Source organism: Phaenicophaeus curvirostris, chromosome Z, assembly GCF_032191515.1.
Source record: "Phaenicophaeus curvirostris isolate KB17595 chromosome Z, BPBGC_Pcur_1.0, whole genome shotgun sequence".
In the NCBI taxonomy this organism is placed as follows: domain Eukaryota; kingdom Metazoa; phylum Chordata; class Aves; order Cuculiformes; family Cuculidae; genus Phaenicophaeus; species Phaenicophaeus curvirostris.
Window position 1 is genome coordinate 26,780,446 of NC_091431.1, and position 72,089 is coordinate 26,852,534.

The following is a 72,089-nucleotide window of genomic DNA, read 5'->3' on the forward strand; positions in this document are numbered from 1 at the left end:
CATATTCACTCTCCCCGTGCTGGTCTGGCAGTCTCAGGGGGACAGTCACCATCTCTAAAGAACTCAGGGAGAAGCATTTACACCACCATTTGACCCACTCAACTACTGATAGCCAGTTTATGCTTCAATCAATGTTTTCCCAGCCGGAACCCATCAGTCGCTCTTCAGCAGTCAACTGGTTTGTCAGGAAAAGGTGGTTTAATGTTCATGTAAGTTTAGAAAGGATCACCTTAGAAGAGAGGAATCAAGATTTTCCAGTCATAAAAACTTTGGAGCAAGGGAAGATTTACCTGCTTGTCAAACAGGCTGTGCTTGGGGTGTGCAAATTCTGCATTTTCTAATATAAGTAAAATAAGGATTAACTATCTGACTGTGTCAATGTTTTTGCTGTTGTGTTTGGATCTTGTTTTTTAAAGCCCAAACTAGACCACCATCCACTCTTATGCAAAAGGAAGCATTCCTGGAAATTTAGTTTTTACTTCTGGGGAACTTTCACTTTCATGGTAAGTATCCAAGTGGATATTATTTAATGTGATGCCTGTTTCAAAAACTGGTATTATAGTGGAGGGAAACAAGTTAACTAGAATGCTGTTGTTCTGTTTTACCTGTGTTTTTTAGTGGGTACAGCATCCCAAAAACTGAAATAAAATTCCTGTTGTTCCACAGGAAGTCCCCTGAAATGTAGAGCCAGAAGTTCTCTATTTTTGAAATCTGAAATGTATTTTTTAAGGATTTGTGCTTTAATTAAAAGTTTTCAGGCAGCAGAGATTCTTGCATTATTTCTCAGAGCATATATGCGTCAAGCTGGTACAGATAAGAATTTTTTTTGCAGATTTCTTTTAGAATGCTGGAAATGAAAATAAGAAAACAAACTTTGATTATTATTTTTAATTTTACACAATTAATTTTTACAATAATCACTAATATTTTGTATAAAATCAAATACAGTATGCAATATTTTCAAATGAAACACAAATGCATTTTGAACTACTTAATATTACAAGATAATATGAAGCTTTATCTTAAAAATACCTTCAACAAAATAAACTCCCCCTCTGTCAATACATGTTAAAAAAATATGATTAGAAATATACAATTTAAAAATAATCAGGATGAACAGTACTGATAAGTCAAGAAATTTTAGAACTTGGTAGTCTGTACATAAGTTTATGCAAGACAAACAGTCTGCAAACCATTAATATAAAAACTGCAGTGCAACAAACTGGTGAACATCACATTTGTTTTGTTTTTTGTTTTTTTGTGTCCCCATTTTAATGCACGAGTCTCTACAAATCGTACTTTTTCTTATAAATCAGCAGCATTTCATCTATTGTCATACTGAGGCAAAAAGTCTGGGTTAACATCTGAGTTACTGATGCTGTAATGGAAGCAATTTGACCCACGATATAACAGCTTTTGAGTATGTTGTATACTTGTCAATATGAGATCAAGGGAGACTCCATCTGTCATGTATTTGAAAGAGAGCAAAGAATTTCTAAGGAAAAAACTCCTAACTGATGGCAGCAGAAATAACTTCCTTCAGTTGTTCCATGGTTCAATGGTGATGCAGCTGCCACCACACATTCCATTTTGGCACATTAATACTTTGCAATTCAAAAAAAATTTAGAAACCATAGATGCCCTCACCCATGCTCACTTTTCATTATTGTACTTAAGACAGCTTTGGTATGGTATAATATAAATGCTACACAAAGTACTAAAAATTCAGAAAAATAAACTAAGCAATACTATTAGATGGGACACAGTGAGGTAATGAGCTAATTTTCCATATAAGGCTGTAGGAGAGTTCAAATGTAAAATTCCTTTGACATTTATGTGTTTTCTCACTAAGATACTCGGTGGTGGAAGGGATATCCTGACACACATTCATGCCAAATGAGCAGTTTTGGTTTAGCTAGGGTTCCTATTGTGAGTATTTGTTCACTTGTTTTATGGAAATTCACTTTTGATGAACCTGTAAGTGCCAATGGCTCTGGTGGTTATTTTAAAAGGCGGCAAATTCATGTTTGGAAGGGGTGTGAAATTGATTATTTTTAGGTTTGAAACAAAGATGCTAAAAGAAGTAGCTCAGCTGAAAGAAGGGCAAAGCCAAACACAACATTACTAAATTTTTCTTGCTTTCACTCTTACCTTTTCACCTCACTATTTTTATCTCTTCTGCTTTTCAAGATAAGAATTTTCTTCAAAAATGAACACAGATTCATATTTGGACAATATACCTACTACTGTGGTTACCTATATGCCTGTATTTCAGCTAACAGGCAAGTGGCTTATGTAAGGGAAAAAAACCAAACAAAACCAAACTATTTTAATCACTGGATGAGGGTGAATCCTATCCCTCTCTTTTAGATGCTTTTCACCTAGAAGAAAATGGTGGTGAGGGTGAAGAGGAAAACAAAAAAATATTTGGAGTGTGAGTCTCGATGCTCCTCTATTTTGCACAATACAAGCCTCTTCTGTTTTCTTTGTATTCACATTTGCAAATTTTGATCACCCAAACTCAGGGATGCTACCTGTAAGCTTACTTCCACTTTACATCCTGCTTCCCCTCGAACTCATAATGCTCTTGCCACAAAATGTGTTCAAACCAATGTGTGGTTATTGATATTGGCATTCAAAAATCACCAGTCTAACAGCTTAATTTTAATTTAAAATAATGGAGATTGAAACTAGTCACTGAGCCTGCCCATGTACATTCATCAAGAAGAAAATTCTCCCCCGTACAGAGGTAATTTTTATCTTTAGAAACTTCAATTATTCATTGATAAAATTTCAGATCTCTCAGCTTCTACTTTCTACTGTATGAGTCACTAAATCAACAGGTAACTGCATCATATTTAAGGCTATGCGGTAACAGTCCTCCTGTGAGGGATATGCAGCTATAAACTTCAGTTGGCAGACAAGGATATATCACTGCAAAGCCAGCTTTGAGATTTCATAATGTCAGAAGTGACAGGGAAAAAGTGCTGGCAATGTTTGAAGACAGTCTTGTAGTGGATGAAAATTTCTGTTTCAGACAGATTCCTCTAAAAATTACACTGCTTTTAAATAGAGGTAAGATGTAGTTTTCAAAGTGTTTATTAGATGTTAAATACTATACCTGCCCCGAGTTCTAATACCAATCTCAGATGTACAGCATACTTATTTTTCCTTTTCTTTTGCTGCACTCAAAGCTGAAAAACAGTGACATCCACATGTTATCAAGTGTACCAATAAAACCCGGGAAAAAAAATCTTACCTTTTATATATGTAATCTAAAGTTTTACCTAAAATACTTAAAGATAGGAAAAAACATTTCAATATGACAGCACTGCTTTAAAGGGTAAACTGTTTCTCCTCCCCCTTAATATCATACTGGATTTAAAGCAATTACAACTATTTAAAACAGCCATTGGTTCTGAACAACTAAAAAAAATCTATTACCATTAAAAACAAGTTAATTGCTTATAGTTAGTTTCTTCCAAAATAAACAAACCACATAACCTTTGAAATTAATGCACTCTTTGGTAGACAATAGTTACTTTGTGTACTCAATACGGCGGCTTCATAAAAAACATCATACAAAATAAGAAAGAACAGCCAGTTAACATAGGAGAGTACCAATACTGTAAGAAAAAAGCTTTTGTGGTTGATTTTCTGCCTCAAATGGAGACTTGAGCCCAGTCTGAACAGACAACACAGATTTATATATTTAAAAGCTCCTACCATCTTTGCATTTCTGGTGGTCAGCAGCTAAGTGATTGCCATCACAATTTATGCACATGCATCATACATACTAGCAAGCCCTCTTTATAATAGAGAGCTTAAGTATTTACACCTGAGTCTAAACATACACAGATTTTTTTCTTGGTTTGAATGAGGAAGTATTAGCACATTAGAAGAGTCTATCAAACACGTTGACAGTTCATTTTATTCTGCAACTATGGAAGAGATTCTTCTGTTTCACTTTTGCTAAAAAAGTGGAGCCAAAGTAATCATCCTTGAATTAGATCAAGTCCCCTCTAGTCACATCCCCTTCATTCCTGAATATACTCTTCAGCACTGGTTGCTTATTTGAAATTTAACGCAATACCGTTCTAGTCTTTGGGACGGATTGGCTGGTGAAATAAAACATTTTAAGAGAAAAGTTAAATATGTATTCACTATGTATTTCATGCAAACATTTCTGGCAAGGTAAAATGAGCAAACAATACTTCAAAGAAAGAAACAGAAGGTAAGAGTCTGCAATATTAGGTTGTAAAGAAAGCACGGACTAGTCCGATCACAGACAATATAATATTAAGAAAGATTCCACTCCATTTAGAAAAGCAACAGAGGATTCATACAATCACAATTTCATTAAGCACATTTGTTGTAAAGTATTCCTTTTCTCTCTCTCACTCTGAAGTATCAGACTGTAAGAAAAACAGAAAGAATAGCAAAGAAACATTTTTTCTTAATACTAGATTTAGATTACATATAGACAAGCTTTGAAATGCTGCAGGTAGTTCAGTGTTTGGACAAGGCTGCAGAAAGCTGCTTTACATTTCCAAGCAAAGCAAGAGCATATGAGACTGCTAAAATGTATTCTCTTTGTTGATTTTTGTGACATGCCTCTCTGGTTAAAAGATGTAAAGGAACCTATACAATACAATTTTTATACATCTAGCCCCACAGTCCCAATTATTTGTAACAACTTGACCTGCACTCCCTTAAGTACCCCTACCTACCAAAATTTAAATTCTAATCAACTTACTATATACCTACATCTAACTCAGTCCTGTGTTGTAACACAGAAAAAAACCTGTTTAATTTGTCTTACTATGATTCAGTTGGTTTGGATCTGATGTGTGTACCTCGTTAAAATACAAACATGAACTTCTCACTAATAAGCAAATTTACAAGGAAGGTAACTGGAGAACCAAGGGCATCTACAGAAGATGACTGTGGATAACACGCTAGTAATGCAAATAGCAGTGTTATTTCATTCACAAGACAGAATATGTTATGTCTACCAGTATGAGTCTTTCGTAGATGGCAGCTGACATCTAGAGATGTTCTGCAAACAAAACGAAGTGAATGTTATGAACTGGACTGAAATTCTCTTTGCAAAGCCATAACAGAGATTTTTAGCTGTAAATGGCTGTTTTGGCTGAAAAATCATTCTGAGTGCCTCCTGCAATGTCATCTCCAACAGCCCGAAGCGTAGAATGGCAAATGAATTGCTTAGCTCTGCAGATCATACTGCGCTAGGATAGGTCGCAAACATGACTAATATACAGTAAGAACTGATTAAAATGACCTAAAACATCAACAAATTACATTAATGTAAAAATACTGCAAGATGTTTCCACTAGAACTTACCAGAAAAGAAAATGGAAGAATTAAGGGTACACAGGAATGCTGGAGGTTCAGAGAAGGTAACAAGGTCTCGACAAAGACAACGTTGGTTAGGGCATGGTATCAGTTTTGTAAAAATAATTATTCTCCTCTACCCTGCAATCACTTGATCTGGAATAGCTCAATCATTATGAGCACTATGAGGTAATGCAAACTGCACAGGCTTCAAGAAATTAAAATAAGAGATGAGAAAGCAAAGGGATGCTTTAAAGAAAAAAAAAAAGATGAGTTAGTTTTTGCGAAATGCTACAGGTAAAATAAAAGGATACCTATATGATTAACAACAAGGTACTGCATTCTAACAGTACTTAAGGGCAAGGGAGCCCATGAGGGCTGGGAGCTCTTCAAAAAGGAAATCCTAGCAGCTCAGGAGAAAGCCATCCCCATGTTCCGGAAAAAAAGCCGGCAGGGGAGAAAACCAGCTTGGTTGAATAGAGAGATCTTGAGTGATATCAAGAAGAAGAGAAATGTTTATGGGCTCTGGAAGAGGGGACAGGCCTCTTGGGTGGACTACAGGAGGGAAGTGAGATTGTGTAGAGAAAAAATCAGAAGGGCTAAGGCTCAACTAGAAATCAGATTGGCAAAGTCTGTGAAAGATAACAAAAAATCCTTCTATAAATATATAAATAATAAAAGGAGGGCTAGGGAGACCATACAGTCCCTATTGGACGCAGAAGGAACAACAGTGACAGGGGATGAGGAAAAGGCTGAGGTACTTAATGCCTTCTTTGCCTCAGTCTTTAGTTGTAAAGAAAGTCGTTCCGTCTGTGTACTAACCCAGGAGCTAGAGGAGCATAATGAGGCTCCCATGATCCAAGAGGAGGTGGTCAGAGCCTTGCTAGCCCGACTAGACACCCACGAGTCTATGGGGCCGGATGGGATTCATCCAAGGGTATTGAAGGAGCTGGCGGATATGCTGGCCAAACCCCTTTCCATCATCTTCCAACAGTCCTGGAAGACTGGGGAAGTCCCACTGGACTGGAGGCTGCCTGATGTTGTGCCCATCTACAAGAAAGGTCGCAGGGAGGACCCAGGGAACAACAGGCCTGTCAGTCTGACCTCAGTGCCAGGGAAAGTCATGGAGCAGGTGATCTTGAGTGCTATCATGAAGCACATGCAAGAGAACCGGGTGCTCAGGCCCAGTCAACACGGGTTCACAAAACGCAGGTCTTGCCAAACTAACCTGATCGCCTTCTATGACAAAGTGACTCAGCTGCTGGATGAGGGAAAGGCTGTGGATGTATCTTCCTGGACTTCAGTAAAGCCTTTGACACAGTTTCTGACAGCATTCTGCTTCGGAAACTGTCAGCCTCTGGCCTGGGCAGGCGCACACTCTCCTGGGTGGAAAACTGGTTGGATGGCCGGGCCCAGAGAGTGGTGGTAAATGGTGTGAAATCCAGCTGGAGGCCAGTGACAAGTGGGGTTCCCCAGGGCTCAGTCCAGCCCTGTTCAATGTCTTTATCAATGACCTGGATGAAGGCATCGAGTGCACCCTTAGCAAGTTTGCGGACGACACTAAGGTGGGTGGAAGTGTTGATCTGCTGGAGGGTAGGGAGGCTCTGCAAAGGGATCTGAACAGGCTGGACCACTGGGCAGAGTCCAATGGCATGAGGTTTAACAAGGCCACGTGCCCGGTCCTGCACTCAGGGCACAACAACCCTGTGCAGAGCTACAGACTAGGAGAAGTCTATCTAGAAAGCTGCCTGGAGGAGAGGGACCTGGGGGTGTTGGTTGACAGCCGACTGAACATGAGCCAGCAGTGTGCCCAGGTGGCCAAGAAGGCCAATGGCATCTTGGCTTGTATCAGAAACAGCGTGACCAGCAGGTCCAGGGAGGTTATTCTCCCTCTGTACTCAGCACTGGTGAGACTGCTCCTTGAATCCCGTGTTCAGTTCTGGGCCCCTCACCACAAGAAGGATGTTGAGACTCTGAGGCGAGTCCAGAGAAGAGCAACAAAGCTGGTGAGGGGGCTGGAGAACAAGTCTTACGAGGAGTGCCTGAGAGAGCTAGGGTTGTTTAGCCTGGAGAAGAGGAGGCTGAGGGGAGACCTCATTGCTCTCTGTAACTACCTGAAAGGAGGTTGTAGAGGAGGGTGCTGGCCTCTTCTCCCAAGTGACAGGGGACAGGACAAGCGGGAATGGCCTCAAGCTCCACCAGGGGAGGTTTAGGCTGGATGTTAGGAAAAAATTCTTTACAGAAAGCGTCATTGGGCACTGGAACAAGCTGCCCAGGGAGGTGGTTGAGTCACCTTCCCTGGAGGTGTTTAAGGCACGTGTGGACGAGGTGCTAAGGGGCATGGTTTAGTGTTTGATAGGAATGGTTGGACTCGATGATCCGGCGGGTCTCTTCCAACCTGGTTATTCTATGATTCTATGATTCTAAGTTCATGAAATTATACATGAAATCATACCGAAATGCCCATTAGAGGGACCAGCACCCTATTAGCCCCTCTCAGATATCAAGATAATTAAGAACTCCGGAAGTGTGACATTACTATTTAGGACAGATTTGATTACTGGGTTCAAGCATTAAATGTCTGAAATTCTTTGACAACAAAAGTTAGAAGAAAATAAACAGCATGTGGTATGAAATATTTTGGGTAGAAATTTTAGAAAATCCATTAAAATAAGAAGTAGTATATGAAGTTTGAGATCAACCTGATCCTTTGTCCTCAGAGTCACAAATCTGGCAATAGGCCTAAAAGATTACTTTTGAAATAACCATAATTTTTTATGAATTCTATTTTAAAGTTGTTGTTTCATCCTAAGAATGGGTATTCTTATCTCACACAACACAAAGGTCAACATGGAAGTGCATTTTCCAGGAACTGAAAGTCGCTGTTAAATTGCATGTATACAGCTACCAAGAGTTACAAGGAGCTTAAAACTTTGAGAGGCATGAAGAATAATAACAGCAATCAGAATCCCATCACTCTGTTTGGACCAAAAATGACACGGTGAAAATGATGCAAAATGGAGGAAAGCCACCAACCAACCAAACAGGAAAACCCCAAGAAATAGTTCAGATTTTTAATAAAATCTCTTTTTCTTAAAATGCATGTTATTTTTTAACATATTGTTATACAAATCAAAATGTAATTCACAGAGACACTACTAAAAATTCTCTGATTATGATTTACTGCAGTCTACTATTAATGACTATTTCCACTGCCTGATGGAATTTTCGTAACTTCTGTTACCTTCAAAGTAACTAAGAGGAAGGGAAAGAAAAGCTCTGTGGGGAAAAAGCTGCACAAGAGCTTGGAATTTTCAGTAGTATTTGTTCATCAAGCTACATAATTACTTTTTATGTTACTTGCCACCTTTTACTATTCCCAACAAAGGTAAGTCTCTTCAGCACCCAAGAGACCCATTCCAAAGTTTGTCACTATAAGCACAAGACAAATTCTGTAATCGGAAACTGTTTGGAAATGGTTTTAAGCTACACTCCCAGGCTTGTCTTTGATAATGACCTGCAGAGCTACTGTAGAGGGGCATGAATATGTATATGCACAAAGAAGTGTAGTAGTAGTGTGACACATGCTTCTGGGCCAAAAGGCACTTGCAATCTTGCATAAATCCATCCAAATTTAAAACATCATTAACCTTTACTGATCAGGTTCAGTTCAGATTATCAGTCATACTCTCAGCACAACATCTCATACCACTGAGCGCATGCATTTTATACACTTCACTTCTCCACTACTATTGCATTCCAGTTGTTCACCAAACTCCTCCTAGTTTTGACTTCATGTACTGATGAATTACTGATTTAGTGCTGTGAATAACCTTTCCACCTCTTACTCCAAGCAGAGTTTTGGTAAAGAAAGGCTTTCTATTGTTACCAAAAGTCCCTCATCTTCTGTAATTCTGACTCACATTAGGAATTACAATACAAAACTCTCAAAGTTGAAAGCCTTAGCAACATAAACAAATGACATAAGATTTCAGGTCCCAGATAGTCTCCGTACATGGCATAAAACATTTTCCATTGCTAGGATGAGGAGCTGAAGTGTGGCAAAAGCGCCTGTCAGCAATGGATGCCAGTTCAAAGTATTTGCCTATAAAACAGTTACTGGATCTGTAAAGAGGATAACTCTCACCTTTTTAAACTTTTTTTTCTTGCAGCAGACCTGGTAGTTCTTTTAGTAACGTCTGTACTGTCAGAAATGCTAGGTTCAGAGGTTTTATTTTTCTGAACACTGGACTGCAGAATTACTCTGAAAAGGGCAGGAAAAAAAGAAAGATTATATAACCTGAAAGTTTCTAGGAAAATACTGAAAAAAGGATGTTACAGCTACAACAGAGCTACAAAGTATCAGCTGGCTTTGCACAAATCATTCTGAAAGGGAAATTCTTCTGCCTGAAACACATCCTTCTCTTTAAAGCACCCTTGTTAAAATTATGGTAATGCAAGTTGTTATATTAGGAGCGTAGCTACTAATTTAGTTGGTTTGGGGGTGGGTTTTTTGCTTTCAAAGAATGGATTAAATTAATGGCTTTGAATTTCCTGTTAAGTTTTTGGAAGACAAAATGCTATGAGACTGCATTTTAAACTACTACAACAAAACAGAACAAAACAAAACAAAAATCTGAAATATGCAACAAAAACATACATTATTTTCCAGACTGATCCAGAAAGGAATTCAGAAAAAAATGCAAATAATTCTATTTGTGAAGATCACGGTCTAAGTCTCCTGCAATTAACTATGAGGTATTTCCTTCAAATACAGTAGCCTAGGAAAATCAGTGCATATTCTGACATTTTGTGCTTACAGAGAATTACAACACTATATTCAAATTCAGCTTAATATGCTGGTTGTGCTCAACCGCTTCTCTGGAAGGCTCTAAGCCATGTATCAATTACTTCCTAAACAGGAAGATAAATCCTAGTGTTGCTTACATCAAAAACAAAAGCACTGCAGATTGTGAAATGCAAACAACTGTTTTTATCCATCAGCCACCTGGCTTGAAGGAAAACCACATCTTCTGTACCTCTAAATACTTGTGGAGAAACTATAATACTATAGAGACAAAAAGTGACAATTGGTCAACAGAGTCCATAGGTATCTATTTTGTACATTATTTTATATGTCTGTTTCCTAGTCATTCCATCTATGCAAGGTTCCAAATACAAAACTATGCAGCATTTTAGAGATTCAGAACAAAGAGTAACTTAGCTATTACTGTTTTGTTCCCTGCTGTTATCTTCAGTGACTTCACTGAGTCCATCTGTGTCAGCAGACTATATTACACTAGAAATCAAAACCTTCATTAAGTTGTATAAACTGCAGTGTGCTTGCTTAATACTCTACAGAAACTGTTTTCAAGGAATCCTAGATATCAACATCAAATATATCTTCTGGAGCAAAAGCAGACAAGCAGACATTGGAGAAAAGGAGAGTATTTTTATACTCAAGAAATATCATCAAAACCAGAAATGGAAAGAACACCCCTATGCTTTCACTGTTTTAGATGGATTTGATACCAGAATTAGAGTATAAAGTGGAGATAACACAAATTTAATCTAAAATAAATTCTTTACAGATTTTCCTGATCAACAGCCTTATTTACCACAAACTCCTATGTCATTTAGCAAACATAATCACAAAGTTTTAAATTTTAAATTTCTACTTGAACAAGTCTCTCTCAGTATTTCAGACTTGAAAAATCTTTTAACTTGACTGGAAAAAATCCAAACCAAACTGTCTTCTTTTCCTCTGAGATAAGATACAAGATTGTAATGGGACATACTATCAAAATGCAAAGTAGATTCTACGGTAAACGCAACACATGCAAAGTTGCAGGAATTGGTTATTGGAAAGGCTGAAAACAAAACCAGATGCCTTTGACAACATATGCTTCCATGGACAACATAAATTCTTCTAAAAAAAAAAATCTGTTCTCCTTGCATGTCGAAGGTGAAAACATTCAAAAATTCCAAGCTCACTTTATAATTTCTATTGTGCTTGTGAACCAGTTCTAACAAGTTCTAATATTAAGACTTAAAATTCTCTTTTGAGTGCCAGTCATCATACAACATGAATAAATGCGGCTACTCACTTTCAACTAAGATTTAAAAGTTACACCAGTGATGAAAAAAACTTGCATTGTACCTTTTAGCAGTGCCACCAGCAACTTCCAGGACTGAATGGAAAGGTACAAAGGTCCCTTAACCCAGTAACCTTTAGTCACCTAATATAAGCATGACCAAACCATGGCACATGCTACTTGGTTAGTGCTCAGGCAGACAGGAATAAGGAAAAATTATGTTTTCTCCTGAAATACATACATACAATGTGACACTACACAAAATGCATGCTATGTTCATACAAAAGAAAGCAAAAGTTATTGGAACACAGATACATCTAATGGTTATAATCTTTCTGCGTCCATTCTTTCCAGACACCAGAATTTCAGAAAACAGGTCAGTACACAAGGCTTAAACCCACACACCTATGCCATACAGACTGAAACACTATGAAGCGTTATGATACCATCTTGCATAAACACTTAAATATTCACCTTTTCAATGCACCACAGGTAAGTCCTCAATTCCCACAAAACTTACTTTTATCTGATTAAAACAAGAAAAAAAAGAAAAGAGATTCTGAATGGGAACGATGACTTATAATCACCGTATAGAAGTGCACCTTAAAACCAGATCAACAACATCATCATCCACTTAAGACCACTGTATTTATCAAAGGGTAGGTAGAAAAGGGGCTGGCTTATGGGATCAGCTCAGAGCCAGCTGTGAGCACGGCAGAACTTTTACCACCACCTGCTCTTCAGTAGATATGTCATTTATACATGCGATACACAACTTCACACACTACCCAAGAGTAAAGATTAACTGAAATCTCTGTGAACGAAACATCTGCTGAATGATCAGACGTATCTCAACCAGACTAAAATTTTACACTTCCAAGGATGATAAGACTTCAAGGAAAACAGATGAGGTCCCATTTATACTATCTTCTTATGTGGTGTTACAACTAAACACCCAGAGCTGTCTTCAGGCCTAGAACTGTCAGTTTAGGAGCAGTAACAGTGCTATCTGAGATTTTTTTAGTAAGCTACTGCATATATATTTAATATAAGAGAAGAAGCTGTCTTTTATGTATGGATTTTTGATTTAATGCAATCAGACTAGCAGCCTCACCTGACAGCATGTTTGACAGATAGGTTTTATAACAGACATGAGATGAGGCTATAGTGGAGGAAATCCTCCCAAAATCTCAGCACTGAAAAAAAACCAAACCCAAACTGTATTAGAGAAGGTGAGACCTTCAGGACACCTATCTTACTGCTCTGTAACTGTTCATGTAAAATAACATGTCATGCTGTACATGAAAACAATCAGCTTCCAGAAACATCAAAGGAAAGTTCATCTGATGTACACAAAGATGTTCTAACTCAATGAAGTAATAATTTTTTTAAAAAAAGAAAGAAAAAGCAGAATGCTTCCTGAATGCAGGCTACAGGATGCTGTAATAGCCATACTACTAAAATAGGTAAGCTATATATTGTATGAAGTTTTCATCTCCAGTTAATCCATAGTGGAATCATCACTTGGTAGTTTTCAACCTAATATACTCCTCAAACTCTAGACTAGTTTATACACTGTCTTATTCAAGCTAGCATATTAGTCTTCAAACAGATCAAAACTAACTCAAACGGATCACTGTTATGTTAGTAGCAGCACCTTTTAAATAGTTCACTACCTCTTGTCACCATTTAACTCAGTGTGGGGTTGGGGAGACAGGTACACCACCAGGACAAAAGCCCAAACCCCACAACCCAAGCCAAAGTTCACAAAACTTGAAATGCCAACAATATGCCTTGGAGAGAAATCAATCTACACAATAAGCAGTTTTACAAGAAAAATTACCACAGTATCCTAGGGAAGGATGAAGGGAAGAGAGGTCACACAGAAGCATGTCTTCTTTGACCTGTGAGAAGTACTTTATTCTTCCTAAGGATACCTGGTTTGCGAGGTCTGAGAAACGCAATATTGCTTTCTCCTTCAAGACCTCCTGATTCTTCGGCAAAAGGGCCTGAAACCTCTACCACTGTTCCATGTCATCAATAGAACAACAAGTGACTGGCAGCAGCCCCAGTAACCTGATTGCTTGGATTGTTACTCATTTAAAACATTATGGTCTCTTCTCTTTCCCTCTACATAGGGAGTTTTTAGACAAAACAGAAATCTTAAGTGAAAGAAAGGATGATAGAGTGATATTGATCTTACAGTACAGGAAAAAAGGGACAGATAATTTTATTTTTTTTTAACCTATGTTTAGAAATCTGAGGCCTGACTTCTGGAAAACAGACAAGAAATACTGCTACATGTGGTGTAAAATTTTGAAAACAAGCATCTCATCTAAATATATTTTTGACAAAGTTAGGGAATGGGAAAAAATGGGAAAAAAACCCCAAACCACAGCTAGAATCACCTCTTATTCTTTTTTTTCCTCCAAAAGAATAGATTAAGATGACCTCAGCTAAGTCTAACGGGATAAATACGTTGTGTACAAGTCCCTCAATTCTCATTCTTTAGTTATTAGGTCATTTACTTCAGAAGAGGGAGTCCCATGCTTTTTATAAGTGAGGGAAAAAACGTTGCAAGAAAGATAGAAACTCATAACTTTAATGTTCTGCCAGGAAAGAAAGCCTTTTCTTACTTAGTACTCTAGTGTAAAACATTTTTTCTGACCTATTCTTTCTCTGAGAGCACTGAAATTTCAAGTGTTCACCTGAAGTAACCATTTTGCTTTGAGGATGGTGGTGGTGGAGCAGCTCTAGTGAGATGCAGTAGCAAGTAAAAAGTTCTGTTTGGGTTTCCTGACAATTCTGCATGCTGCTGAAGTTTTGTTTGGCCAAAGATGGAAGCTGTCACATGACGGAAATATTGCACCTTTTAAGTGGAGGCAAGGGACAGTAGTCAACACAGCCACTCTGATGAAAGCAGGGTGGGGAAAGAGTGAAAACAACATTTGAGGAACTAAAATGCTTTTAATGCCTTACTCAACAGCTCCTGAATCCAAATAACAGAAAGAAGGGATTCAAGTAGTCTCATAAGGCTCTATAAAAAAAAACAATTGAGAACAAAATAAGATGAAAGCAAGTAAACAAGCGAGCCTTGACCTAATACTGCTAATACTGCCTCACCTTCTTCTACATTAAGAGGGAAAAAAAAAGCCCCACTTTACTGCCTCTTATGACACATAATACTACAATCTCTTAGTAAAAACAAAGACCTCCTGATATTTCTATCCAAGTCTAATTTCGGGTATTTCACATGAGTAAAACCATCCTTTAGGAAACTAAGCTCCTCTGCAAGTTCATGAATTTCAAAGTTAAACAGGAGCTACAATCTTCATTTGCAATACACAAAGAAAAGGATCATATTTTAAAGCAGTACTTTTTCCTTTTTACAAACACAGTTTTGTTTATTTGCAGAAGCATGCAGAGAAAAAAAGGCTGCAAAATTATAAATTAACTGAATTATAAAAGCTCTGCATGTTTTTGTATTGCAAGCCAGCCATAAAAATCACTCAGTTATTCCAAATAATATATACGAAAATACAACAAAGCCAGAGCAATGAAAGTCACTCTTGCAACAAGCCAGTAAGAAACATGATATGAAAACATGCATTTATGAGACGTACTAGACAGAAAGCGTGAGCTATTGTAGAGAAATGGAATGGGACACTTACACAGTGGCTCTCTCTCAGGGGGTCCTGATGGTTACTATGTTCTTAAACCATCTAGACAGAATAGCAGGCTGGGCAGAAGGGAGCCACATACAATCCACCAGATGACAATGCTACACAGTGTAGCCACCAGCATAGCTAGGAGCCATCTAAAAAAGTGGGTGGAGGGGGAGGAAAAGATGAACAAAAATTCAAAGCAAAAGCTATTGGTGCATTTTAGCTTGTTTCAAATTCTTCAAAAGCATACTGCTTTACAACCTTTGCCAAGCATTTTCTTGCATATTCTATGACTGTAACAAACCATGCAACCATAAATTGCCAAATGTAGTATCCAGGTATTGCTGAAATCAAAGCAAATTTTCTGAAATCCTAGTAAAAGTTGTCTATTCCAAAGGAAGTCTGCATCACTCTTTTGAAAGTAAGTGCATGCCGAAGCAGTACATCTCTGACCACTTGCTGCCATGTCTTATGCAGCTTGATCAGCTTATACTCATGCAACCTACTTTACAATTGTATTTTTTAATACTAGAACATTAGAACACTAGAACATTCCAGACCAGTTTGTAGGAACAAACAATTCATGTAAACACACAGATGACATGATATGTTATCTTCTTGTGAAGCAAAAAGTTAATTCATAAACCCTTGCCAAGGGTTAAGAATATTGCTTAATTAGAACATATACAAAGTATTCATTAATCAAAGTATAGAGTTTATACAACCAACTCCAATAAAGGTTAACAAATTTTGTATGCAAATCCATTGAGACTTAAACATAAGCAATGCCTCCAGCTCTCAAAGACGGCAACTGTCACAACTCCTTGTGCTTTTATTTTGCCTTTTATAGTTGTTTGTCTTCTGTGAAATAAAACCACATTTTGAAGTTTCTTTTTGTTTGCTTAAGTTTCATTCACCGCAAGATTAATTATCTTGATGAGCCTGTACTAAAGCGGAAAAAGCCTGACACCTCTTCCAGTACGGAAGACTTCTGACCCCTGCTGGGCAGTCAAATACTCCTATCAATATTTGATTTAATAGTTGTAACACAAAAAATATAGCAAGCTCTATATTGATTTTTCACCAAATCACTCCAGTACAATCTACAAACCATACAAATGATGCGGGCGTACAGGAAGAAAGAAATACCAACTCCTTGTGCCACAATGCACACTATAAAAAACAAGCAGTAGGAGGGGCGGAGAAGGGGGGAAAAGAAGTTGGGGGAGGAGAAGGGAAAGAAGTTGGGGGAGGAGAAGGGAAAGAAGTTGGGGGAGGAGAAGGGAAAGAAGTTGGGGGAGGAGAAGGGAAAGAAGTTGGGGGAGGAGAAGGGAAAGAAGTTGGGGGAGGAGAAGGGAAAGAAGTTGGGGGAGGAGAAGGGAAAGAAGTTGGGGGAGGAGAAGGGAAAGAAGTTGGGGGAGAAAGGGAAAGAAGTTGGGGGAGGAAGGGAAAGAAGTTGGGGGAGGAAGGGAAAGAAGTTGGGGGAGGAAGGGAAAGAAGTTGGGGGAGGAGAAGGGAAAGAAGTTGGGGGAGGAAGGGAAAGAAGTTGGGGGAGGAAGGGAAAGAAGTTGGGGGAGGAAGGGAAAGAAGTTGGGGGAGGAAGGGAAAGAAGTTGGGGGAGAAAGGGAAAGAAGTTGGGGGAGGAAGGGAAAGAAGTTGGGAGAGGAAGGGAAAGAAGTTGGGGGAGGAAGGGAAAGAAGTTGGGGGAGGAGAAGGGAAAGAAGTTGGGGGAGGAGAAGGGAAAGAAGTTGGGGGAGGAGAAGGGAAAGAAGTTGGGGGAGGAGAAGGGAAAGAAGTTGGGGGAGGAGAAGGGAAAGAAGTTGGGGGAGGAGAAGGGAAAGAAGTTGGGGGAGGAGAAGGGAAAGAAGTTGGGGGAGGAGAAGGGAAAGAAGGGGAAAGCCATCAGCTAGCAGAATCACCCCCCACAGAAAGACAGCAGGACAAACGAAAAATTGTCCTTGGTCTGTGACTGTTGCTGTGTTACTTGCAAAAATCTCACAGCCAGGGGTCACCATTCCTTTCTTAGCAATCAAATGAGAACAAGATGTCTTACAAGTCTTGTATTCTCTTGTAGTTTAAGGGCAGACAGAAAGGTTTTCTTCCTACAGCTGCTACAAGCTACAACAGATGCAAAGGTGACTATGAGCTTTCTTTTACATGTGGTATTTCAGTATTTGTACAAAATAAAGAGACTGACATACCAAGTTCCCTGACAGAAATGCACCCCTCTTTAATTTTCATAATGAAATAGTGCTGCTCTCTACCTTTCAGATCTACCAGCCATTATCCCAAAGGCCACGGGATTTAGGGAAAGTTCCCCTTCAAGCAGAGGGAAATGAAAGGAAGCTAAAGATTTTCCTTTCAACTGTCCTCCTCTAGATAGCCGACTTTACTTCAGCAAACAGTGCATACCTTATTTCAGCCAAACACCACCACATGGAGTCATATTATTCCATTTTTATACTACCACAGGAAAAAGATAAGAGAATGTTTGTCATTAAACGGAGAGTAAAGCATTCAAGAAATAAGGGAGCTTGTAAAGTACAGACCACTGCAATAAAAAACAATGCTGAAAACTAAAAATCCAGTAATCCAGTTCTTCAGTCAAGTTCTGCTGTCTCCTTCGCACTCTCCAAGACTTCATAGAAACAGTGAATCTCGCATTTATTCTAGATGACTAAAAGCAAGCAGCCTTGCCAACACACTTTTGGAGGCAAAGGGAAGTATGTGTAAAGGAGAGGACAGAAGTACTTCCTGCATTCATACATTCAGAAACTGACTTACGTTAGCGGAGATGCAGCTGGACCTTTTCTCTGCCTTCTACTTTTCAGAGCACGAAGCATATCACCTTGTGTTACACAGTTTGTTTCATCTTCATCACTGTACTGGATAAGTGGTGCGGGGAAGGCATAAGCAAGGTTAAAACACAGACAATTAAACATTTAAGAATCAATCTTATCTTAAAACTTAAAGGTAGAATAATCCCAACAGGAAAGTTATGCCAGCATAAAATCAAAGGAAATTCACTTGCATAAATATAATTCTGTTCTTTCCAGTTTCCTGTTTGCTGCTTTTAAAGTTGTAAATCATTAAGTGGTGTCACAAATTACATGCTTCAAAATGCTGCCTACCTTTAACACAATGGAAACATAATACCAAATCTTTGCTTAGGTACAGTACAATCTTCATTCAAGTACGGCATTTCCCCTTTTCACCTGCCTTTTTTTTAAAAAGCTGTACTATTATTTCAAAAGGCGGCAGCAAAATTACTACAGAAGTTGCAATTAGTCAGAAACTAAAAAAGAAAAAATACTTTCATCCTTTTAAACACACACAATGAAGTAAAAAGACAATCCAAAATAAAATCACAGTTGTTTTGGTTGCAAATCATGAGTACTCTGTCTGTACTAGTGTTTACCTAATTACTAAAGACTCAAGTATAAAAAAGATGCTCCTACTTCATTTCTGTACTACACTTCATTTCTCACACTTCCTATCAGTACCTTTTTTCCCCTCTCATATCCCTTGATATAAAACAGAAAAAGAATCTGATTCATATAATTTTAGTGTACTCATAAGTTTGATCAGAACCTGAGAGATTCACAACAGAATTACAACTTTTACAAGAATACAATATTCAGATGGTTACCAGTTCAATGTCCTTTTGGATGGTTCTCCTGTTTCTTGTGTCATTAATTGAAATATCATCTACTCCTGACAGAATTCTTCTTACAGCAAGTTTATCATTTCCCTTCAGTTTTGCACGGAAAATATCTCCTTCTGCCCAAAGTTCTGCCTGTTTGCTACCATAAAATGAAAAAAAAAAAAAAGCACCAAACACAGTGAATTAACATTAAAGATTACTAAGTGCACAATAAAAAGACATCTAGATCTATTTTTTAAATAATTTACAGTCACTGTACTTACTCCATCAGGAAGTGCTGTTGTGGTCCAATCACTGAACCAGGCCTATTTATTCTAATCCAGGCAATAGTTTCAGCAGCTGTCATCCGATAATGCTTCATAATGTAACAAGCAATAAGTGTGCCAGTTCGTCCAAGACCAGCTGCATAAGGTAAAAGAATGGCTTATTTTATACACTCATCTTCCTTCAGAATCTGTTGTAGCTACAGACATTATTACTAGGACAAACAGATACTCTCCTAGTTTATTCAAAAAACCTGCTAGTGATCAAATTTTTAAGTGCAACTCCCCTTTCAATTTTTTTTTTATTGTTTACACATACAAATTTACTAACACATTTGGGGTTTCTTGCCAGTGGCAGGGGGGTTGGAACTACATGACCTTCAAGGTCCCTTCCAACCCAAACCATTCTATGATTCTATGATTGTTCACATTTTTTTGAGTGAGATAACCTTCCAAAGCCAGTAACTTTACAAGAACCTATAAATCTATCTTTATTTACCTATCCATCTGTGAATATGTATAAAGGGATGAGAATGTTTTTATGCATGATATAGAACTGTTGGCTTTTACCCAAAATGCTCTACGCCTCTTCTTGCAAACTGATCATACATTGCACTGAAACCAGTTGCTCTTCCAATTCCTCCTCTAATTAACGTTACTTTAGTTTCCAAGGAAAAGATACTTTACAATAAGCAAGTCTGGATACTGGCAACAGGCAAAAAGTACTCCAGAATGAGGAACCTTTATTGCAACAGCCATCAAAACAGGTCTATTTATCTTGGGAAACTTGAGAAGGAAAGGACAACAGCTCCAGCTAAGTATGTCCTCTCCTCCATCACTTGCTGTAAATATCCAACCACACATCACCTTCTCCCATTTAACAACCATTTGATTAACACCAGTGCAAAATCTTCGGTATGGTCCAATCACCAAGACAACCACACAATACTTCCCTTATCTTGCCTGGATTTAAGAATAAGCCACAGCATTCTACTCTTTCTCAGGAGTAAAAGCATACTGAGGAACTCAAGGTAGTCTAGACCATAAGTACGAGGAATACCAATGTACATCTCAATCTGAATGAAAACAAAGCACTTATACCACCGATACTCAATATTCAGACATAATCAATTAAGCAATATGCCTGAATCTATCATCTCAGTGGAGAGTTAAAAATACGCACTTGCTTCCCAGCAGTCAAGATGCTGTTCCTAAAAATTTTTTCACTTCACAGTAAAATCTCGTTAAATGTGCAGCAAATGGACAGCAGATCCAGGAATAAAAAAGTAGTTTTTGCAGGTCTCAGGCAAACGGGCTAAGAAAAGGCCTTTCTCCTTCAATCACTGCATTATCAGATACGTTAATGAGGCAAAGTTTGTGGAGAACACACGTATGATAGACTAGTAAAGAGGCTGTGTGAAGGGAAATATAGTTCCTCTAGAAACACAGGAAATTGTATCTTTAAACTACCAGTTCCTCCAGAGTTCAGCTGCCAAGGAACAGATATTCAGAGCGTGCCCAATGTAGATAGTACAAAGCGTTTCTGGGGGATAAAGATTCCTGTGTTTCTGGAAGAATAATCATTATGAATCGCCACAAAAAGCTGCACTGACATTTTCAACACTTTAAGACACAGTATATTTAACCCTGTATTTTCAGAAAGGTCTATGAACCTTTCCAGGATTTAGAACACCTGCTCAAAACTTCCTTTGAAAGTGCTAATACTTTCTAACAGGAAGAGCTGATAATACTGGAAAGCTCACTTTCCCCAGCCTCATTCTTGGAAATAGCTGGGAAGATTTTTCTGGAACTTAAAAAAAATTAGAAGACAAAGTACAGAACAGAAGCACAGAAAGAAACTCTAATGAAAAGCTGCAGTTTGGCAGAGGCATTAGTAAGTAGATATAACACAATTAAAATGCAAAACATCTCAGGAACAGTTACTACAAGCACCACTTGTAAGATAAATTGGTTTCACACTATACCTTTGCAATGAACAGCTATAACACCTTCAGCATTTTCACAAATATTTAGAAATTTTTTAACTATAGTATCACTAGGTATGCTTCCATCAGCAAAGAAGAGGTCAAAATGCTCAAATCCAGCATCTGTAAATCGTTTGGCATCATACAGTTTTTTGTTGAGGCGTATTATAGTAGTAACTTTATGCTTCGTGAAATATGGGAAATAAGCCTCTGGAGCATGGTGAGGATAGCCTATTTGAAAAAAAGAAGGAAAAACAAAAAAAAAAGAGAGTAAGGTTCAAACTGCAGAAATAAACTAAGACTCTAAAATCAAGAGATGAAAAAAAACTTTCAAAATAGAACTCACTTTCAACATAAAGAAATAGACTAACTGAAAATGGAATTTTAACATAATTGCCTAAGGTCAGATAGAATTAAACCAAGCATTAAAATTTTACTGCCAGGGTTCTTATAAAAGAAAAAGAGCCAAGAGAAAAATACACTGTTTGAGGAACAATTTTTAAAACTTGTTCTTACTGATAACAATCAACTAAGAAAGCAGTGGGCTTGTGTCCCCCACCTCCTTTTTTAAGCATACCATTTTCAATTTTACTTCTTGAATGAGGTCCACTGAAGGCAATGAATTTGTTTGGTATTATCCAGTTAAAATCTCCATTTTCTTCTCTCTGTCAAGAGAAAATGCTTGGTTTATCATTATCCCTGTATTTTCAGGCTTTTCCTTATTGTTTCAAAACACATGCTAGATAGAACTGACATACAATTTTTGCCAAAGGAACTTGTGCTAGTTGCTGGCTTTCTGTTTGATCAAGAGGATGCCAGATGCTCTCTACCTCACTTTCCTTGCCTGTCTTTCCCTTTTTCAGAGTTTTAGAACAACACAACTGATGCCCTGCAGATGAAGGGAAACTTTCAATCTTTAATTTTCTATAGGTTTCCAAGTTATGACCTTGGCCTTACCTCTGTTTACAATCCAAATAATGATTTTTTTAAATCCTAAGAACACTTAATTTTCTCTTTACAGATAACTGGCAGCTTTGCATTTATAAGACTGCGTATAGCCAAGAGTTGCAGTCCTTCATTGTCACACTCACTTCCCATGCCCCAAAGTGAATTTTACAGCCTTGGATTTTCCCAGCCCTGTTTTCTTCTTTACCTCAAAGTGTGTTATTATACCTTTGCCATGTGTTCATGGGTACACACTTCAATCGTTCTCCAGAGTTAGACTTGGACTTGTATTCCCTTGAGTTTGTCTTTCAGACTGCTCAAGAATATGCACAACCTCTAAAAGGCAGCCCAATTCCTACTTCCTGATCATCTTACAGGGCTTTAATAATAATAGGAAATAGGTATTTATTTCCATCTCCCCACCACGTTTGAGACTTAAACATGAATTTTACTATTCACTCTCTGACCATACATATTTATTCAACAATCAAAGTTTAAAAAGACAAAACAGAAATTGGACCTAATACTTCCAAAAAATGCACATATAATAAACAATCATCTCAGTATTATTAACAGCAAAGAATCCAGAAGACTGATTCTGAACACTTACTTCATAATGCTCATATTCATTTACATCAAATGTATTGAAATCCAGGAAACCATACTGCAAAGCCTAAAATTCAGAATACAGCTTTTAACAAAGACAATACCTTTTCAATAAGGACAGTTTACCACTCTTCTAGGTTACTGAAAGCCCCTTACTATGTGTTCTACCCTTTGAGAGATATTTCTGCATATATTTGAAGAAATACATATCAACTCAGTCTTGGTTCAAAACAGTAAATTTTAATGTAAGTGAAGTTAGACAAGAAAATCCGCTCTCTTCTATTTTCATCAAACCCTTGCAAAATTCCGGAGTACAGAAGTACTCAATCTTTTTATTGCTGCTAGGTATACAAAATAAAAAAAAAGAGAAAAATAAAAGGCAAAACTTATCTACTGAAATTATGAATACATTCTAAACTTCATATTCAAGGATTGCAAATACTTTTATGCAGAAATGCTATCCACTGTCATTACAATGTTAATATCATCAATAATTTTAAATGGTTTGTAGACACACAGTCTAAGCACTAGTGTGATCCTTGATGTCCCTTAATTATCCCATAACAACAATGAGTATTGTAGAAAAAATATAAACGTTTGTGTAACTGGCTTATGAAGTCAGAAAGCACAAACTCAAATAATTCTGAATCTCCAGATACTCAAGACATTACATTCTAATCTCATCTTTCATGGCATAATATTCTTTAGTTTTCCTTGTTGCTCACTAGTAGTAAGAATAGCAATTCACCACTCTTGTCATAGAAGCAGCCAATATTAAAACATCCAAAAAAGCTGAAAATCACAAATCTGCAAGTATAATTTGGCAGAGACACCTATAACATGAAAGACAGTCGTAGGGTGAAGAGAGCTGCAGAATTCCCCATTTCACTACTCATACAGATTAAAAAGAATGCATGTAACATCCCCCATCCTTCGTGGGACTGGGAGGGGAAATAACCATGTTACTTCACCACTGTTTTGCTATATAACACTGGATTATGATAATTTGTAGTTAAAAAAGCACCCATATTCCAACATTTCTTCTATTTGTATTACTAAAGCAAAACATGAAACCATTAACACATGCTGCAAATGCCCAAGAAATATCACTTATCAATCCAAAACAACTTTCATACCCTATATTCAGCTTAAAATGTAACACCAGGCAGGCTGTAATAAACCTGTCACACAAATCTTATGGATTAGAGGTGTAAATCACTGTAATGAAAGATTACATAAACAGAATTTGGAATTTCCTCCTTAAAAATCTTCAGTAGTTGACTATCTAAGGTACTGGTTGACTTCTACACATGCTGTATCTTGAAGTTTTGTTGCAGTGCATAATACACAACAGCCTATGCAATTATCAGAAAATCTACTGTACAGCTCCAATCAGATCCTAGCTTCCTAAGTAGTATTTTTCTGCTGGGCAATATTTATCTGATCTTCTACGATATGAAAAATATTGTTTTACTGACCTTGTTTATTGCATGAAAACAGTCCAGCAATGTCAGATGAAAACTGCTAGTACCAAAGGAAGCATCCCTATAAGATATCATAACCAAAACAGTAAAATTATCCTATTTTAATTCAAGTGAAAGCAATTGAAGATATTTCTCCAAAACATTTTTTAGAAATTGCTTCAGGATAAATGCTATTATAGTGAAATAATTATGGCAAATGATTACTTAATTTACCCCTGCCTTGCATCTTACAATAATAACAAAACATAAAATAAATTACCTCAACAGATGGACCTAAAGTAAGGTCACTCCAGTTTCAGTTCTAGTAAAGCAGAGACATTCAATTTCTGACATGAACATGTAATGCTTCAGTGTTCATATCAAGAAAGAAGGACAACACAAATTCCTTGTAGCAAAAAATAATGCCTAAATTAGTTTCATATACTAACATACACCCTGATAACATTTTATTCTGAAGTACACTTTCAAAAAAGTGAAATACTAATACACTGCATTTTTTCTTCAAAATCCATTCAAAAGAAAATGCATTCTAGGCACACATGAACAGCATCTTAGTACTACAACTGTAAGATACACATTTGTATAGGTGTATTAAAAAACACTCCTTAAGATGCATAAAATAGTTCATGCTTAAACATGAGGACAAATTGGTTTTCACTAAAACCCGTTCTTTCAATTTTTAAAATTCTATTAATTCAGGTATGGCATTAGTACATGACCATTATTAGATTCCATAAGTGCTGCAGAGTAAAGCACTCTACAGGAATAAGACAGTCAAGTCAGAAAATAAATTTAAAATGAATCTACATCAGATAATACTACATCCTAGCAGAAGACACCCTTTTGAGATCATGCAACCCTCATTAGCAGAGAAACATTAATGTTTCAAAAAAGTAAAAAATACGTTCTGTTCAAATTGCAACAGAGAGAAGGAAGAACTTTTGAAGAACCTGGATGCTTCCTCTACAATTGCTTTGCATCCTTTTCATCCTTAATGAATGTGTGAAAAAGTGAGCCAAAAAAAAAAAAATCAGCAGGAGAAGGAAATAACAGAACCCCAGTCCGGTAAAAGAGAGGATAGGTAAAGGTGATATGTACTGAGTGTGTGTTAGTTCACCTGACCAGCAAAGAGCAAGTGGATTAGGCCTTCTACAGACAGATAGGAGCAACCTCATATTCACAGCTCCTGGTACTCAGAGGGGCAACTTCAACCACTCTAATATCTGATGGAGGGACCACACAGCAGGACATAAAATTAGGGAAGTCAAAGCTCAAACAGAATTGAATCTGGCCAGGCATGTCAAAGAAAACATAAAAGGCTTCTGTAGGTATAAGTGACAAAACAAAGACTAGGGAAGATGTGGGCACATTGCTCAAAGAGACTGGGGACCTGGTTACACAGGACATAGAAAAGGTTAACGTATTGACTGTCTTCTGTGCCTCAGTCTTTACTAGCAACACTAGCCTTCAGGAATCCCAGGTCCCAGTAACTAGGGGGAAAGGCTGGAGTAAGGAAGATGTACTCTAGGTGAAAGAGGATTGGGTCAGGGAATTCTTCTGGAAACAGGACATATCTAGGTCCGTGGATCCTGATGGGATGCACCCGTAACTGCTGAGGGAGCTGGCTGATGTCACTGCAAGACCACCCTTCAATAATCTCTGATTAATTACAGCAGCTGGGAGAAATGCCTGAAGACTGAAAGAAAGCGAATGTCATCCTCATCTTCAAGAAGGGCAACAAGGAATACATAGGAAAATACAGATGAGTCAGCATCATCTCAATTGCCAGAGACATAATGCAGCAGCTCATAGTGCTAATAATTTCTAGGCATATTAAAGATAAGAAAATCATAAGGAGTAGTCAGCACGGATTCATCAAAGCAAAATCATCCTTGAGCAATATGATAAACTTCTGCAATGAAATGACTGATCTGGTGAGGTGAGAGCAGTGGACGTTGTCTTCCTGAACTGTAAGGCCTTTGACATTGTCTCCATAAATCCTCAGAGATAAGCTAGTGATGTGTGGCCTGGTCAAGGAGACAAGTAGATTAAAACTGTCTGGATGTCTAGGCCCAAAGGGTGGTGGTCAGCAGCACGAAGTCTAGTTGGAAGCCAGCAACTAGCGGTATACCCTAGGGTCCTATATTGCATATGATCCTGTCAATATCTTCATTGATGATTTGGATGAATGGGCAGAGTTCCCTCAGCCAGTTTGCTGAACTACACAAAACTGCGAGGAGTGGCTGATATGCCATAGGGTTGTGCTGCCATCCAGAGGAACTTTGACAGGCTGGAGAAATGGGCTGATGAGAACATCATGAAGTTCAACAAGAACTGTGAAGTCCCGTACCTGGGGGGGAACAACAGCTGGCACTGGTAGTGGCTGGGGGCTGCCCAGCTGGAAAGCAGCTTTGCAGAAAAGGACCTGGGAGTCTTGGTAGACTCTAAGCTGAACATAAGTCAGCAACGTGCCCTATGACAAAGGCGGCTAGTGATATCCCAGACCACATTAGACTAAGTATTGTCAGCAGGTTGAGGGCAGTGATCCTTGCCCTCTCTTCAGCTCTGTTGAGGGCACACCTGGAGTACTGTACCCAGAGAGGTATGGACATACTGAGGAGAGTCCAGGAAAGGGCTACTAAGATGATAAAGAGACTGGAGAATCTCACATAGGAGGAAAAGCTGAGAGAGCTGGGACTGTTCTGCCTGGAAAAGGCACAGGGGAGATCATATTAATGTACATAAATACCTGAAGGGAAGGTAAAAAGAAGGCAAAGCTGAGCTCTTTTCAGTGGCACTCAGTGAGAGGACCAGAGATAATGGGCAAAAAACTGAAATACAGGAGCCTTCCCCTAAACATGAGGAATAATTTTTTCACTCTGAGTGTGACTGCGCAGCGGAATAGGCTGCCCTGACAGGCTGTGGAGTCTCCACCCTTGGAAACATTCAAAAGGCACCTGGGTGTGGGCCTGGGCAACTGGCCGTAGGTGGCCTTGCTTCAGCAAGGATGTTGGACCAGATGACCTCCAGAGGTCACTTTCAACATCACTGTGATTCTGCAAGTGAAAAAAATAAATCCTTTGCACACTGCTAACAGGTTTTTGTGTTGAAAATAATACCCTAAGCTACCGACTACCTGACTGACTTTACAAGAAGGTACTGGGTTTTGCAAAGTGAGGAAGATCTTAAAGGAACAGAGCCTAGACCAACATCTCAGATGATCATTAATGTAATCTGAATTCATCTATTTGTATCAGGTTTAGTTGGAACAGTAAACTCAAGAAAATGGTAATGTTTGCAGACATTTCAGCAGACTGTATTCTTTATCCCAGAAGCTGGACATTTCTTCAGAAGTCAGGTCTTGGTTATTATGTAATATATCTTTGCATTTCTTTGAGTAGTACAGTTGAAGTGACGTTTTGGGAATTTGGGCAGGGTATATGACCTGAGAGAAAGGCTAATATCTCCATCACCCACATTCATCTTCATATTTAGAAACAACACTTACAGGAAGATTTTTTTTTCTGGGAATACAAAAGTGGAATTTAAAAGTGAGAAATGGGATGATGGAAAAATACAGCTAAAAAGAGGTCCTACTACACCATTATACTGCACTAGTGGCAGAGGGGAAGTAATAGAAATCCAAATCATAAAAAGTCCATTTCTTGGCAGGAGAGCTAGAAAACACAAACAAGCAGAGAATGAACTAATCACCCCATAACAATATATTTGGTGACTAAACTCGCCTTCTAAAAATATTTTTTGGCCATTCTTTTCTGCATATTGTATAAGCCAATGGAACACCACTCTAGTCCAACTTACAGAAACTCTTTTTTGTAAGAAATTAAGAAATTATTCCTCTGCACAATGGATCAACTTCATTTGCTACATTAAGCAGTACAGCGTATACCACAAAGACAAGTCCATGGTCTGAAACAGTTAGGATTACATTTCCTCAGGGTCAAGCAACCATGATCCAACGCTTTGTATATTTCCTCATTAGTAAAAAGAAATACTTTAAAGTTACACTAATCATGAGGTTGGGTAGTATTCTTTATGCACAATGCATACACTTGACAAATGAGAAAAATGGAGTGCTAAAAGTATTACAAACTGCTTGTAATGAATGACTGCTATTTTGATACATGTAACTACTAACTACTGGCACAAAAACAGACTGCCAAGTGAAAAGCAATATGGATCAAAAAGCTCAAGAAGAGTACATACAAAACAGTGTAGCTCCTTCACCTTCTATCACTACACTTCCTTGCCAGCTGCTAACACCTCTAATCAGCACTCTGCTTTTAAAGCTCAGGCTGTGAATGAGTCACATGTTAAAATCTGAGCAAAAAAAAAAATCTCCCAAATTAGTACTGATAAATACTTCTTCAAAATATTAAGGTACAGAAATTTCTAACAACTGTTATTTACCTGAAAGGAAGATACGAAATGCTTCCAGCCAATAAAAGCCTGTACACATCTTCTGGGGATTCTCTCAGGTATATTATCTATTTTTGAGGAAAAATACAGAAAATGAAACAAAAAGATTATTTTAAGATTGATATTAATAACTTTAAGTCACTTGTCTACTACAGAAGGCATAATTAATTATCACAGAGCTTAAAAGTGTTGGGAAAGTAACACAAGAATAAATGCATTAAAGTGTGCAACAATAAAACTAACAAACAATATGAAACACTGGTCAGCCTAGAGGAAAATATATATTATTAATTTATTGATTTGTGCAGGAGTTCATCTATAAGCTACAGTGAAATAGCTTCCATCCATCTGGATTTTTCCATGTTTCTACTTTGCTGGGCCAGGTTGTAGATTTTTTTTTTTAATTTAGCTTTTAAGATGTGAATCAAAACACAAAACCCCAGAGATATCAGCAAAGCTATTTATTACCTAATCTACAAAATAGAGTGTATATTCAGCAGACAAGAGCGAAACAGTAATTCAAATATATTTTTTCCTACAGCAGTACATTTGCATTATCCCATGTCTTGTACTTTTTCCTTGCACTAGAGGCAGTACCCAGTAACTAAATCCAGAGGCCATAAAGGAAAAAAAAAAAGAAAGAAATCTGTAGCTTTGGAAACAAAATCCCAAGAACAGAGACACCACATATCAAACTTTCTACAGTCAAAAACACTCAGAAAAGAATTCGCAAAGTACTAACTCACATCAAACATCCACATGGTCTTCCATCACACCGAATCATAGAATTGTTAAGGTTGGAAAAGACTCTAAGATCATCAAGTCCAACCATCAGCCCACCAACACCATGCCTACTAAACCATGCCATGACACGCCTCATCTACATGTTTTTGGAAAACCCCCAAGGACGGTGACTCAACCATTTCCCTGGGCAGCCTGTTCTAACACTGCGCTGCTCTTTCGGTAAAGAGGTTTTTCCTAATATCCCACTTAAAGCTCCCCTGGCACAACTTGAGGCTGTTTCTTCTCATTCTATCACTCGTTGCCTGGTTGAAGAGACCAATACCCATCTCACTACAAACCCTTTTTAGGTAGTCATAGAGAGCAGTAAGGTCAACCCTCAGCCTCCTCTTCTGCAGGGTAAACAGTCACAGTTCCCTTAGTTGCTCCTGATTTGTTCTCCAGACCTTTCACCAACCTTGTTGCCCTTCTCTGGACATGCCTGAGCAGCTCAATGTCTTTCTTACATTAAGAGGCTTTGCAGAGCCTTCCTGCCCTCAAGCAGACTGACACATCTACTCAGTTTGGTGTCCTCTTCAAACTTACAGAGCACTAAAAGCCCTCATCTGGATCACTGATAAAGACAATAAACACGACTGGCCCCAACACTGAGCCCTGGCAAACACTGCTTGTGACCAGCATGTGACAACATGCCTCGTCCCTCTGAGATACTCTAACACAAAGGCTCCTTAAAGAATATCATACAACTCCTCTTTTGTGCAAAACACATCTTCTAGTACCATCAAACACCATCCTCAGCATGGCCAGGAGATAATGACAGCTTGTTAACAGGTCAATATTCAGTAAACTCAAGCTAATGATTTTTGTTTAAAGCTTTAGCACACTACAGACTTTTTTTTTTTCATTAATGTTCACTGAAATTATTTACGCTTCTTATACTGATGACCTTTTTGCTTAGAGGTTTTTGGAAGTATACTCATGAGTATCAAACACCTTCAACAAACTCTGTGTGGCATTTTGCTTTCTGTGGCTTTTGACATTTTCTTCTTTTAAAAGTTGGCATTTCCCTTCAAATTTCTTTGATGCCCCTGTAAAGCCAGTTTGAACAAATTGCTTAACATACCTTCAACATCCTCTCTCCATATACACACACACACATTCCCATGAGTTGAGAATTGGCAGTGGAACAGATACTACTAAAAAAAAACAAACCCAGCTTAAAACGTATCCTAAATAGACAGCTAAAACAAGGCCACAGATGATGCCTTTCATTTTTCCTTTGATTGGATTACTGTGCTATTTTCTGAGTAGTCTTCCTGCGCAATTAGCAACATGAAAGGAAAAAAACATCTGTCTGGTTTAAGTAGTTTAGTTAAGTGGTGAAAAGTTCACTCTGTGTTTGTGTGCTTTCACCAGGGAGGAGTGACTTTTGCATTTATATTTGCAAGCACACAAACAGAAGAAGGAAGAGACTTTAAAAGCCCCCAAAATATCATTGAACAGCTGCTCCTCAGATGCCAGAGTTCAGCTTCTATTCTGCAGATGCTTTCACTGCCTGAACTGGATATAAATGTTATGTTCCAAGAAATTTCAAGTTGTGTGCTTTGACACAGTCATACTTCACATCTTGCAGCACAGTGAACACGTACTGCTAGCAATCATATAAATCTAGCACTGCTGACTTATCAGAAAAATGCCCTGCCCCAGCAAATCTTACAAACCAGAGACATGACATGCAAACAGAAGGTAATTAAACAGCAGAAATAGAGTTTGTAGACAGAAATGAGTCACCTGGAAAAAATCTGGATTCAGTGCTGTAAGGCTGGGTAATACACAAATAGTACTATTTGTACAACAGGCAAGTAAAAATACAGATATCATACTAGCTAATCCTGTAAGTGCATGTAGCTCAGAAAGGCCATGTATTTCTCCTGTATCTCTACTAGAGGTTTTACCAGTTTCTTTAACAAAACAACCTCCAATGAAGAAGCATTTGTTTCCAACTGTAGCAGCTGCAAGAGGAAGGTTTTTTTACATAATTTTAGGTGTTGTATTAAAATAACTCTAAATTACATTACAATATACTGAAACATGTTAGTTCTTAAGCACAAATACAACTTCTGAAATTACATTACCAGCCAAGTTGCTAGAAACACCGTTTTACCATACTTGCACATGTGTATGGATTTCCCTTAACAGCCACATGAACACTTACTCCATCCAAGGACACTTAAAAAAGCCAACCTGATTTTTACACAAAAATCCACTGTCTACCATAATTTTGTACAAAAAAATTTGCAAGAAGATAGCATTTCTCAATGTGGACAAGGTACTAAGCAAAAATACGCAGTAGTTCCTATACAACTGAACCAATATTCAGTCTATTCACAGAGGAATTAAAACTCTTCCAAGCTGGATTTCTCAGAATTTTATGAAGCAACAAGAGATCCCACCACACTTCAGCTGCAACACTACTATCAACACAAGATACAACACGTGAACCGTTGCAGAGACAACAGCTGATGAAGTTGTCAGATGCTGTTCCTAATGAAAAGTGGCTTAGAAAAAAAATGAGATTAATATGAATATGATGTCTACATGGGTGCAACAGCGTGGAGTGCTTCAAAAGGGAAGAACATCATTCAGTCTCCACAAGGAAAGCATCCTTGCAGTAACACACTACAAGAAGCTGTGACAGTCAAAGTGGAGAAAGGATCAGTTCCTGTCACAGCTTGAGACCACAAGAGAGCCCTCAGCTGGAAATCTTGGATACAAGCAAGGCTGGATGGAAGCTGAACTTGAGTGAGCCTGAGTTCAGGTTGTGAGTAAACCAAATTCCAGATATGGAAACAGGTGAGCCTGAAGGAGTGAGGGAAGGAGCAGCAAAGCCCAGGAAAGAAACAGAATAAAGGTAGAAGAGACCACATTTTATTAGGAAGTACTGGGCACCAGCAGAAATGCACGTGTAGACCAAGAGCTAGCACTGAAGATCTGATACCTGCACTATACGCTTCCAGCATCTCTTAACCTTAATAGCTAGTCCTAGTCTGGTCTGTGGACTGAACTCCCGTTACCTGCTGGGATGGCTCCTACACTGCTTTACGAAGTGAGCCAAAACACAGTCGGCTGGGCTTAAGGAAAGACTCACTTCAAAAACATACTCATGACACAAACTGCAACATAGCATTATATATTAATACATAACTATATATATAACTGTGTATAACACTGTTTCTGACAAGGAGAAGGCCACTAAGGCCTTAAAGATGAACAATTTCATTGGAATGATGTGGGTGAACAAAGGACTAAAGAAAGCCAGCAAATGAAAGAAAGTAAAAGTGATCCGAGAGACCTGCAGCAGACAGAAGTGTTGGAGAGAGGACTTTCTCATGCGGTAAGTGGAACTGAAGTTTCAGGAAAAAAGAGAATGGAGATGTCAATTTGATGAGTAGCGAAATAAAGACATTTGTAAATTCAAAAGGTATGTACTGTGGGAAGGAAAGGAAACAAGAAGAACCAAAATACACAACAGCTGGAACCAGTACGTCCAGATACTGATTATGTTCCTGCTATGCTTTCTAAGATGACGGAAACTTTCATATGTAAAGTTGGTTTTTTAAGTTAACACCAATAAAGCCATCAAGAAGGAGTACTATTACAAAGATGAAAAGCATTAAAATAAATTCCAAGAACTATATTAACTGTTATTTAGCAGAAGAAGCCATTTTTTGGGATAGCTTTTGTTCATTCTTGTATATACAAATAGAGAAAAATCTATTAGAATTTTACACTGTGTTCTGAAAGGGGTCCTTTCCTGCAGGTGAGGTAAATATTAAAAAAAAAGGGCTTTCTAAAAAGAACTTAGGAAATTCAGCAAACCTGAAATAAATAATCCACAATTACATTGGTTTTAGAATTTTCCTACCATCATATGCAAGTGTAGACAGGCACACATACATATCAACATACACACATATACAAGTGCACATGGAAGAACTTTTAAAATGCTTTACCAGTCTCTTAGTTTAAGTACCAGCCAGGAAAACGGTTACTATAAGGAACTGACATCTTTCAAGCCAAAATAACATACTGTTTTATCACACTGTGTACCAACAATTTGGAAATTTGCTTTAGTTATGCATACAAAAAATATCCTACTGAACTTCAAAATACAGACAGAAATTTGTGATTAGCAGTTGAACCTTTAACATTACTCTAATCATCCTATTCATTTAGGACATATGTTTCTAATTAAGGGACTGCAGGCAGCTATGTGAATGGTCAAGAGCCACCTAAGCACTGAGTACTGGGAAAGGTGCACTTAAGCGCTGCTCCTGCCAACATGACTGTGTTAACAGCTACTATAATGTTCAGCAAATGAAACAGAAGGGCTTGCAGAACTAGGTGACCCAGTCTTTATTTACGAGCACTTAAAATCAACCACTGAAAGGAAGTTCTTTTAGCAAGCCATGTTATTGTCTAATTCATATTACCATTTTCAAATCAGCCTTATTTTTTTTAAAAAAAAAGTTTCCTAGATTTGCTTTAGAATTGTAAAACTGATATTCACAACAACAGGATGAGAAGTATTATCACAGAAAAGGAACAGAGGTTCAGGTTAAAAAAGGCATCTTAATCTTGACTTTCTGGGACTGCCAAGTGATATAGTAATGCTACTTGCAAGACAAAACATGTTTGATAATAAGCTATGATGTAACTTGGTTTTTTCAGGAAAATTTAATATGCCGCAGTGTTAGAAACTGTATTAACTCAAGTCTATAAATAGCACTTGAAACTCGTGTATATGATGAGTTTAGTGTAATTAAGTTTATCCACTTCTCAAACTGAACTGCAAAATCTACTTAAGACTGCTACCTAAATCACAGATTTTACCAAACATACTGACTTAAAAGCAAGAATATAATGAGATGATTAATTTTAAACTGCTTACAAGCAAATTTCATGATACAACCATGTTCCAAAAATGTCACTCACCCAGCTGCTATAAACTGCAGATAATCATAACCTACCCACTCTTAACAAATACAAGTAACTACTGTGTGACCAGACTCAAACACAAGAACACATACATGCATAATTTTACTATAACTTAGAAGTACTCAATAGTTTATTTCATTAAAACATCTGTTGGATATACTAGTCAGTTAACATGTTAAATTTTCCAGTACTATTCCTTAGAAGAAAAGGTTAAATACAATAAATTAAAATAGAAATGTATTAGAATAAGAAGTTTCCAGTATGGATTTGTAGTATACTGAAGAAATGCACGTGTTGAACAGTCCCTTCATTAGTGGAAGCACAGTCATTAAGTGGGCAAAAGTGGCAGAGAGGGAACAGCTGCCAGTCTCTGGCAATTCTCTTTGTTCATCATAAACAAAAGCAAAAAAACCTCCAATTACCTTTCAAACAGCGGAGGGGAGGTATAGAAAACCCTATTAGATGGGAACTGACTGGGCTTGGCACACTGGTACCTCAGAACAGCTAAGAAAACAACCTAGTACTACTATGAGAGACTCCCAGAGAGCAACCTTTCTTCTATGAAGACAGTCTGGTAAGCACATTGTGAGGAAGAACCTAGTACAAATAGCCAGAAAAGCTGCCATCACGAAAACTAATCATGACTTCCCAAATAAAACTCAGAGAAGGTAGCTGTTTAGAGGACACAAACACAGAGAAAGCAAAAAAGACTCAAGGAAACTTTTGCTTAAATGAAAGGCTATTACTTTGTCCATCTCATCTCTGCCACTTGCTTGTCAACCATAAGTACCTCTCACCAAAATGCAGCTGAAGGTAAACGTAGTTTACCCACCTGACTTGTAATTTGAGTGCAGCTACAGTTACCCATTTACCACCACTCAACATGGACCACTAAACAAACAGGCTCAGCCAGAGATAATTCTGCAAATGCCATAGTAAGAAGCAGTTCAAAAGAGCAGTTCAACATCATACAGATGGGTACTAACTGCTTCTCCAGCTTCTACCCAGCATTAGGCCCACAGCTAGGAAGGATACTAACAAATTGAAAAGGCAAAAAAACAGTACTATGGATCAGAACGGATGAAGGAAACACTGCTTACCCTGAAGAAAGAAGATGAGAAAATAGACAAAGTACAGAGATGAGTCCTGGAGAAGGTGACCTGAATTACAGCAGTTCATGGGGTGGTACCCTCGGAGGGTCACCCTCCAAGTACATAATTAGTGCCAGGCCTGAGAAAAAAAACACTGTTACTAAGTTAATGCAGCCAAGGGGAGAGGAGGGAGCTTGGGATTTGGGTGGACAGGGCACAGAGGGTACATTTTCTTTCTTAATACAGAAGGAGCAATGATGGAAGAAGCAGACTTTCCTCACCCACAGTCAAGTCCTGGTGAAAATCAAGAGAAGCCACTGTAGAGATCAACTCAGAAGATCACTGCTGCTTTGGTAGAGTGGTAAGGCCTGAACAGTGCAGATAGCTTCCAAGGAAAAGCAATTTTTCTTTAAAAATGAAAGAACAAAGGGCTTCCCCCTCCCCCTCCCAGCTTCTTTCCCCTCACCCGTCTGCCCAAATAAATTGTACACATTCACATCTAACACACAGAATTTTGGCCACCCTTTGTGTGGCTGCACATGCCAAATTTATGCGTATCTACACAGAAGAATATTATTCCCATTATACAGTATATAATCTGCAACAAAAGGAAACAAAATGCAGACTTAAAATACATGAAAGATGAACAATGAAGGGATTAAGATCTAAATTGTTATGATTCAGTCTAAAAAAAAAATCATATTTTATTCTAAAACTAAATATGTAACAATGTATTTGAAAACTTTGTTCTTCACTTTTAAGGTCATGTTATTATACTGAAGAGCCCTGTAGCTTGAGTTAGGCTGTGCTGTCACATCAAAGTACACCTGGAAGGAAGCAGCAGATGCAGGAAGGAGGAGAAAAAAGTGTGTAGGCTGGAGAGTTCAGAAACTATCTCCACTGAAGAGGAAAGAAAGAGAAGTTAAATGAAGGGGAGGGGGGAAACATTAAAACACATCAACTGTGAAGAAAAGACTGGGAACAGACTTCGCTTGTAAACCAGAACACTAACAACAGCCCTTACGCTTCACCAAAGTTAATGAAGAATTTCATAATTGCCTTAGTAGTCAAAATGAGCTTATCCTCACATGATATATATACACATACATCTACATTTAACCACAAAAATGTTGAATGATAAACCATGCAAATATATCCCAATGTCTTCAAGCAGAAGTTAAACAGCATTCTGTTCAAGAACACAAATTTCAGGCCAACCAGCCTTTGAAATTACAGGCTCAGAAGCTGCTGGCGCAAATATACTGCATGTTTAAGAGGACATACAAGTTTCAGAGGAGAATTAGTTATATACAGTTCATTATAGTTTTAGAGTTAAAAAGGAACTGTGTTTAAAAAAAAAAGAAAAGAAAAAGAGAACAGAACCAGAAAACAGATGCACTTACTTTGTCTGTGCTATTCCTGAAAACCTGGCAGTCTGCTATTCCTAACGAGTAATTTAAAGTGCTTGCATCTCCAGAGCACTTGGATCCAAAACTGTGTTTATGTTAAAGATTCTGCAACACACACAAACAAGCACTATTTTCCTGACTAACTTCCTCTCTGCTTCCTTGCTCTTCCCACCTGAACTCCTCCAACCTGATGGACTGTAACGAAGTTCCTCAACACAGGGTACACTGTTGAAACAGGAACCGACGTAAAAACCCAAAGTCAAACAAGAAAGCACATTCCAGCCATAAAAAACAAAATACACTGGCAACTTATCACTTACACTGTAAAGGATCAGCAATACAATGATCCTCATTTCATGCAACAGTTCAAGCATTACCGGCAGGACAGTCTGATTAACTAAAATTACAGAAAAGCTTCATAAAGTTTTGACCAATAGCTGTCTGGATCTTCTTCATCAAAAAGCACAGCACTCTGAACTGAAGAATTAGGTAGATTCTTAAGACTATATCTGTTTTAAATAAAGAAGGCCTCAATTTATTTCCTTTTGATCAGGAAATATGTGCATCATATTCATCACACATTCTAAACAGATCGTATACCATTACTTGCCCTACAGAAAGCATTACCAATCTCCTTGCAGAAAGTCGAAACATGAGAGGTGTACATTTCAACACTTCGTCAGCGAGCGTTGTAATTAAGCCTGCCTCTTCATGAAAGATCATCAAAGAGCTCCAGGGAAAAAAAAACTAAGCCTCAGGGGCACAGCCTTTCTCCTGTGATCTTCCTTCAATGGAATCTATCCCACATCAGTCTCAGAAGAAGCTATACCCTACTTCATAGAAAAAGCAGTACCAAAGCCAAAGTCTGTTGCATTGGAGAGAAAATCAGCACCTAGCTAGAGGCACCTCACCATCTTGGACTTGCAATTATGCAAGACAAACATACCCTCATTCAAAGAGGGCACTGATACTCACATAGTGGCTCACTTTGCCATGGCTCTTTAAGGGCAGTTGCTGAAATAGTCAACTTGTACAGCCCAATAAACTAAGCAAACACAGGTCTCTGACCTATGAAAATTACTGTTAATTTTGATTAACCTCTTCGTGCCATATGCCAGCTTTCTGTAGCTAGCCCTCCCACATGCACTGACTATTCAGTCATGATCTTGTGTCATACTGTAGTTGATCTGCCTTAGGATCCCTTCTTTACACTACAACTCCCATCCCTTTCATTGCAGTTCCCTGAAGAAAAACTGCCACCTCCTCCGTCCAGCGGCCTCAATTTTGAATTACCACATTTTGGACTGTCATGATCCACATGAATTAACCTTAGAGCTTTATTCAAGAGTGTCCAAGTGTTCCTCTTCAACGGAATGTTTTTATTGCAACAAGGCAGGCCTACTGCATGATCACAAATAATATTTTTGTTATGTTGTTTGTATACTTTTACATAGTCAACCACAGTACTTTCACTTTAGTTTGTTTTGCCAAAAACCCCAAAACCTGACCTAAAAGTTGACTCTTGCTTTTTAAGCCTCTATTATGATCAAGTTACCAGGACGTAGTTTTTGTAAAAGCTGCAGCTATTTAGTCAACATAATGCCTTAACTACAGAGAAGTTTAGCAACTCATGCCACCAGTTTCTACATGCGAAGGTCTACAGCACCATTCCTAAGCACTTGTGTTTCAAGTATCAGGAGTGACATATTTTGAAATCTAGTTCTTAACTTGTAATAAGTCCTGTAGAAAATAGAAAACAGAGAAACCCTGGAGAGCTGTAATCCTGCATGATGTAGAGAGGCAGCAAGAAGACTGCCAGTATCACAGCAAGTACTGTATAGTCTTGCAGCTAATAAACAGGAATGACCTAAGGCTACATGAACTCTGACCTCCAACATAAAAAAACCCACAGGTTCTCACTTCATTTTATTACTCAGTAAACAAAAACAGAGGTTACAAACCAAGATGTGTTACAAGTCAAAGCAGAACATGAATATGGTACATCACATCTTTCATTCTGAAGCATGCAGCATTTTATTCCTTGCCAAACACATGCAGTTGTGATGTAAAGCCAGTCATTTTTCCCTTTACAGTCAGAGACCTGGCTCAGAACATTTCCAGCCACCTGGTATATTCCCAGGCTTTATGCCAGCCCTAAGCCTACCACCTGATTTCATTCCTTCTCCTAGGCTAACTGAAGAGATCACCTTACATTAGAAAAGAAGCAGCTGGGGAAGGAAAGGTAGATTTAAACATGCATGCAGTAGGAAATGATATACTGTGCTTTGTGGAAATTAATACTCCTCTGTTTTAAAAAAGAAGAGAGTATGTGTATACGGGGAAAAGGAAAAACATCAAGAAGCAGTGATTTTATCTAAATGAAAGTACTTATAAAGATTTTTTTTCAGTGGTGCTCTTGTTTCTTAGAAGCACAGACTGCAACAGAGAATTAAAAATCCAAACCCATACAACTCCATTTGCATACCTGATAGACTTTAAAAGCTGTCTTAGTATGTGGTATCTTACTATAAAACACGTTGGTAGGAAGACTATTCAATAGAACAGAATTCTTTTTATCTTGCTGTTTTAGAAAATGGAAATACGAGCACATTTAGCAAGCTGATGTAATGTAAAAATGTAAATACTTACTGCGTAGGAGCCTATCAGGAACGCAGCATTTGCTTGTTTTTTCTGATCAAAGCCAGTATAATGAATTATTTTCTTCCTTATCAATGAAAATGACTGTATCAAGAAATGAATAAGATTATTCATTTATGTATTTTAGACTTTCATGCCTACCTTTATAAAACTAGAGGAACGCAAGAGTCTGTTCACTTACTATCAGCCACCTGTATACAGAGGACCAAGTACACTGTAGACTAAACCCTCAAAAGCTTTGGAAGACTATTACATCCCTACCCAGACTGTTCTAGTATTTTTTCCAATATACAGCCAAAATAATTATTGATACAAATTAGAGCAAACTTTTCCTTAAACTCATTTAGTATTTCTGACTTCAAGCTCTGTGTAAAAGATAGGCATTCATAAGGAGTAAATACAAACTGGCATTCTCAAAAACATCACAGGCACATTAAAGCCACAATAGTTTTAAAAATGGAATTTGGATTTTTGCTTTACTCTTAAAGATAATTCGACTCTAGATAAATCAACTAGTAGCTGTTTTAAGAATCAGAACTCTTGGAAAATACACGCTTAGATGAGAATATTTTGAAACTAAACTTTACCGTAAGTAACTTTTAAAAGTTTCACCTCAATTTGGTATGCAGTTTCTCCAGTTATCTTAGAAAAAGGATCGAATGGTGTTACCAATGGGAAGGACACTGGCATCTGTGGTAGCAGCAAAACTATACAACAACTGCCTCTTGAAACAAATTCTGATGCACTTGAATCTGTATACTCGGGTCAACTACTAAGCTATCACAAAATATCACTATGTAAATAGCAACGTTACTTGCTCAGATACTATTTAATGCATTCAAGACAAAGAAAGCCCAGATCACTAGAGTAGTATGTTCTCAACAATTCTAACACACCTCTGCAATACAAACCCCAAGATATTCAAAGGGATTACAAGACTGACTTGTGCTACTTCAGAGCATCCTGTAAACATAAATTAGAGCATCTTGTCTCTGGCAAACATGTTTGTAGTGCCATGAGGACAAAGCAAATCTGAATTATGCAGACTAATACAGACATCAAGGAGACAAAAAAAGAAAGACTCTGTTAAACTAACATGTTCTGTGTACTTTCCAGTTTTCACAGTTCAGTGGCAGTTTGAAGATCTAAGCAGTTTTGAAGAGGCAAACTGTGATTCACATTAATGCTAATAAGCTTTTTTTATCTGCCTAACAGGTTTTATAATCCATTATCTGTCAGAGGTCATGTAACTTAATACAGGAACTCTCTGTTTTAAAGACACCATACTCTATCGAGAGTCCAAATCCAAAAATTACTCAGCACCTCACAGTGACGATAATCTTTTAGGAGCTTAACATTAGCCATTGCCACAGCAGTGCATCTTCCAGATCTTAACAGTAGGTGGGTATTCCCTCCTGATCCACCTCCTCCTCCCTAAACACACGTTGATAAAATATAGCGTTTATATGCAAAACTTACCTAAATTAGGAACCCAGGGAAGCACCTGAACAAAAAAAAAGCTTATGGCCTATTTGATTTTATTCTTTAAAAAGTCAAGAATATTGAACTAAAACCAAACCAAAACAAACCAAAACAAATAAACCCAAGAGTTACCTGTAATTTTTTATTTAGCTTGCAGCAGTATCTGTAGACCATTGCCAGATTGAGTGGTCCAAAATCTGCACAGAAGCTGTCACGAGAAAGGAGGAAATCGGTACACGATGTCTGTAAATGCCCTTTGTTATATAATCAGACGCACAAAGCAAGGAGTAATAGTATATATGTGATATATGTGCATAACTCTAAACAAAAGAATGTCTTTTTACATACATCCTATTTTGTTGGAGGAAACAGTTTTGTCATCTTTAAATAGGAACTAAAATTTTTTTCTTTGTTTTCCATCCATCACTACTCAAAACCAGACTGGAATACTCAACATCTGAAATATTCCCACTACAGTATCACTCAGTGACGCTGGTTTAGAAACTCTATTTTAAGATCAATCCAAAAGCTCTACTTTAAAAGAAGGCAATTGATACTGATCGAAAAAAGCAAATACAGAGAATAAAGATTGATTACTACTTTCATGAACAGTAAGCACACCCTTGGTCAAAAATATTTAAAGAATTAGCAACATTCCAGATGACATACAAAGGCATACACTGTTCACTACAAGGAAAATAATAAATCCATTGTCAGCTCATAACAGCTTGAATTGATTTTGCCATTTTTTTCTCATATTCTAGGAAGTTTAGACATTCTATTTAGTACTTGGGCAATGAAAAACATCCCCTTCAGCTCAGCAGTTCAATGTGCACTTCTGAATATATATTGTTGGAACATGTTCCTGTGTCTTCTAACAACAATGGCTACACTGAAAACTGCTTTGAGAAGAGGTTTAAGAAATCCTCATAGGAAGGCAAGGAACCATTCTAAGACATATAAATCATCATAGCAGGTAAGTCTGAGAGCATCAGATTAATGTAATTAGTTCTATAATGGGAATGGTATGTTTCCCTCAGCTACACTTAAAAACACAATGTCAATTAGACTGGTTCCTCATTGCTGCTGTTCTAATTTGTATATGTAAAAATTAGTAAAAAATAAGACTGTACTTACTTCTCATATACAAGTTCATCATCTATGCAGAAATAGTGTGTATTTGCAGCTTCACTCTTTGGTTTTTGGCAGAGAAATGCAAAATAAAGGCGATCTGAAATGCAAGAAAAATTAAAGCTTTTATAAAAATCACACTTTTCTACTGAAAGTCTGAAGAATTACCTGTTAACAGAACAACTTTAAGTGGTTTAAAATGAGCCAAATCTTCTTTTAAGTATTACCAAAGTAGACACCATTATTTCTCTGGTGTTAAGCAACAAGGCACACAAAGATCGAGGCTTTTTGCTCAGCAGTGTTCCTGTAATCCACAGTTCTTTAGTGTTCTTTCCCTAGCGAAGTGTTCCAGGAAAGCTATTCGTGTGACAACTCTGCAATACAGCAGGAGTCCAACTTGCAGCCACACACACAGCAGAGGCCCGCCTCCTTCTGGCAACAGACCCGAAGCTCTGCACTCTGAATTCCAACAACCCCCCCTCAGTTAAGCCACAAATCCCTCACCTCCTCATAGCACCTATGTTGCATAAACCACCAAAACATGCTTATGCCTAAATGTAGCAGTGATGTACAATCAGATCCTGTAGGCGATATACACCAGAGGGATATAAGGGGGGCAAGGCAGCAGCCCACTGCCACCCACAGCAGCACCCGCGGAGCCAGCACTTGGACATCCCCATCTGCATTCTCATGCCTATCGCCATCGCAGCTGCCCCTGCAAAGCCTGTATGCATGCAAGCAGAAGGCACCTTGTGCTTGCCCTGACTTCCTTTGTTAAGCTGAAGGGAAAAAAACGCCAACAGTATTCACTGAGATATAAATTATTGTTATGTAGAGGGAAGCTGTAACCCCAGTGAACTTTAAAAACTGACTGCTGCTGCTGCTGCTGCAAATGGCTGTACTTGCGGTAATTGGTCAATAAAAATGAGGCCTTGAAGCACCATAGCAATAGTTTTCCTCCTCCTGCTGCAAAAATGCCATTATAAAATACAAGGATTAAAATTCAAACAAAAAAGGAAAAGTTTGTAAGCCAGTTGCCTGGAACAGGTATGTTACTTAAATATCAAAACAGATGGCTGTATATAAACATATAATTTCAAAGCACAATTTCTGATAAAGCAAATCTGTACCTTCTTATCCTGAGAGCAGGACAAAATAAAAAATCTCCTAATGCTTCAAATCAAAACCCTCCATGACTAGTACTTAGAAATAATTTCTTGTATTTTGAAAACACAAGGTACAGTATGCCATGAAAAGCGTCCCCACATCCATATTTCAATACTGACATGCTCCGTGCCCATCTATGTACAGCAGTAACTTGGGAAGGTGGAGGCAGACAACACCACCAAAAAGCATAACATTCGCTAAATACATATTTCCGTAGAACAGCAGCCTGTTGACAATGACTTGGCTTAAACATCTACAGGTTTGGTGTAACCAGTGGGATGTGCTGTAATTCCTGAGCAAGTCAGACACCTATTTCCTTACTCTCTCAGCAGAAGCAAATTTGCTTATTTAATTTCTAATAGCCCCATCTTGTAGGCATAGGAGCTGCATTACTAGCTGGGAATTTCATTAACTGCTTAAGAACTTCTGTGCCTCCCAGCATTTATAAAAGCATACCCTGAAAACAAGCCGAAGGATAAAATTTAGGGTAATGCTGTGCATTTTTAAGAAATGACTAAGCTGACCCATAAAGGCAAATACATGCAGAGAAGCAAGTGCATTCATACCCCAACCAGATGCAAAATACGTCACAGGGAAAACTGCTTCACAGAAAGGCAGTCCTGGTCCTCTTTAGGGGTAGAGGGAGACTCAGCTTCCCACAACACTTCTGCATCTGCCTCCACCACTGTGTTACCCCCTGTGCTGTGTCAAGGGGGATGTGTATGAATCAGGAATCCTAGCACAGTACTGAATTTAAAAAAAAAAAAAAAAAAGAAAGTGTTTATTTCCTTCTGCCCTGAGAATGAGTTAATGTGTGCATGTGTGTGTGTGAGGACTAAGGGCAAAGGAACTAGCAGAAAGGAGAACTGAGAGCATACGATATCTATGGATTGTGTTTAAACTGGCACTGCCAGATTAAACGTGTCATACTGCAACCCCAAGCTATAATGTCACACCTCTTCTAAACCGATCTAATGGCTACCTGCCATCAGGTTCCTTACATGGAAAAGTTTTCTTCTGAGCCAGCTCACTGAACTAGCCCATTAAGGGTTAACAGTGGGAATACACAGCCAGAATTTTTCCCTTGATGGCATCTGTTCTTTAGATCCAGTCTAATTATTGACTTAGACTGAGCTCTCCCTATACACAAACAACATTCGCATCAAAGTCTGGCCAGAAAAGCTATAGTACTTAAATTGACACGCTGCTTTCTTGCACATCAGCTTCTTCACATAAACTTTATATCACTTTTGAAAATATAAAAGCGCTACACAGAAAATAATCCTAAATCCTCGAATATAAGAATAGGATCAAAATGAAAATAAACATATTTGCACAAGTTATAGAGCTAAAATAATCCAGCATTTTGCTCTGAAACAGGATTTGGAGTAACAGAATCACTTGTGTCCTCAGCACTCCTACTGAAATTCTTCAGCAGCTTTTGCAAAAACGTCCAACAAAAATAAGAATTCCCATCTTGAGTGAACAATGTGCATATGGCATTTTGAATTGTTGTTGGCATTCAATTCTGCACCGGTATCTCTGGATCATGTTAATAGTTGCTATCTTTAAAACACGTGAAATAAACTCGAGTTTATTGGATTTACAGAACTACCTCACAATTACAGCAGTGTGTGTCAAATGCCAACATCCTGACAAGCTGTGCATTCCTGTGCACAACTAACAATTGCTCCATATTATGTAACTGGCAGGCTCCAGTTTTTCAACATGTTCCCTATAGGGAGATTTTAGAAATGAGCTATACAGGGAAGTCCTTCCCCAGAAGTGCATTTACCTTTCAACTGGCTCACCAGCCCAGTAGCAGACAAATGGTGTATTACCCTGTCTATTCTTACCTATTTACTTGCAAACACATTCCCAGTTCTGTTTACAGTAGCCAAGGATTACTGTGTTGTTTTTTGAATAAGAGTAATGCATCCTGAGAAAGGAGAATTCCTTCATAAAGGATCTGGTTGCAGGATGAGGGCTTAAACATAAAACACACCAAAGCACTGCTTTCAATAGGACTCCAATAGGACACAGGAGCAAGGCTTCCATTTAATTACTTTTATGCTTCCTTCGCTAATTTTAGGGGTTTAGTATTTCATTTACATATAGCGTGCTTGAGTATTTCCAGATTCCTGCAAATTTCTGATAAAAGCCCATCCTAAAACTATCAAACTAGAGCAGACCTTTCTAATCATCTCTCAGAAGAATGAGAGTAGGGCTCACTGCCTTACTCACTGCATCAGCACTGCAATTAGGAGATACGACTGCAGTATGTCAGATAGACTCCAATTACACTTAATTTTGTTAGCCTCAAAAAACAAAACAATTAAAGTACAGAACATGGATGTCATTGGAGGCAATTAATTTGAGTAAGCATCCAGTGTACCACAAAATGAGCCCTAACTGAGGACTGTTACCACAGCTTTGCTACTGCTGGTACATGAACTAGTGAGATTAAAGCTAACACAAGCATGTCTCCACAAGCTATAATAATCACACATCCGACTGCACGGTGCATACAGGAGGAAGAGCATTTTGCTTGTTTTTCAGATCTATGGTGTTTGGTGGAAACAAGCATGTAGAAAACTGAGAGCTACCACTTCAAAATTGCATTAATGTGACTATAGAGATGACAAAATAGTCTCCTTCCCTTTCTTCTCAAAAAGCCCAGTACTTCTTAGGACCTGCTGCACAGGCCTTGGAGAAAGAAATGTCAGTAATTCAAGGGACAAATAAATACCAAATAGGCACTCACTCCAGGACAAATCCATATACGACCAGTGCAGATTACTTCATGAAAAGATAAATTCTACAGTCCTATTGTTAAATAGATGCTTCAGATGGGAAATTCAGAGGATAATGACAGCACAACTAAAACCTACGTTAGTCTATTTTGAATTACCATGAATGTAAACAGAGTTATTTAGTATCAGAGGAGTGTTATTTCTAAATCCAGAGTTGGTATATGTTTTTTTTTGTTGTGTTTGATTTAAAAGACTGCAAAATATCAGGAAAACACAGGAGAAAATGTTAAGAGACAGTCTGTTGAAATGTCAAGACAAAAAGCAAAACTGTATGAGATTTTTTCTTTTAATTCATTCCATCCTTTAAAAGATTAATTCACTCATCACTATCATAGTTCAAATTTAAGTGACAACAGAGCTGGCAATTAGAACAAGAGTCTGGCCTCTGAAAAAAGAAAACTAGAGCACACTGAGAAGCTTAAGAAACTTTTTATTTAACAGAAAACAACAAAAAAATATTTTCAGGGCTATGTCACTTCTGATCAACAACACTGTATTACTTTACTTAAACATACTCCTTGCACTCTGCTGCTCCTGTCTGATACACAAGGCTACTTTACATATGTTCATGCACTTATAATGCTGGATTAGATACTAAAAGCCTCACACTCAAATTTAAAATCTCACGTTTGAGAAAGGCTCACAAGTAATTGAGGTTATATTGATACAAGTGTAAACACAACTTTTGTACTGATAGTTGTATAATGAAAACTAACTGAAAATGTAGCTGGTCAAAACATTTTAAAGCTTTACGATAGGCAGTGGAAACACCCTTAGCATTAAAAAAAATATTTTCTATATAATACACAGATTTTATAAAGACAAGCCAGTAATACTGGCAAAAAAAAGATAATTCAATGGTTTAAAAAAAAAGGCAACACAAAACAAAAAAAACCCAAGCCACCTATCAATGAACATACTAAGCTAAATGCTATTTCATAAAACCTCCAAGTTACAGTGCAAGCAAAGCAATTCTCAGTACAGCAAAAAAAAAAGTACAGCACAGCTTAGAGCATCATTTAAGATGTTAGCTACTCACTGTAAACAAACTGCATATACATTCAGCAGGAGGGCAAAGAAATTTCAATAAATGCTCCACAGTGTCAAATCACTTAAATTTTAATTCCATGCTTAGTGTAGTCACTTCATTTTAGAATTAACTACTGAAAAAAGGTGAGAGAAACACACATCTTTTGCCTAAGGTTTCTGCATTATAATTCCACATCTTCGTGAAAATGTTACTTATAAAATCAGAGCAACGACAAAGAAAAGCAGCCAAGTAAAGGAAATCAACAGCTTTCAAACATTTCACACAGAGCTGTTACTTTTTCTTAGATCATATAAATTACTTCTTTCAGAAATCAGGATATGGGAATATGTTTCTAATACACAGAAGAAATGCATTCAGTTCCAGCAAATTTAACTCATACCAGCAAGTCTCACACATTAGGTGATGAAAGAAAAAATTGTAAGGCTTACCATGCAGCTTAACAGACCAAAACAAACAATTTTTTTAAAGAATAGCTTTCCTGAACTAGTCTTAATAGTAAACAAAAATATTTAAATGATTCTGATTAAAAATTATGACACATGGCTGATACACACAGTTCATTAGGAAATAAAGAAATCCAATAATTACTGTAAATATTTTGAGTACAAAATCCATGCAAATGGATGACAAACTGTGCTGTACATTAATGTAACATCATGTGAGAAAAGATCCATAAACCTTTACAGCTATTCGGGTTTTTCTCCGGCCTCTGTCTTTTAGCAAGGATGAGAATAAGGAGAGCTTGCAATGTTCTTAATGAGTCTGGCATTGTCTCTGTGGGTAGATAAGCTACCGCAGATATCTCTGCTTTTACAGAGGCTAAACTATCTACCCATATGTCAATTTGCAAACATAAAGTCTTATGCTTCAATTTACCTCCAGTCCATAACTATTTCTCAGAACTGCATTGTATGAAGGAAGAACTGGCTGTTCAAAACTTGAAATAACTTCTAAACTAACTGAAAAAAAAAGGTAAGCCTGCGGGCTTATTCTTTTAACGTTTCTCTTCCAAAAAAAACATTTGACATACCAGCACAATAAAATTAGACTATAATTACTCCATTATTAGATGCTTGTAAACAGCAACCACTGTGCGCAGTAAGAAAGGGAGACTGAGACAAAATGAAATATTATTAAACATAATCATCTCGAATTTTAATCCGGTTTGTTACACATTGTACTGCTGCATATGCTCAAATCGCACAGAAAAAAAACTGTAAGTCAAAGCCTACTGTATTATTTAAATAGGTGAACACTTCTTTGGAGGAAGAAAATGCAGTAATTTAAGGGGCCTATTGATGACAGACATGCATCATCAGATCCAAGCAACTGCTCTGTGAGAATGGCTAGACAGACCGTTTGCTGAAGAGCTGAGCTCAACAGGGTGGCACGGTGTTCCAGGTAGTAAAATTACACTGATAACAAAAAGTTATCACCTGTCAAATGAGGGGTTTCAACATTTGACCATAAAAATATACCATCACAATTTCCTATATAAGTGGTTGCAGTTATAGAAAAATACACATGCAGACTTACTGTAGCATTATAGTTCTGCAAATAAGCACACCATCATGTTTGTCCATGTAGATCAGGCCTAAAATACTGTGGTTTAGGCTGAAGTATTTAGGATTTCATTCCATGATGGTGTTAGAGCTTTTTTTAAAAGAGGAAACTCTTAGTTTTGGGGATCTTACATTCTTTTTATATTGTGATGTACAATTTTCAAAACAAAACCTTATGTCTTTCCAAAACATATTGTTATCTAAGAGACACACCACTTAATTCAGGGAACCCCGTTTCTTGGCACAGGTATCACCGGCACCTTTAATCCACATTTCTTCTTTGTACTTTTGCTTGCTGTGCCCACAGACAATTTCCCACTTCTGTTGCAAAGAAGCGCTGAGGTCTCTTTCTTAAGAGTTGTAAATACGACCACTCTCAGATTCTGACACAGGATGTAAAAAGTGAAACTTTCCCCCCTCCTTCTTGCAAACTAAACTGAAGCATGTATTTTGAGTTTAGTTTGCCGAAAAGCAGAGGGGAATACGCATTCCATTCCCAAGACAGGGGGTTGGAGCTAGATCATCTTTAAGGTCCCTGCAACGCAAGCTATTCTGCCCCATGATTCTATGGCAGGGGGGCTGGAACTGAATCATCTTTAAGGTCCTTTCTAAGCCAAACCGTTCTAGTCTACGATTCTGTGGCAGAGAGGCTGGAACAAGATGATCGTTAAGGTCCCTTCCAACTCAAAGTATTCCATGATTTTAGCCGAGGAACTCAAACCTAAACCCAGAATTACTCCGATTGCGATCCAGCTCACGGCTTCACAGGAGCAGGTTCACGCGTCAAAATAAAGTTCGGCGTGAAGCACGGGGCTGGGAAAAGGGCAGAGGACACTGAGCAAATCTGAGTGCGAAAGCCACCGGCACCCAAACGTCAAGAAGAGGGGCGACACTCGTCCCCTGTTTTGCCCACCAAGCACACTAGGGGTAAGACGGACACAGGAAAAACAGGTCGTTCCCCCAACCCCCCGAAACGCATTTTCCTGGTTCGAATGCGTTTTCCCCGTTCCCCCTCACAGGCGGGGACAGGCAGCGCTCGCCGCTGAAACCCCGCGGCGTTTATTCTGCTGGAGGGAGACTCGGACCAGCCCCGCGTTTTCGACGCCCGCACTTCGCTGCAACCCCCAGACCCGGCTCGTTCCCACCCCCCCCGCGCCCCGCTCCGTTCCCCTCACCGGCGATCCTCACGCAGGTCTCGGCCCCGGCGGGTGGAGGAGGGGGCGGCCGCCGCCGCTCCGCCGCCGCGCCCCGCGTCCTCTCCCGAGCCGGCGGCGCCGGGGCAGCGCGGCGCCGGGCCTCGGCCCAGCTCTTCCGCTTCATAGCGGAGGCGGCGCCGCGCCAGGGGTCCCGGCCGATCGCCGCCGAGCCGCTAACCGGCGCTGGGGCTCGCGGCGGCCGCGCGGGCGGGAGGGGAGGGGCCCCGCGGCGGCTGACGCGTCTCCCGGGACACCGCCCCCTCCCGCGCCGCCCCTTGGGTCCGCGAGGCGCCGCGTCACACGCGGGCGCGGGGCGGGGGTCGGGGCTGCAACAGGTGGCGGGGGGCGGCCGCGAGGGTTCCCCGCCCGGTGACCCTCGCGGGCGCCTCCGGCCCCGAGGCGGCGGCCCGAACGGGTCCGCTGTGCCCTGCCCCGTCCTCCTTAGCGCCTCATGCAGAACTGTAGAACCGCCAGGTTGGAAAAGACCTCTTGGATCAGCGACTCCAACCGTTCCTGTCAACCACTAAACCGTGTCCCTCAGCACCTTGTTTACCGTCTCTTAAATACCTCGAGGGACGGCGACTGAACCACCACCCTCGGCAGCCTGTGCCAGTGTCCCGTGACCATTTCTGTGAAAATATTTTTTCCTGATAGCCAGTCTGAACCTCACCTGGCGGAGCTTGAGGCCATTCCCCCCTGTTCTGTTACCTGTCACTTGGGAGAAGAAGCCAGCACCCACCTCTCTACAACCTCCTTTAATGGATTTATCTGGAAAGCTGAAAGAGCTGGGTCTGCTTCTCACACACAGTGGTACTTTAGAACACACTGTCATTTTAAAACAGATGTTGAAATAAATCCAGCTAGTAGTTCAAATACCTGAAAACCTCTTCATCTCTGGCTAATTGCCCATGACGAAAGCCATTGCTAAAATATTCTACCTTCTGCTGAGTACTGGTTTCCACCTTTCACTGTGTAACTTTTTTAGAAATACTTACCTCTAAGTAACACCAGACGCTTCAAAACCCACTTGTTCCATGGATGAATGAGGCCGTCGTTGTTACAATTCATTACATACGTGGGTATCTTTGTCTTGAAGAGCATCAGCAAACTCCATGAAGCTCTGGCCAGATGCAAGGTGCTGGGGTTCCCATTCGACTGAATCCACCTCTCAGACTTCTTCCCTGTATTTTGTTTGTCTGCATGTTGTGAAACCTCCTGAAGAAGTGGTTTTGCTGGGATAACAGAGAGGTTGCGGTATGTTTCCTGTCAGTATTGAAATGATGAGGGTGGATGACTTCAACCTACAGAGCCGTTAAACTACATCTTAATTCATGCCAATCACTTTTCAGAGTCCACAGTTCTTTTAGCTGGTGTTAGTTTTAGGTAATGTATTAGTGGCACTAGAACTCTTCCCATTGAATGTTATTTTCATTCTACCAAAAGCAAAACACACAGAATAGCAGCTAGCCAAATGCTTCCTTTAAAATCAAAAGCACTAAGGACAAGGAAGTTTAAAGATTGCAAAATGAAAGTGGAACTAGAGTCAGTGCCCTTTGCAGCGATGATCAAGTGAATGAAGCACTACAGACTGAATATTTATCATTCTTTCTCTTTGCAAATAGTGTAAGTATTCTGTCTTTCTTACCTTCATTTTTACAAACATAGGACCAGTTTTCTAGGTTGCTTTCCGCTGTGGTTTAAGTAAAGTGGCTGCATTTCAGAGTTGCCAACATACTCAAAGGATCTGGTGAGCTGGGGTAGCCCTGGAAGGAGGGGCAGCTCCTCATTTGTGCATCTAGGGGCAGTGGTCATGCCAAGCAGACTTTACACCTCTGTGAGTCCCAGCTGCCGGACCCAGCCTGTCATGCCTAGTTCTGAGGAAGCCTCTGGCCAGCCCTGACATCATGTGGGTTCGGAGTCTGCACATGACCGCTTTTAGCCCTGTGCCAAGTGCTGTTTAGTCAAAGCAGGGAACTGAACATGGTATTTTTACACTAATAATATGCTTCTAAACACACCATATCAAAATGTGTATGTAATTAATAAGGTGCTAAGGCATAGTACATTTAATGGAATTACATTGGTCGGTATCATTATGTTTCTTAAGCAAGCCTTTCATTTTTTGTCAAGGAACACTGCATTTAATTTCACATGCTTTTAATGATACAGAGCTCTCCAGAGCTTGCTCTGTGCCTGCCAGTGACTTTAATGGATGCACAGACAATCCTTTTCATAGAATACCTTTTTACAATTGCTTTAGTGTTAAGTCTTTAACAGGGAGAGAATTTGCAGGTGAGATATACAGATATACAGCACATAGGAGCATATTACAGTGAAGGCCAGAGATCAGAAAGTGCATAGGAGGATACACTCCTCCATAAATCCTGGACAAACTTATTTTCAGACTTCTAAAAAGAAGTGGCTCATGGATGAAAGAGAACACACCTATTATAGGGAAAACAATAGATTTTGAACAAAAATATTTCTAGAAAAAATGGTAATACAAAATCTGACGGAACTGCAAACCAAACACTGTTGTCCTTAGCTGAGTCGTCAGGGGCAGAAATAACTGCAGACACTTTTTTGGAGACCTTTTGCTCTGAAAGACAGTGCATACATACAAGGGAGAATATTCTGCTGCAAATCTTCACAGGAAAGCAAGTACTTAACTTTGGGGGTTTTGACCACGGGTTGGACTGCACAACACCAGACTTGCTGCCAAAGGATGGGGGATTCTTGTCTCCAAGGGACAACAGGATGCCTACCAAGAAGCTAGCAGGGCTCATCAATAGAGCTTTAAACTAGATATGAAGGGGGAGGAAGACAAATCCGGCTTGACAGAAAAAAGCCTGGGAATGGTACTCCAGTGTCTGAGGGATAGTATGCTAGTGAGGACCTTTGGTCTGCCATCTCAGAGGAAGTGGGGGATGGCACTTCTACTGGCAGCAAAGATGCAAAAGTTATTGATGGGATAGAAACTACATCAAGTAGTCACTTAGGAATTAAGACTATTCCCCTCAGGAGCATAGCGGGATCAATAGCACAACTGAAGTGCATCTACACCAATGCACACAGTATGGGCAATGAACAGGAGGAAGTAGAAGTCATTGTATGGCAAGAAAACTATGATATAATTGCCATCATGGAAACATGGCAGGACAACTCACATAACTGGAGTGCTACCATGGTTAGCTACAAACTCTTCAGGCATGATGCGATCATGAGATGATAGAATTCTCAGTTCTAGGAGGAGAAAGGGGCTCAGCAGAACACCCACCTTGGACTTTTGGAGGGCAGACTTTGGAGTGTTCAGAAGGCTGGTTGATAAAGTTCCTTGGGAGGCAGTCCTTAAGGCCAAAGGAGCCCAAGAAGGCTGGGTGCTCTTTAAGAATGAAATCCTAGTGGCACAAGAGTAGGCCATACACATGTACCAAAAAATGAGCTGGCAGGGAAGAAAACCAGCTTGGCTGAGCAGAGAGTTTGGGTGCATCTCAGAAAAAAGAGAAAAGTATATGAGCTTTGGAAGAAGGGGCAGGCATCTCAGGAGGACTACAAGGACGAAGTGAGATGATGCAGAGAAAATCAGCAGGGCCAAAGCCCAGCTAGAACTTTAATTGGCAAATTAAAGAAAGATAATAAAAATGTTTCTAAAAATATATTAACAACAAAAGGAGGACAACCTGATCAGAAATATGCTTAAGACACTGGTCTTACAGACCCACTTTTTTGCATGACACAAAAGAATTGCAGACAATGAATGATGTAACTAAGCTATTTATTTAAAACTATAACATATTTTATAATGTTTGCCAGTGCCAGACGCAAAAGCAGGCATAAGCTTCAGTCCCAGCGTTCAAAACTGTGATCTTAATACAGGATTGTCACATGGTTCTGGAAGCTTTAAACCATTACTGAGAGGTATTGTATTGAAAGCCAGTGTGATCTGCTGAAGGCAAGATTCCCATGTTCTTCCTGAGCAAACCCAGATTTTTTAGTTTAGAGCATCTTGAACAAAGATTTTTAAAGTAGATTAGCAAGATTGTTTGATGAGGAAATAATAAGCAACAGGACTTTTTGCATTAAGCCTCAGCTGTATTTTAGATTTTATTACCTTATATGCAACGGAAATAGCACTGTTGTGTCCATGCCAGGTAGTTTATTCTATGCTCGGATTTTCTAGATAAGGTTTAAGATGTCCCTTAAAGACACAACGGTACCAATGCCAGTGGGAATTCACTGGAGAATTGTTCTTGTACAGTACATGTAAAAGTGTTTATCTATTTTATCAGCGTCATATGTCAATAATCTGGTGTTGGTTTGTGAAATTCACTGTTTTAACTCCTGCCAGCTGCAGAACTGTGTTAATGGGAACATGATCCAGCCTGTTTTTATCAAAGTGCAAAAAATGAACTTCATTGCCTGGAATGGAATAAGAATAACATGTAAATAGCCAAATAAAATATGTATTTATTCAAAGACATAAGTGAATCAAAGAAGCATTCAGATTTCCTACTAGTTCTTGTGCAAATGTGTACTAGCTCAGCAGAGGAACGATATACTATATTTTAAACAATGACAAAGACTTTTTTAAAATTAAGTTATAGAGGCAAGGAACATTAAGGCATCTAACGGAATTAAATCTGCCATAGCATTATGTTTCCTAATGATTTGATGAGACGGCTTTGTCATGTTGCAGCCTCTTAATGCCATATTCCTCTACTAAAACGGAGTTAAATGCCTAGAATCAAATGTGAAAGCAGAATGTAAGAGAACACCATGATGTCAACACCCACCCCCCTCAAACTTCAAAGCAGTTGTTCTATCAGCACTCTAATTGATTTCTGCAGGACAGTGATCTGCTTTGTGCCACCTCTGTGGGAGGTGGGACTACACAATGACATTTCCACGGGTTCCTTTGGCCGGAAAAATCACACTGTCTCTTCGGGATCCACAGGGACGACAGCCAAGATGGTAGCACTGAAGCAAACAGCCACAGGAGGGGACTGTAACTTTCATACAGGACAAAGCAGCTCACCTGGGCCTAAAATCAAAGCTCCTCCCTGCTGAGCAGGGTCTCCTTGAAAATCAAAAGCAGGGCTAGTCATCGCTCTCCACATACTCTTAATGCTTCCCAGGAGCGTGTTTGATTTTACGTGAGGGCTCTGCACTAAACAAAATGACAAAACGCTTGTTATCTAGAAATAAAAAAGTATGTAAGGAGAACAAAGAAATTCAACAGCTGCTATGAATAGTTAAGAGTTTTCTGATTACAAGTGTTTTCACAAAATATAAGCTTGCAAGAGACAATTTGATGGGCAAGTCCCTTTGTATTTACACTGTTACCATACAATTTTTATCAGAGCATTATTGTTTTATATTGTGTAAATCCGAACAAGGTGAGAAAATTACTCTTACCTGACACGTTATTACTTTCACCTCTTTTCATGCCAAGTGTTTTATAAATTTCCCTTTGTGGATCTACATATATTTCGTGTGTATACCCAGTTAAACTGCAAAAGGGCTGCAAAATATATGCATAAAAAAACAGTAATACTTTTAAGGTTAAGACAGTAGTTAGTTAGGATCTACTGACAGTGGAAAAATACTGCCACCCTGCCACACCACTCTCCCGATTATGAAACCTGTGGATTTGTCATGTTAAATTAAAGGTCAGAAATTGTTAGCCCTCAAAGTTTTCATGAAAACAAAGCTTCCAGCGAAATCAGGAAAAGATGACGTTTCCTTAGCAAAGCCCAGTGATTTTTAAACTGAAAGGTTTAGTAATTTGCTGTATTCACATACTGCTATTAGAATATTGTCCTCTTTTTCTGTGGTTGCAAATGACTCTCCTTTCACTCAGAGTGAAATTCCTCAATGCAGACCATTAAGAGATAACAGAGGATACAATGTATTTAATGACTACTTTATTTACCTTGATGTGATGATAAGATGACTGTCCGATAACTATAAGCCTCACATTTGCTTCCTAGAACAGAACAGTGATTGAAATTGTAAAGAGGAACTTGGCCGTTTCTGCCTGTCTGGAAAGCAGTAGCTGAATCTTGTGTCCCGAGTTAATGATCACAGTGATCTGCCTTAAAATTATTTGAAATTATCATCACTTACATGTGTGCAGCCTGCACGCAGTTAGCAGCTGCATCAATTTATTAAGAGAAAAAATTATTTTTAAAGCTAACTTTTAAGTTATAGATGTGTAAATCTTCATTTTTTTCTGTAGCATTATTGCAACCTGCTTTTATGATTTTGGAAATTCAAAATTTCCACTCAGTTGCACATGCATGTAAAGAAGCAGCATGCAAACACTGGTCCACACACATCTGTGATTTACATGCAAGTATGCTCATTAATAGATATAATTTGCATCTGCATGTACTGCTGTCTTTTGCAGATGCGACATTAGGCCTGAGTCTAAAACACAGGCTAAAACTTTCATTTAGATGCTAGTAAAACAGTTATTAAAATATGTTTAATATCAGAGTATGATACTTGCCTTTCCCATACAAAATTATTTTGCTTGTTATGAAAACAAGCCCTCCTAAAAACAGAATACGCACACTAGGAGAAGCACAGACGGTTTTGATTCTCTGAACATATTTATTCAAGCAGACAAATTAAGAAACTGTCATTCTGAGTAACATTGATCCAGCAGTTTAGAAGAATCTGCCCCAATAAAGGGAGCTGCCAAAGAAATTGCCCCTTCCCATCCCCAAGTTCCTAGTCCATCTAAGTCTAGCTGTCAGCAGAGTCTCTGTCATTGGCTATGCTGTTGTTGGGAATAAAATATGACAGCATTTCAATCAGCAACCTAGAAGAGACAGACAGCCCTTCCACATTTAGCGGGGGATCATTGTCTTTCCCTGCTACCTCCTACCACCCAACAAGTACGTGACCACAGCAACCTCTGTCCACTCCATTTCTCCTTTCTGTCACTATGTCACTCCTGTTTGCGCAGCTGTCTGGAGAACAGGTCACACAACTGATGCAGCTTACAAATAACTATAGAAAAAGACACTGTTTTAAACACAGATCAATTTTCTGATCTTGTTCCAGGCACAACCATCAGTTAGCCATAGCAGCATAATGAAAAGGGCAGTAGTTATTTAGAGGTCAGAAGGCGGCAGCTGCCCAGGGCACTCACTACTAATACCAAAGAAAATTCCTACTAGATGTCGTCTAACTGTCCAGAGCATAGCAGAAAAACCAGCACCAAGCAAACAGGGCAGGGAGAAATAATGCTGCTGCAACAGAGCATGTAGTGCAATACATCCTTTCTTTCCTCTGTCTCTTAGGCAGATACGTTATGGCTATTGTAGCAAACAGTGAGAACTCTAACTTTCTTCTGAGCCCTTTTTTGATTCCTAGAAGATTTAAGCCTCACACAAGCCTGCAGAGTGATATAATGAAACTGCTCGACTACAATAATCCCATGTACATATTAAAAGCAGAGTACTTACTTGTAAAAATTCCTTGGGGACTTTTGCCAGGTCTTCTACATACTCCTTACAAGTGTAACATAAAAAATTCTGCAACGTAGCGAGTTGAACATGTCAGAAACAGCTGTAATCGCCAGCAACTGAGCATCAGATTCTGACTTTAGGCACAAACCATTCTGAAGGTGATAGGGAACTGGTAACAGGAAAGAATAAAGTTCTTTGCAGTCACTAAATTCGGATTCTGGTTGAATCCAAACCTGAACAAGGCCGCTGGGCTTGCGGCCTTGCTGATATCTTTATCTCTAGGTAGTTTAGGAATGCGAGAGCTGGCTTGGCAGCCGGGAAGTCGCGAACGCGGCACTCGTTTCCCTCAAGCCGCGGCCGAAGGATTATTTCCTTTCGGATAAATAGGGTGTCATTTTACCAAAGAACGGAACTTTTTTCGAGCAGAACTGACCCTTGCTGTGTTTTTCCTCCCCTCCGCTCCCGCCCAGCTCCTGCGACCCCGCGGGGCTCCCCGCAAAGCCCGTGTCCGAACTCCGGCCCGCTCGGCCGGCCCTGCGGGGCAGCCTCTCTCTCTCCTCACCCGCACGAACACCACGATCGCTTTCTGCGCCCCGTACAGGGCTCCGAAGGGGATGCTCCTCCCGTCGGCGTCCACCACCGGGCAGCGGGCGGCGTCCCGCAGCTCCGCCGGCTCCGTGCGCTGCCCGCAGCCCCGCGCCCTGCCCACCTGCTGCCGGACCGGGGGCGGCCGCCCGGCCATTCCCCGCTCCGGGAACGGGGCGGAGGAGGAAGGCGGGGCCGGGGAGGGTTGCTCGGGGGCTGCGTGACTGCGAGGAAGCGCCGGGGCTGGCTGGGGCGGCCGCGGCTCGGCCCCGTTCCTGGGCGAGGCGCGGGGCGGGGGCCGCGCTGAGCGTGGGAGCCGCGAGTTTGGAGCCTTTGGGTGGGAGAGGAATCCGCTGCCAGGACGCGATTTGTGCCTGGAAACATGACAAAATCGAACGGAACTTCCCAGAAATTGCGTGCAACCAGAAGCACTGGGGTTATTATACAGTTTCAAGGTCACGGTTGGCTTTGCAGTATGCCACAGCGTTTCAGAGGACTCTGGCCATGGTCGATAATGCCGTTTCCCAGGAACTGTTGAGCTGCTGCATCAGAAGAAAGTCAGACTCAGTTTCCTTATTGTAGTAGAAGCAGGACTTCATGGGACTTTGGTAGGTGAACAGCAGAGGATGCTGGCAGCCTCATCTAGTGGGACATGTCCCTACCCATTGCAGGGATTTGCAACTAGATGATCTTTAAGGTCCCTTCCAATCCAAACCGTTCTATGATTCTATACTGAGCAAGTGCTGGTCGTGTGAGTGCAGCGAGTGCAAGTGGAAATGCACTTTCCTGTTCTTAGGGGGCAGAGAGAAAGAAGTATCAGAGGGAATGGATTGGGGGTCTGGTTATGTTAGTATGTTGCCCTCAATCATCTTAAATAATAATCTTAAATAATCAAATAATTTTTATTTTTTGTTTACAAGTCTTTCTTCTCATAGGTCATGTTTTCTAGAATTTCTAGAATACCTATTTTGTGGTTTCCTCTGGACCTTCTAGGTGTTTTTTGTAAATCCTGAAGTTCAATGCCTAAAACTAGACACAGTATTTTAGCTAAGCATTAGGTTTTCTTCACATCTTGGGACTTTATATCCAGTTAAATGTGCTGTCGTTTGTTGTGCTTTTTGCAACAGCACATTTTTATTGACTCCTGTTCAGCCTGAGAGCAACTATGCCTCCAGCTGCTTTGCTTCCAACTTTCCCTAGAAAAGAGTGCCACAATTTTTCTTCCAGTGCTTGGTGAAAGAATGTCTCATTAACATCATAATGTCTGAGAAGTCAAATTAGCTCTATGTGAGACATTTACATGGGATGATAACGTAGTTGGCCCTACATTTGGGATACCTCCCAACTCCATTTTAAAACTCGTGCCAAAAAGACCTTCAGGGCCTTTAAGGTGCTTGTGCCATCCTAAGAGCAAAGGCAAGTGAGCTCTACATTATAAATAACAACATGAGGGAAAGCAAACTCTGGCTGATAGCTCTTTACAAGTGTCCAGCATATACTCAGAGGTGAAACTATCCACCTAGTAGTATAGCCCTGTTGTTTCAGTAATGAAGGTAATGATATGTGTATCCTATTACCTGTGATCATAATAATACTTCTGTGAGCTAGAAATCAGTGTTTGAATGTCAGCAAAACACTTACTGTGTATTTGCCTATAGCTGCGCTTCAAGGACTAATCTTGCAGACCAGTATGCCCTCAAATGACTTTGGTTTTAAAGGCAATGATCTCAAATTGCTAAAGAATTTCTGATAATTTAGAAACTTACATTCTGCTAGATACGTTTGGACCTGATAATCTTACAGTTCTTTTCCAACCCAGTTGATTCTATGATTCTGTAAGAGTTTGGGCAGTATTAATTCCCCATTGTTGTTGCCATCAGGCTTCGTCGTTCACTTAAGTGTCTGTCAGACAGATTTCTTGAACTAGAAGTCCAGGAACCAAAAGTGGGTTGTGCAGCACTGCTCTGTGGCTCCTTGGCAATGCTGATGGGAATGGCCTGTCTATCCTTGATTACTACAGGCCATGGCAAAGTAGGGAGAACTGATCGCTTTTGACATGCATGCTCTTCACCTTGAGGCTGAAGTGGGTGCGCCAGGTATGTGACCTTATTGGGTCAGGGCTGCAGTAAACCTCCAGGTAGTTGGGCAGGGCCCAGGGGCACAGGTCAGCACTTGGTTATCAATAACAGCTTGGACCAGGGCACTTGCCATTGCAACTGGAAGTCAGAGCCTGCACAAGAGGCAGTTGTACCACTATCCACTGATCCCCTGGATCTGCTGCCACGGTCTCTGAGTGGGAACACAGATACAGATGAATTGGCTGATGAAGGGTTGGGCAGGGTGGTGTCACAAACTTGGAGGACAACGTTCTGGCTGAGTCTGTGCGTAGCTGACTTTATGCCTAAAGCTGGTAAGCATTCCCGTTAAGCCCATCAAGACTGCCTGCAGACCTTGCTCTTTTATGCTATTTTGTCTCCTTAAAGTAGCTAGAAGTAGTAAAAGAAAAGTTGTAGTAAAGTAGCAGAAGAAGTAGTAGTAAAGTAGTAGAAGAAGCATATACATAACACCAGATTTCAGGAGTAATCAACTGAGGAATAGTAACTTTCTTCTGAGGATATTCACCAAAACATTCTCTAAAGCCCCTCAAAGAGTGTGGTTCTAGTTTTTTTATGGAAATTCTTATGTGTTACTAGAATAGGAATATAAATTGCTGTCTCTGTTTTACTGAGAAACAATGGAGGTGAAGGGAGGTAAACACTGACGTGTCCTCTGAAAGAGGAAACCCTTGAAATTAGCAGTCACTTTTGAAATCTAAAGCTTAAAGTTCCTCACTTATCTGTGCTTTAAGAAACACAGGTGTAAGTTCCACTGACTTAGATGGGAAGAAAGACTCTGTCTGCTGATATTCTGGACAGAACTGGCTATGTAAGAGTGCTGTCTATTAAACCTTTATAATTCCTCAATGTGAGCTGTGATTAGGGAAACTCCCCTTCCTTTCCCTTCTCCTCTTTTTTATAGCTCTTAAATATAGAAATGTTGATGACCTAAAAAGCACAGTTGTCTGAGTGATGTCTTTTTCAGTGTCTTAAGGAGGATCAATTAGTACATTGGCATTATTAACCACAGTGTAACACTCAAGATGCAAGTCACTTTCTATACTGCAATGCAATTTGCAGTTATAAAGAGAAACTTAGCTAATATTAAATAAACCAAGGTTACTTTGTGCTGTGAATAGGAAGTTCAGATTCCTACCATTTCAAAAGGAAGAAAAATCATTTCACACAGATATAGAATAATTTATTTATTCTGTATTGACTAGTGAAACAGAATAAGAGTTGCAATTATTCCACCTGAATTCCTTTATTTATAACAACTGAAAAAATACCTCACAAGAAAGGTATGTCTTGAGTCAATAGGATAAACACTGTCTAGAGTATGCGGTGTGTATTTGTAAAGCAGCATGTTATTATCAATTTACTGCAAGATGCACTGTTTATTTAGGACAAGTGTATGTGTTGTTCTTGTTTTTCTAAGCATTATTTAGCTAGAGATGACATGGTTATTATTTATCAGATAAAAATAAATTAGCATTTACAACTCCAGTGTAAAACCAACATGTTAAGTGCTAGCTAAGAATGAGTTGGTTTTAAATTGTTGCTGTAATTAAAAAGCAGTAAAATGTATACTGTCCCGTAGATAAAAGGCTTTTCCTTTATGTCTCCCTTTCGTTGTTTTCTTGCTATCATGATGTACAAGGGTACACAAGACTTCTTGGCATAGTGTAATGGCACTGATTCTTCTGATCAGCAAGGGAAATAGTTTGCAGCCTTGAAAGTCATATTGTGAGTGCTGGCTTCATCTACATTGTTTCTATCTGGTGTGTGCTGTCTGTCTCCTGATGCGGTTTCTCTTTATTTGTATTATTACATTTTCAAAACTTGTCTAAATTTTGCAGTTTACTTTTTTACTCTTTTTAAAAGTAATTCCTGATTATTTACAAGACTAAGGGCTTCGTAAGTCTGTTTGCAGTCTCAGTATGTTGTATACTGGTTAACTGGTGTTTCACAACACATGCAAATGTAAATGTGTTTCACAAGACATGCAGATGTAAATGCATTTAAAAATCTACTCCAGTAGTTTAGTTATTATGCTGACATATGGAGATAAAAAGTTTTCTCCTGTTATATTTGACATATTTAGTTTTGTAATACAAACCCTACAGAGAGCATATCTTGAAACTTTGCTGTACAACAAAATGTAAAAATGAAATGTCCACCCTTTGGCTGTTATAGCCTAAAGGCATAAAGAGAGCCTTTAATGCTTATGGTAAGAGGTCTCTGGTTTTGATCTATTTTTGTTGTGCAGCCACCTACTCTGTGTGCTGCAGATGGAAAACAGAGGTGACCACAAGTCAAGAGTAGTAAATTCTATGTGAAAATGCTGTTTAGTTGCTCTAAGTGCCACTGGTTTGACTCTTTATTTAAAGAATTATGAGGAAGCAAGTCACTCATCTAGGGAAAACACCATTTAAATAGACACAGTCAAAAAGCAAATAAAAGATAGGCTGTAATCCAGACTGACCAAACACACTTGTCTTAGATCTTGTTAACAATAAGTCTCTTAGAGAGTAAGCTTATTATCTTTAGTGTTTAAATTATAGTGTCAGCTAGATCAGAGGATTAAGAGATGAAGAATGCAAAGAAAAGTGGAGGTGATCTTGTGGATTGTTCATGTCAAATTAAGCCTTGTTAGTTAAGACCTGAACCGAGGTCTTCAATGTAAACAAAAAAAATCTCGAGTGCTTTAGATGCTGTCCTTTTTATTACTTCCAGCAAAACAATCTTCACTCCTTGCCCCATTTTCTACTGGCTTTTGCCTGTGCGGGAAAAGCATACTGTAGGAAGGTTGTCATTCTCAGATGCTATTCCTGATTTCTGTGTGTATAGAGAGCTGGGTGATTCAGTTCAAATGGCTCTTTTACATATGGCAGCATTGACATCTAGCTACAGTCAGGGATTCCTTTCTTGAAGTGGATGGTATAATGTGTTTGCTGGGGGCTAGTAACTTCGAGCTAATTTTTGACATACACTTGGAACATATATCATTTATTTCCTGGTATATGATTAAGAGTAGCACCACCTTAACATCAAACCTATCTCTTTTGTCTCTGTGCTAGAAGGATCATTTAGAAACTCAGGCCAATTACCATGTAGAGGTACCTTTGATTTTTTTTTGCAAGCATTGAAACTTGACTGACTGCTTGTATCCCAAGGAACACAATGCATGGCCTGTGTCCACCCTTTTTGCATTCAAAATGGCTAAAATGTCATGGTGGTGGTGTTGTCTCTTATTGTTATGTGTCTAACTGATATGATGTATGTGCCAGACTCAGATGGATTAAGGTTTCACAGGTTTCATTTAGTAAGGCCTTCCTGAAGAAATGATCTAAGAGAAAGGAGTCCAAAGGTAAAGTGTAATGGCCATCAAGTGAATCTTATGTTGGGAACTTTAGAGATCACAGCCTTCCAGCTGGCTGCCTTGAAAGGACCTTTAAAATAATCTCTAGTGGAAACAAGGTGTTTGGTTTGTTAACAATGAAAACCTCCACCACAGCTAGTAGAATTCATGCCAGAGCTGAGGCAGAGGGCACAGTCCTGAAAGCTTTGTGGGTCTTCAGTTTGTGTGGATGTCAGTGTGAATCCTGCACTTGCTTTCAGAGTTTATCCTTGGGTTAACACTCAGGAATTTGTTTCCCTCTGTATCTCTTAGTGTTTTTCTTCCTGCTTTTTGCATCATAGTTAAGGTATTTGCTTCCACAAAGTTGCCAATCTGCTTCAGAAGGTTTTTACTTCCTGATGAAACTATTTATTGCTTACTTATTTTTCAATTGTTTTTATACGTGCGTTTCTAATGCAGTATTTGTTTATGCACAAATCTAGCAATAAAAGTGAAGGATGGCATAAAAGGAGGGAGTACAAATATATTAAATATACTTTAGTTACAGGAAAACATAAATAAAAATCTATTAACATATGAGCTAAAACACAACTTCTCTACCTGAAACATGTGAAGGTAAAAAAAGCATTATCTTCCTTTGCAGGTTTGTGAAAGGTCATTAAAATTAATTCTGATTTATTTACTATTGTTCCATTATACCTTCATCTTTCATAAGTTAGCATGTACAGTATCCTTGTGTCTGCAACCGAAGATTTTGCTCATAAAATCTGAGGAATAATGTACACACACAAAAAATTAAAGAAGAAAAGAATGATAAAAGAATGAAAAACGTCTGATTATATTCTCCTCAAAACTCTGGTTTTTTTCATTGTCCCTCTATAAAATGTTCACAACAATTTTAACTTAGTTTCTTTGATGTTGGTTTTCATGCATCAACATTTGTTAAAAGCTGCTTCTGCTATTCCTACATAGTCCATGAGTCCATGAGTCCGATTATTTTTTCAGACTGATTTGACTTGCTCTCATGCTCTCTCCAGAAAGAATGAAAACCAGTTACTGTTTAAAAATTCTCATTAGGCACCCTCATTCAAACTGTGGCACAGTTTCAGTGGTCCTGACATGGTGACTTCACCACAGTGACTTCACTGTAGTGACACATAGTGACTCCAATATAGGTTTAAACATACAAATACGTTAGCTAGGCATTGTAACAGTTAATCTGTACAATATATTTGTTTCTATGCTGCTGCTACCATTAATCCTACAAAGTGAAATTCCTTAATGAAGCAGTCGTTGTTGTCTGAAAATATCAGAACGGTCAAGAAATCTGGCTGGTGTTCTATGTGGGATCTTGTCTGCAATTGCCATGCCAGCAGAATCACTTCTCACTAATATAAATTGTGTGCCCCTTTCTAAGCAGTTAAAACCACTGTTGCTTCTCTTAAATTGAAAGATTGTAAGACAGAAAAAAATTAATCAGAATTGTTTGATTGATTTTTTAGGTTCCCATCTCTACTTCCCTCCTACAGCTTAGCTAGGACAAATGAGTCTAAGCAGGGATTATGTATGTGTATATATATATATATGTATATATTTATTTAAGCAACTGTATAAAATAACTTTTGGTGTACTTAGTCTGTGGGCATATGTATTCTACTGTAAAAACATCTTCTTCAGGCAATACGTCCACTTGGAGATGCATTTGTAACTATTCTTTTCACATCATTCACATGGGGGTTGTAACTACTTTGGAGTGTTTCTTCTCTGGCCCGTGCCTCTGTGTTCTTATGGCAGTGACTTTTGAATAAAAGCTTTAATAAGAACCTTTTTTTTTAATCATATTTTTAATTATTTTTTCTTTGTATATCTGTGCAGCTGTATTCTAACTAGATCATTGTAATTCAGCCCCTGTTTCCAAGAATATAATAAGGAGCTTGTTCACACTTGAAAGTTAATTCTGATTAAAGTAGATGTAAATTTAGTCTCTGTAGCTATTACTAAATAGCTCCACTTGTGGATGTGCTTATTTGAACTCTGCTTCTCTGAAGTAATTTTCAAATAATGATACTTTATCAGAATAAGTCTGCAGGAAAAGACATCTAAAAATGTGAAGTTGTTCGGTATATCTTTATTTCATATTGTGGATAAGCTGTGAGAAGTCTCTTAGTGTGTTACTATTTTAGCATTCTATGTGAATTTCAGGTGATAAAAAACTCTGAAGTCTCTTGGTTGTTATCTGTGATGTCAATTAGATAAGAGAGCTTTTATTTGATTTGAAATTGAAGACAACTGCTTTCTTTGAAGAAAATTGATGTTAATCTTCTAGAGTAAGTAATTTACTAGATTCTGGTATCAGAAAGAAAGCATGAAGTGCAGGGAGCCAAAGTCTGGCTTGCTATGCTGAATGATTGATAGGTAAGTCTTTGCACAAAGAGGGTGATACCATCTGCCTGGAGTTTTCCACACAGATTTAAGTATTAGAATAAAAAAAGAGATAATACCATCTTCAAGTTCTAATGAGCTAGAGTCCTAGGAGGATTTTCCCATGTAAAGGGGAAAGCTGTCTGTTGCGGGTGTAATAATTCCATTTTCCTGGGTGCACCATATTCTTCTGTGCACTGTTGAGGTATTTGTGCATCTAAAGAGTGGTTTACTTCTAAGTATAGTGTGCCATAAAATATAGTATTATGTTTCTTCGTGATATACTAGAACTTGCACTGAAAGGCTTGTAAAAGGTGGAGAGAGTGGGAAAGTAGTAATCTCATGAGTTCAGAATTATCTGTTATTAATTCTCTTGACTATTTGAATGACAAATGTCAACTTGAAATCCCAATCTTTCACAAAGAAGTTACTTGTTCTGCTTCTGTGACAAATAAAAGCTTGAAAACAGTACTTAAGTATCTAAAAATTCAAATTCAGCTTAAAAAGATCCCCACATGCACCACCCTTGAAAAGATTATGGGTCAAGGGCTACCTTTACATGAAGCTAGTAATAGTGAATTTACTCTTGGCCACTTCGTGCTAATGCTTCCTGTAAATGCTGCAATGTTTAGCCTATCCGCCTTTAAGCAAACAGTGCATGGCCTGTACTTGTAAAGGGGCATATGATTTTACCACTGTTCTCAAGTCTGAGTGAAATAAGAGCACTTTTCCCATTGAAGCTGTGTCATAACCTTGTGTTTTCTAATCCAGGCATTTATTGACATGTGGGCTTCTAAAAGAAGGCACAAATATTGCACAGCCGGTTAAGACAAGTGTACAGTATTTAAACAAATATGCAGTGGAAGTTTAGGTTGATAGAATGCAATTGCAAAAATGTGATTTACTCAGAACTCCAGGGATAGCCTAGTTTGCAGAGCACTAATCTCCAGGTTCTCAGAGGACTGTAAATACTTCAGATATAGGTTTAATACTGCATATTAAAGGCAATGCTTCCAACAATTCAGCCTGACATCGTGCTGGCTGGGATTATTTAATACCACCTCAAGGATAATAATACTACCTATGGAGTCACTGGTGTTAATGCTTGCTACTTGCTTAGAAACAGGTCCTATACGGTAGTAATTTGTTACTTTAAAACAAAGAAAACTTATAGTATGCATTTTAAATAACTTACACTTAACAATCTTTCAGGTTTGAAAGTGTTTCAGAGTTTTAATTAATGCAGCCGCTCTTAGAGGATACAAGAATTTGTGAAACTCTAACGCCTGGACTGAGACAAATCCATTATCTCTGGGGGTGTAGGAAGAGGTAGTGGGAGATCTTCTCATGTGGGATACTTCTTATGTATCCCTCACATGAATATGTCTTGGTTACAGTCCCCAGGATATCTTCCTTCACTGAAGCTTGGAAGAGCATCATGAGCTGGTAGCATTCCAGTAGGGACCAGCTGACGTGGTGTCACAAGAAAGACAGCCACAATTTGAGGAATTGGGTTGGAGGTTGTACATGTAACGTTCTCTTTCTGCTGAGTTTTTTGTCTTGTTCTCCTAGGATCCAGTGTTGTTTATGCATGGACCACAGTCTCTTTGGGAGAGTTCCTGCCCTGGCCTGTATTATCCATGAACCATAGTGCCTTTCAGAATGTCCCTGTCCTGGTGGCAGTAATCCATGGGCAGGGACTCTGAGGTGTGTCATACTCTGAGTGTATGTTACCTGTGGGCTACAGTCCCTTCAGGACATACCCACTGAGTCCTGAAGTCACTTCAAACAAGCTCCTCTTCCAGTATGGAGCATCTCTGAAAAGCACATCTCCAACTGTGACTTCAGTGATGTCCCTGTGTGTGTGTCTCTTCTGTTTCTTCTTCTCCCAGCAACTATGACTCTTTCTTAAACATGTCTCAATGGAGACACCAAGTACTTGGGTGAAGTTTTAATATGTGTGAAGTTTTAACCAGTGTGCCCACTGGTTTCAGAAACAGCTGGAAGTAGCTGTGATTGCACAGGGCAGTTAATGGTTTCCTCCCTGCAGGCCACTTTTGCATACCCCTGGCTACTGAAAGCCTGATATTTGTGCCCATTAACAGCTGCAAGACAAAGTCTTACTGAGTGGGCTCCCAAAGCGTTCCGGGATAGGTCAGATATACCTAAGTAGCAAACTCTGTTTTGTTGCCTTTTGTTTTTCTTCATCTTGTGGTTTTGTGCTGTTACTTATATTGATGAAATATTTAAAACTGAAATAGAAATCAGTTGCACATCTTATTTGTTAGTAGCAGTCCATTTTGAAAATGGCTTCTCCTCAAGGATGTTGGAGTGCCCGCTGGACATAACAGTTGAAAACAGAGGAGTAAAAATTAAAGCAAATTGAATTGAAAGTGAGGTTATTCAGAAATCAAATGTGTTAACGGTTTTTACAACACTGACTTTAGATGTCTGCCTTCAGTTACAGAAGATGAGTCTTGCAAAGTTCTGAGTTAGTTTGAAGACTGAGGAGATGCTTTCTTTCATGTTTAGCTTGATAGGCAAAAAATTCTTGTTCTTCATTGGAAGAAACAATCCATCTCTGTGATCATTGCTGCAGCAAAGACTGCTGGAATGAATGATTTATATCTGAAACTTGTGGTAGGCACAAGCTTTACCTGGGAGTAATTTTTTAATAAAAACTATACTACCAGTGGGCTGCTATAGTTTTCAGGATCCTCTACAGTCTCTAGCTTGACTTCTAGTATCCATTCAGGAGCACTTAATCTATTTTCCTTCTTGTGCAGCTTAATGCAAAAGTTATATTCTCAGAAACTGTGTAGTCAGAAAGCTGTGGACAAATGAGGAAAATTAATAGAATAAAAAAGAAAAGTGAAATTTGCAGTGCTTACCTGCTAGGAAGATGTTTTCTGTGTTCCTGCAGGCAGAATTCTATTAATAGCAAGGTCAGAAAGGAAAGAAATGAGCAAGCAAATGAGATTTTGGACATGCTTGGCTTAAATGTCCACCAGGGACACACAGTGACCAGGGTCCACTCTAAAGCATTCACTGGATGTCCTGAAGACTTGAAAATGTGTAGGAACTGTGATGATGACTGCCTTACAGGAAGCAGAAAAAAGCATAATTGTACTAATTTAAATTGTTAATTAGACATAGAAATTTAAAAGGAAAATGGGATTTTTTTGTTTCTGAATGCTGCTGACAGTCAATAGGAGCAAATTTTTTTGCTGTTGAGAGTCTGAAGACATCTGGGTCCCAATAATTGTTAATTCTGAGAAACAATTTGGCTCAACAAAATGAAAGTCATGCTGGTGCATTTGTTTCTTTGTTCTTATTGGTTGGTACGTTTTGTTTTCTGACTTGCTTCTGTAATAGCAATAGGAGAAGGGGACAAGTCTGTGCCATGCCATGCTTAGTTTTAACTGTTGTTGGGATTCTTTTTTTGTTTGTGAGTTCCTTTTAAAATAAATTGACCAGATGTCTGGTAGTCTTCACAGAATGTTGGTATAGTTTCTCTTAGGTGGGATCCTTGAAAATACTTCATCTGACTTCGGAAAGGATCATTATTTTGAATATGAATAAGTGACATTTAATTTGAAAAGGGCTGGAGTGAATTAAAGAACTTTAGTTGATATTATGTGGCATTCTTATGAAAGACCATCTTAAGACCTGTAACCCAGCCAAGAATGGGCTAATGGGCATTGCCTTTGTAAGTACTTTTGAATACAACTTCCTCTTAACAGCCTTTTGAACGCAGGGGAAGATGCTCGAGAGATCGGTAGAATGCACCTTCAGAGATGAACCACTTGGTGTCACAAAAGCATAGGCCTGCATTGCTCAGATGTTGTGATGTCAATCAGGCTGACTGTGGCTGTCATTGTTAGGCTTATTTTTAACATCTGGCTCCAGCAAAAGCCCAGCTCTTCTATTTCTTTTTTCTTAATTTTCTTTTCTCATTTCCAGTTTTAGGTTTTCATGATTAATTTTCTGGTTTTTTTTCTTCACCTTTGTCTTGCTCTTTAGCTGTGTATTTGATTTGCTAAAATTCTCATAAAACAAAGGATTCCTGCTGGAATGAGTTTAGCAGGAACTGAGTGTAAAAAAACCACAAATCTTTCCTGGGATATTTTCTGTGTTCAGAATTTATTCGCAGAATTGCAGCTTGAAAGAATGAATCTTTAAAAGAAGCTTTCTGGCCTTAAAATTATTTGTACAGGGGAATAAAGTAGTATTTAATGTTCTGTCAAATGGACACTATGATTCTGTGGTACTTGTGGCTGAAGTCCAGAGCCCTGCCCATACCCTGGCCTGCTCAACCTGTCTGCTCAAACTGCCTTGCCAAATGCCTCTCCATGCTCTCCTGATGTGCCACGTACCTGTTTATCCACTCCTATTCGCTGTGCTCCTTAGAGGCCATTTAAATCTCCCACAGATGCTTTCAGGATGCTTCCTTCATATCAGCTGCCCACATGCAAGCTGCCGCATCTGGGAGTCAGGTGTTGCCTGCCCCTAGCTCCCTCTAGAGCTTCCCTCACTCTGGGCACCACTTGTCTGCACTCAGCTGCAGAACTTACTGTCCCTGCCACTGAGTCTCACCAATCAAGTTTGAGTTCATCTCTGAAAGTATTACAGCCTCCTAGAGATCCTGGCTTCTTCAGACAGAGCAAAACTACTCTGAAACCGAGTAGGTTTGTCTAGATGCTAAGTTGTTGTGTACTTAGTTGTAGCTCAAGTACTCATGACCACCAATATACTTGTCAGAGAATCCATGGTTCACTTCAGTTTTGTGCAAGTTCACTCTGCAACAAAAATGAAATTTGTTTTGGGTTGTGACTGCCTCTTCAAGGAAACAATCCTCAGAAGATATATTTATCCCATAATATGTTAAGTTTAGATTGGGGTTTATTGAAGTGATGATTTGGGGAAGACACCCTCTAAAAGCATAAACACACAAAACCAGAACAGAATAAACCCTATTAACTGTAATTTACTGTAGCCTAAGATGATTACTATGTGAATGCTGGTTCTTTCAAGCCACAAGCAGCCTTATTAAAAAAAAAAACCAAACAGTTAAAAAAGACACTAAACACATTTTAGTTAATAATTGGAAGCTGTAGTGAACTCTGGAAAGTGAAATGCTCTGACTTTACTGCTGGCTGAAGCATTAGCTGTGGTATTTTTTGGAAAATGCAAGAAAAATTTGAGATCTGCTAATGAGGATTGTATGTGGTGTATGCCGTCTTTCTAGTTATGTAAATAATTGGCTGTCACATCTCCTGCTTGCTACCTCCTAGCTAAAGCTTCCTGAGACTTTAGTGCTGCATTGTTTGAAATCTATTTCAAATGTATTTAGAATGCAAGTATGAGGTTACAAAACATTGTGGCTTACAGGGAATTTCAATATACCACACTTTTAACAAAGCTTCCTATCCATTTCCTTTATGATTCAATTGGTAACCCCTGTCTTTGACATGATATTTTGATACTTGGCAGCTTTTCCTTTTTCCTAAATCAAAATTGGCCTGTGGGTATCTTAAGCATTTGGATGTGGAAATCTCATTTCCTGTCCTCTAAGGCTACCAAAAATAGTCCAATTTGGAAAATGGTCTTGTCTTCTTGAAATAGAGAAGAAAGAAAAGGAATATGTAAAGCTATGGAATAATCTTGCCCTTACATGCCATATCCCTGTTACTGCCCTGACTCTTCACACATCTGCTCTATGTTAGTTTAAATGCTTATTAGCATTACGCGTACTGCAGCATATAATCAATATTGCAGTGCTCATTCTAGGTGAATGGCAAAGTGAACTTCAGGGGGTTGTTTAATATTCATTGTACATGCTCTGGAAAAAGAGAGAACATGTTTTTCAAACTCCACTGCACATTTGTGCATTGTTGCATGTGTATTGTGGGCCCTGGTGGCCACTGAACAAGCTGGGCCAAATCTGCCCTCGATTGCATTTTTAAAAATCTGGATAAATTCCATTCTTTTAAAAACAGAGATATCCTATTTACGTCACTGTAGCGTAAGGCAAACCAGGCCCACTGTTTGTTTCTGGCTGCTGTGATCATCTGATGCTCTGTGCTTAATGATATTGTCACCAAAATCAGGAAAAGAAATTTCTTAATACTAATTGGGGGTCTTAAGAAGAATGCATTCTTTTAATTCAGTACTGGATATGTGTGGGATTGATCTGTGTAGCGTGTATGCTGATGGTTATGAGTAGCAGTTATTTAGATGGTGAACTTATACATACGTATTATATTTCTCATAAAAATCACGCATATTCATCGCATTTCCCAATACTAATTATAATAGGTGTCCTCCCCATTGCATATGCTCCCCAC

General features: G+C 39.0%; 2 protein-coding genes across 13 annotated transcripts; both read right to left on the reverse strand.

Moving 5' to 3' along the window:
* Positions 1 to 534: 534 nt before the first annotated feature.
* On the reverse strand, positions 535 to 51,021 carry CDC14B (cell division cycle 14B). Of its 12 annotated transcripts, none has more exons than XM_069880605.1 (15): positions 49,781 to 49,946; positions 42,019 to 42,112; positions 41,014 to 41,089; positions 39,391 to 39,483; positions 28,494 to 28,570; positions 24,057 to 24,123; positions 22,583 to 22,645; positions 21,605 to 21,692; positions 21,028 to 21,258; positions 19,043 to 19,181; positions 18,765 to 18,918; positions 17,900 to 18,000; positions 9,503 to 9,619; positions 3,122 to 3,194; positions 535 to 847 (listed from the first exon to the last, which is right to left on the reverse strand). In XM_069880605.1, the coding sequence occupies exons 1-14, from the start codon at positions 49,923 to 49,925 to the stop codon at positions 3,146 to 3,148; spliced, it is 1,494 nt and encodes a 497-aa protein (XP_069736706.1). In that variant the 5' UTR covers positions 49,926 to 49,946; the 3' UTR covers positions 535 to 847; positions 3,122 to 3,145. The 12 variants fall into 12 exon arrangements, 11 of the variants coding, with proteins under 11 accessions (XP_069736706.1, XP_069736710.1, XP_069736705.1 ...); XR_011339415.1 differs by lacking the exons at positions 535 to 847; positions 3,122 to 3,194 and adding exons at positions 11,925 to 11,976; positions 15,122 to 15,267 and having other exon boundaries at positions 9,603 to 9,619; XM_069880609.1 differs by lacking the exons at positions 535 to 847; positions 49,781 to 49,946 and adding an exon at positions 50,797 to 51,021 and having other exon boundaries at positions 883 to 3,194.
* A 2,538-nt stretch (positions 51,022 to 53,559) lies between these two features.
* On the reverse strand, positions 53,560 to 58,117 carry LOC138733306 (peroxiredoxin-like 2C). The gene is made up of 6 exons (XM_069880384.1): positions 57,842 to 58,117; positions 57,277 to 57,345; positions 55,734 to 55,787; positions 55,217 to 55,322; positions 54,837 to 54,968; positions 53,560 to 54,220 (listed from the first exon to the last, which is right to left on the reverse strand). Exons 1-6 carry the CDS (start codon positions 58,019 to 58,021, stop codon positions 54,093 to 54,095), a joined length of 669 nt encoding a protein of 222 aa, XP_069736485.1. The 5' UTR covers positions 58,022 to 58,117; the 3' UTR covers positions 53,560 to 54,092.
* Positions 58,118 to 72,089: the final 13,972 nt, after the last annotated feature.

Bases quoted from the DNA above. Each gene is read 5' to 3' on its own strand.
- CDC14B (XM_069880605.1), bottom strand. From the start codon at position 49,925: ATGAAGCGGAAGAGCTGGGCCGAGGCCCGGCGCCGCGCTGCCCCGGCG. The intron at 39,484-41,013 runs GTAACTCTTGGG...TTCTTGATACAG, and splicing joins AGCTAAATAAAAAATTACAG to TCATTTTCATTGATAAGGAA. The intron at 3,195-9,502 runs GTGAGAGTTATC...ACTGTTTTTCAG, and splicing joins AGAAAAAAAAGTTTAAAAAG to CTTTGAGTGCAGCAAAAGAA.
- LOC138733306 (XM_069880384.1), bottom strand. From the start codon at position 58,021: ATGGCCGGGCGGCCGCCCCCGGTCCGGCAGCAGGTGGGCAGGGCGCGG. The intron at 55,788-57,276 runs GTAAGTACTCTG...GTTCTGTTCTAG, and splicing joins TCCCCAAGGAATTTTTACAA to GAAGCAAATGTGAGGCTTAT. The intron at 54,969-55,216 runs GTAAGAGTAATT...CATTTTGTTTAG, and splicing joins TGAAAGTAATAACGTGTCAG to TGCAGAGCCCTCACGTAAAA.